The sequence below is a fragment of the Herpailurus yagouaroundi genome, unplaced genomic scaffold (assembly GCF_014898765.1).
Source record: "Herpailurus yagouaroundi ecotype Mexico unplaced genomic scaffold, PumYag 203, whole genome shotgun sequence".
Classification (NCBI taxonomy): Eukaryota; Metazoa; Chordata; class Mammalia; order Carnivora; family Felidae; genus Herpailurus; species Herpailurus yagouaroundi.
Genome location: NW_024412434.1, coordinates 12634696 through 12706156, shown reverse-complemented (window position 1 = coordinate 12706156; position 71461 = coordinate 12634696). Strand labels below are relative to the sequence as shown.

Genomic DNA, 71461 nt, shown 5'->3' with positions numbered 1-71461 from the left:
GGAAAGAAAAACAATCTAAAAGAAAAAGAGACCAGAACGCACCCAATTCACAGACAGAGGAAACTCAGTGGGTAGTAAGGGTCTGAAAAGATTCTCAACCCCATTAACCGCCCAGGAAATGAAAATTAAAAATTAATGAAACCCCATTTTGTACCCATTACATTGGGAAAAATTAGTAAATCGCGTAATACTAAATGTTGACGAAGATGTGGGGAAACAGGGGCTGGTACACGTTGGTACCACCACTCTGAAGAGCGATACGGAAGGCCTGAAAATGCTGAGGGTGCATTGTTCTTCCGTCTAGCAATGTCACTTCTAGATGTCTAGACTAGAGAAATCCCACATGAACAGGGTTTGTACAAAGTTATGCATTCGTAGCATGGTAGCATGGTTTGGAATAGCTGCAGAATGAAAACATCCTGTGTTCTCTAAGTAGAATAACGAAAATCCTCTGGTTTATCGATACAATATATTCTATACAGCAGTTGAAGGAATGAACTAAATCTATATTTGTCTGTCTATCTATCTCAATACATCTTTAAAAAATAAAATGCTGAATGATAACATCAGGTTGTCAAAGCGTACCAACAATATGACACTTCTTACGTGAGATTGAAAAAGACCCTAAACGATAGTTTAAAGGGTTTTAGGATACAGTTATTTGTAACCCCGAGAATGGTTCCCAACCGAGGGTGAATTTGCCCCCAGGGGACATTTGTCAATGTCACAACTGGAGGAGGGATGCTACTGGCCTCTAGTGGGTAAGAGGCCAGGAATGCTACTAAATACTCTACAATGCATTCATTGAATAACGGTTTCCCACCCTCCCTCCAACACACATCAATGGATTATTTGTCCCCAAATGTCTGAAGTTCTGAGGTTGAGAAACCTTGCTCTAAACCCATCCTATCCAAATGATATAACTGAGAATGGGGTGGGCAGTATACAGTTACCCAGGTTGGGGAGGAGTTTATTCTTTAATGAAAAATCAGAGTACAGGTCGAGGAGAAAGGGAAATGTTTAAAACATATTAACCAAAGTATAAATGAAAAAGATTAAAAGAATATATACCACGTATTACCAGTAAGATTTCTGAGATAGTGCTTAAGAAATTTTTGCACACCTCTATTTTCTAATTTCTCCAAAAGGAATATGAGCATTTGTAAAATTAAGAAGAAAATCCTTTGAAAGTCCCAAAACTGTATCTTTTCACCAAAAACAGTATCTTCTCCAAAATTTTATGCTTCAGAACACGGTTTCACAGCGCACGCGTTTACGTGTTATTATTCTTGGGTATCACCTATTTTGTTTTCTACCTTTCCCCTCGACATTATTTCACAGAGATCATGCCATAAACCCCGATAATCCTCATATTTGATGTTTTAATGGCTATATAATGTTTCACTGTATTTCTGTGTCAAGATTTCTGCAGCCATTTCCTGGCTGTGGATGATTTTAGCCTCTTCTATTATTGTGAAAAGCATAGCTATAAACACCTTTGCAAAAATTGGGTATTTCCCCTTCTTGAACTCTCTCCTTAGGATTTGCTATCCAAAGCAGATGTGCCAAAGTTCGGTGATCTTTGTGTTGTCAGATTTCTTTCCGGAAAAATGATGCCACGTACTAATACTCAGTGTATGAGTATACCTGAGTCCCCAAAGGACAATTAACTTTGGTTTAAAAAACCTGCCATTAATAATTTAATATGTATAAGATTGTATATTAGGTTATTGTAATTTGCAATTCTTTAATTATTAGGGAAGCTAAACAGCCTTCCCAGCGTCAGTTCATTATTTGTATTTTCCCTTGTGCAAACCATCTGCTCTATGCTTTACCATCTGTCCAGTCAGATCTGAGTTTGCCCATATAGAAAATATTAATTTCCTTTATATTATAATAGTAAATGTTTATAGGTTATTACAATGCTCCCCTGTTGTTTTCCTTTTTATTTTTCCAATTTGGGACTGTGATGGTTCCTTTTATGTGTCAGTTTGGGCTATGAGACACCCACATAACTAGTTAGACATTATTTCTGTGTGTGTCGTCTAGAAAGGGCGATTCTAGACGAGATTAATGTTTGAATTGGTGGGCTGAGTAAAGGCAGTGACTCTGTCCAGCGTGGGCCAGCATCCATTCACTAGAGGCAGAAGAAGGTTGACTTGTTCTCGGCCTGACTCCTTGAGCTGGGTCAAACCCTTAGCACATCTGCTTCTGAATACTCTCCATCTCTCAGGACTTGAACTACAGGCTTCCTGGTTCTCCAACCTGTAGATTTTTCAATCTCCATAATTACGTGTGCCAATCCCTTCAAATGAGTTTTTCTATATTATATACATCTCCCATTGGTTCTGTGTCTCTGGAGAGCCCTCACTAATACAGGAATTAATCATTTACTGTTTTGTATTTTGTGGTCAATATGTATGCATTTTAAAGTTTTTTTTTTAGGGGCGCCTGGGTGGCGCAGTCGGTTAAGCGTCCGACTTCAGCCAGGTCACGATCTCGCGGTCCGGGAGTTCGAGCCCCGCGTCGGGCTCTGGGCTGATGGCTCAGAGCCTGGAGCCTGTTTCCGTTTCTGTGTCTCCCTCTCTCTCTGCCCCTCCCCCGTTCATGCTCTGTCTCTCTCTGTCCCCAAAATAAATAAACGTTGAAAAAAAATTTATATAAAGTTTTTTTTTAATCTTTTACACTTATTTTGAGAGAGAGTGAGCCTGTGCGAGGAGGGAAGGGGCAGAGAAAGAAACAGAGAGAATCCCAACCAGGCTCCATGATATTAGCACGGAGCCCAATGCAGGGCTTGAACTCATGAGGCGTGAGGTCATTACCTGAGCCAAAATCAAAAGTCAGATGCTTAACCGACTGAGTCAGTCACCTCCAGTAGGTATGCATTTTAATTTTCCTGTACCTGAACCCGTTGATATTTGCATTGGTTCATTGGAAATTCCTTTGACTGCTTCTATTGCCTCAAAGCCTTTTTTTCCCAAAGGGATATGTATAGTCTTGCTTTGTTTCATAGATATATATGTATATACGCATGTATATGACACTAAATTTAACTCAAAAATGATTTCTTTTGGTTGGAATAAATTATCATTCTAAACCTTAGACTCTACAGTTATTTTCCTGTATTGATGGTCACTTTGCCCCAAAACACAGCTTGAATAATTTTATATCCCATTGTTTATAATGGCTTAAATATATATTGATTTGAAGAGTCTCTATGTATCTCCCAGGCCTAAGTTTGGATTAGCCCATTTTGATAAATACCATTTCCTAAAAAGGCACTGTAATATATGGTATAGCCATATATTATTACAAAAGCATTTTTCCCCACACTTATTTTAATTGTTTTGTCAATTTCAACAAAGTAACCCGATGGAATTATAAATGATATTGCTTAAATCTATAAATTAACTTGAATGTTATTTTATTTTTTTTAACGTTTATTTATTTTTGAGACAGAGCATGAATGGGGGAGGGTCAGAGAGAGAGGGAGACACAGAATCTGAAACAGGCTCCAGGCTCTGAGCTGTCATCACAGAGCCCGACGCGGGGCTCGAACTCACGGACCGCGAGATCGTGACCTGAGCCGAAGTCGGCCGCTTAACCGACTGAGCCACCCAGGCGCCCTTTGAATGTTATTTTAATCTTCAGCTTTCTGGTCAGCAGGAGCTTATAACGTTCCATTTTTCACCAAATATCATATGGTTACAGACTTATGAGACTTCAGATACCATTCAATTTTGAGTTCTAGGCCACCCTGCCCTGCACTTGTGCCGTTTTACAGATCATCAAACCAAGGCCCCCAAACCTGTATCTCGTTAGGGAGACGCTGAAGACAAGACCCAGGGTCTATCTCATTCTGCTTTTCTATCACACCTTTATTCACTCGCTCCCTTTACTACTTTAAGATGTCTACGGATGTTAGTTAGAAACATCCCAGTTGGTTCATTTCTAGGACTTTTCTAGATTGCCATAGGGAAAAAATGGGCATTGATACTGAACTTGAGGCATATGTTTTGTTCAATGGGGAGAAAATGCACACAGCTTATTCCATTTCATCATACCTAAATGGTTTGGTCGTGTTTGTTTTGTTTGTTTGTTTGTTTGTTTGTTTGATTTGTTTTTTTCTTCATGGGGAAAGCAAACTGGCTTTTGAGCTGATCTCCCATTTTCTGGGTCACTCTATCTTTTTAAGGGTTTTATTGTGAGCAATAGTTTCTTATTTACTACAGTCTACAGGGAAGTATAGAGATAGACAAAGAGATAAAGTTACAGAATCTTGCCTTTCCAAGAGATTCTCACAATCAAATGCAGAACACCAGATACAGTGTATCAGTTCCACACAACAGAAAATCCAAATGGCAGTGGTTTAAAGAAAAGATGGACTTGTCTCTCGTGTAATGAGAAATCCGAAGAGAGGCAATCCATTACATTGGTTACACAGTGTCATCAGAGACCCAGGCCAACTTACTGACTTTTACTCTGGTATCAGGGTGTGGGACTCATGAACATTTACATCAGGAGATGGCCAGTGCGCTAGCCATCATCACTAATTTCCAGGACAGAATGAAAAGGAAAAGCACAAAGCCAATGCCAGCCAAGTTAGCTCTTCTGTAACTGGTTTTCCTGGAAGTCTTCCTGTGATGTCTGCTTTTTGTCATTGCGCACAGCTGCACCAAATGACCGCCACTAGCAACAAGGGAGCTGCTGGGTGAAACATTTTAGCCAGGCACTTTGCTACCCTCAGTAAAATCAAAGATCTTTCTGTAAATAAAGAGAGGAGAATGGATATCAGACAGGCAGCTTGTAGTCTCTACCGCTCAGTATATGAGGTAAGACATTGCCTAGGATTTTCTTCAGACCAGGGTTTCCATTTGGCTAATGAGAAATTGGCGCATGGTCGTCATGGTTAAGTTGGACTTAGACAAATGGTCGAGGGCAGAGGGGGCATTTCAACACAAGAAAGGGCCTGAGCAAAGAGTCCTCATAGCAGGTGTATGGGAGAATGGCAGTAGCGACGGAGGGAGGCCCTCCATGTTTTGGAATGTCTTTCCAAAGTGAGAGTGGGGGGTGCACGGAAGTGCAGGGGTGGATTGGTTAGCAACTCTGCTTACCAACCAGTGTTTTCCTCATTACATCTTCATAGCAGTAATTAACATTTATTAAAACCAACTATTTCCCAGAGGATTTCTAAGTGTTTCACTATGCATTGTCTCTAATCCTTGCAAGACCCCCAGTTTAGGGATAAGGAAACTGGATATTTGACCAAGGTCATGCATCTTAGGAATGTAAGATACCCAGAATTGGGTCTTGGGCCAGTTTACAATGTCGCAATGTTAAATTTATTTCTTGGGAATAAACTTCTTTACTGGGATGGGATGGTGAAGATGAGCGGGTTACCCTTCTGCTATTTCTTGACAGTTTCTAAAATCTAAACTTGAGGGGGACTTTACAAACTCTTCAACTAACCAGCAGAATGACCATGGACAAGCGACTTAATCTCCCTGAGTCAAATACAAAACCAGTCAGACATTACAAGAAAAGAACACGACAGACTGCTATCCCTCATGAACATGAATGCAAAAGCTCTAAACCAAATTGTTAATAAAATTACATAAATAAAAAAATTTTAAATGCAATCCATATTTTCTGATCCAGCATATATATGTGTGTATAGAGATCTACATCTGTACCTTTGTCTATACATCCTGGATTCATTCTTTTATTTATTTATTGTCATTTTGGAAGATCTACCTAGGAGGTTCCCACCAGTGAGTTACGCACCATGCGGTGTTGAAGGAGAATGAACAAGGCTGAAACGTACAGGGCTGGGCTAGCGAAGATTAAAAAGAAAACAGAAAAAAGGCTTCAAATGCAGTGGTATGGTTTGTTAGCTTTGCCACCATTTCTGAGTTGAAATTGTGCAGCAAAAGCTCAAAAAGATGCACAGGGTTATTGGAAACTCATTTGTCAAAATTCAAAAGAGAGGAAGGGGGAATGGCAGGAGAAATCTCAGAGAATACAGAAAGCTGCTGCATTTTGAGTAAAGCATACACTAAACAGTACATCCAAGCTCTGCAGGTACACATTGGAGGAAGGGAGGTGCTTGGTGCCAAATGTACCTACCAGATGATATTTTGTATAGTACCTTTCATGTGGAAAGTCTAAGAATTAGGAATTTTTGGCATTGGGAGGTGTGTGTGCGTATCTATATCATCTATATCTATATCTTTATATCACTATCTCTATCTCATCTATATCTATCTATCTATCAAGAAAATCTCAGGAACATCCTTCTGACTTCTCTTGTCTCCCACTTGGTGACACCTGGCTTTGGGAAGCCACACTTCTAATCCTGATTCCTACATACTGGTTGGTTGTGTGATGTTGATAAACCACTAGCCACACTGGCCCCATTTTCCCCGTGAACAACCAACGTTAAAGTAAGTGGCCAGATGATCTTGCAAGTACTTTCTAGCTCTAAACTTGGGCATGGCCTAAGTGAGTGATCTCGGCCACTTGGATCCCAAGCACACGGCATACGTAAAGTAATCTCATTTGAATACAAATTGTATGTGTACACTCTTATAAATGGCAAACAAAACACCGGAAAAATTACATCACTGGAATTATCCAAAACAAGGTTGGTCACTTTAACATTGCAGTGCTGTGACGTCTTTGATAATATTATTTGCCCAAGAGAAAAGAAAGCACATATGCATACAAAGATTTGTACAGGAATGTTCCTAGCAGCTCTATTTCTAATAGGGGGCAACTGGAAACAATATACGTATCTATCAATAGGTGACAAGGTAAGTACATTGTGTAATATCCACAATTGGAATACTACTCAGCACGTACAAGGATTCCATTTATATGCAACTGAAGAAAATGCAGAATAACCTATAGTTCCACAATATATTCAATTCTAGAAAATGCAAAGTAAAACAGATCATTGCGGGGCGGGGGTGGGGGGGGTGGGAAGTGGAGTGGGGCAAGGTGGTGGAGGGCAGGGCCAGGGGAGGAGCAGGGAGGGGGTAGAAGCCCAGCGAAGCGTGCGGGCACGCTGGAGCAAGCAGGAGGGGAGAGCGGTGCAAAGGAGAGGGGGCCAGGGAGGGCCCCGAGGAGGGGAGGGCGGTAGGGGCAGGGGCGGGAAAGGGTTAGGAGGAGGGACTTGGGAGGGGGAGGAGCAGGGTGGTCACGGGTGTTGGAAGGGGGGAGGCGGGGCGCGCGGGGGGAGGCGGGGCGCGCGGGAACTGCGTGCGTTGGCTCTGTGCGGCCCGCACGCGGCGTCATGGCGCGTCTGCTCCGGGCGTTCTGGGCCTTGCCCTTCCGAGAAGTATCCCGGCGGACCGGAGCGGGCCCAGCGGGCAGCGGCGGCGCCGGCACGGGGGCAGGTCGCGCGAACGCAGGTAGGCCCCGCTGCCGCCGCCTCCCGGCTTGCGGTTTCACTTCGCCCTCCTGAACTTGGGGGTCCGAGTGCTGGTTCTGCACGTGACTCTTCCTTCTAGAGAAACTTCTTGGCTGCGCCCCTGGGTGCTGTTCCTGACAGTGGGTTGTACATTTGGACGGACGTGGGTGCGTGTCCCTGAATATTTCCTTGGTAAAATGTCGGGCTCAGGAGCCCCTGACGCTTGTCTCCAGACTCCAGGCAAACGATGCTCCCTCCTGTAATGGCCCGTGATCTGTTACACTGTCCCCCTCTTAAATTCTGCATGCTTCTTTTCCCAGGGGAGAAACGAGCGGTTGAGACTTCGGACGCCTGCGGATTTTCTTCCTGCCCTGCTCTATTTCTATGTGTGTGTCCCAGATCTGAGACGTGTAGGCTAATAACTCGTTCCCCTTTAGACTGATAATCATTGATTGTCAGTGGCTCTGAGACCAGTGAAAAGCGTGTGTGTGTGTGTGTGTGTGCGCGCGCGTGTGCGTGTGTGTGATGTGTCCGTGTTTCTTTAACATGCCTTTGGCTCCTCTGTCGGGTTGGGGCGCATTCGCATGTCATCTTTTAGTTTGGAGTCACCTGTGGAGACCTGTGTCAATTGTATTTCAGATCTGTTTCAGGGTGATTTGGTGCTCCCCGTGGATTGGCTTCTTGGGCAACTGCCCAGCTGTCCCATCTCTGAATCCGATTCTGTTATATGCCCATTGAGGAAATTTCAAGATACCTGTCTCCTCTGAAATGTACCAATCACTTGGAATTCTTTCCATCCCCTGAAGTTCTCAAAGTATAGTTTTAAACAAATAAAAGCACAGGCTGCGTGAAGTAGTAGCTGATCCAGCATGACTTCCAGGCATGACCTTCAGCACCCCATGGTGTCTTAGTCAGCCAGTCTGATGATATTTGTTGCATACCTACTGTGTGTCAAGCGTTGGCTTCCTGAGAACCACAGGTGATGGAAACATCACACTTGTGGGCCGGAGCTCTCCTCATTACCTTTTTATAGGACAGTGGTTTCAATGGCAGCTTGGCTTTTATGTTCTGGTGTTGTCAGAAATAGCCTTGATGAATTGCCTGGGGGATCTAACGTCTTCAGCAACGTTTAAAATCTGGCCAGACACCAAAACATAACAGGAGCTTTATAACTTCTCAGACACCCCCTCCTGGGAATTTATTCTGAGGAAATAATTCAAAAGAACAAAGTTATATGTACAAAAATGTTTTTAACAGCACCGCTCTTAAGAACCAGAAGCTGGCCGTAACCCAAATGTCCATCAGTTAAGGAATGCTTAAGTAAACCAGAAAAGTTCAATTCCAAAAACTATTAGGCACCCGTTAAAAATTATAGACAGGTAAGAGTTTGGTGTTGACATGTTGGGCATGTTCTGAACTTGGTAAGCTTAAGCCTGTGTTTTTCTTCTGTAAAATAAGGATAATGGTAGTAGTAGGGTTATTGTCCAGACTAAATGGAAAACATTTTATTTTTTATTTTTTTAACGTTTATTTATTTTTGAGACAGAGAGAGACAGAGCATGAACGGGGGAGGGTCACAGAGAGAGGGAGACACAGAATCGGAAACAGGCTCCAGGCTCTGAGCTGTCAGCACAGAGCCCGACGCGGGGCTCGAACCCACGGACCGTGAGATCATGACCTGAGCCGAAGTCGGACGCTTAACCGACCGAGCCACCCAGGCGCCCCAATGAAACACATTTTAAATGCTTCATCGCAATGACTGGCCCTTAGCATACGGTAAATGTTCATTATAATTACATAAACAAATACAAAGGACAAAAGTATAGCTACATTTAACCTACGTTACAGACTTAGGGAAGGTTGAGAGACCAATGAGATGTTGTTAGTGACAGAAGACGGTTCCGCAGCACTGAGATTTCTGCTACGCAAGAAGCAGAAATAGGCAAGGCCCCTATGACTTTGTCTTTGAGATCGGCAAGAGCAAATCGAGAGAGGAAAGTAAGAAGTATCCTGGAGAAAACTGTTGTTTCAGGAGAACATTCTAGAAATACTCTGCTAGGAAACCATCCTGAGCACTGGTTAAACCAGTCCAGTCACTGGGGTGGGAAAGAAGACTAGTCTGCAAATTACAATGGGCTGGGGATTCTTTTTGTGCCAGTTCCTAATAGGTTTCCTTAGTCTCAACAAGTCTTTATTGAAACAAGCCCGCCTTGTGTGTGACACTGGGTAGCAGAGCAGCTGTGACCAGAAAGGTGAACAAAACCAGAAGGAGGTAACCAGTATGTGACCATATGACCAAGAGAGGGCGTTAGGTTATTTTATTTTATTTTTAAATGTTTATGTATTTATTTTGAGAGAGAGCAAGGGCACGAGCAGGGGAGGGGCAGAGCAAGAGAGAGAGAGAATCTTAGGCAATGTACTGTCAACGCAGAGCCCAACACGGGACTCTGTCTCGTAAACTGTGAGATCATGACCTGAGCTGAACTCAAGAGCTGGCCGCTAAAGCAGCTGAGCCCACCCAGGTACCCCAAGAGGGTGTTCTTTACAGATGAGAAAACCTAAGCCCACCTCTTGAAATATATTGCCAACAAGAAAGATAGCCTGTGCCAATCACAGCACAAAGCGAGAAAAGAACCCAGAGGAATGCAAGTGTATCAAAGCATAGTTCAAGGTAAAGCTGTGTAGCTATCTAGCACAACAATAAGAGCCACCAAATCATTTGGTAGCGAAGATCGCAAGAGAGAACGCAGAGGGAATCTGAAAGACGCGCGGTCCCTAAAGGACCAACTTGAGGTGCAGATGACCTGGACTAAGGACAGAAAACACCTCTACACACACTCAAAAGGACCAGAAGCCCAACGTTGAGTCCTCTCTGGCCACCGGTGTCCAAGTGACCTTACTCCTTCCTAAAATGGTCACTGGTTGGGTGTTGTATGTACAGGTGCCTAAACTGCTGTTCGGTGAAACTGCAGAGCTTACACATAATGCAATTTCCATTCAAACTTTAGTTTCCTAAAGCGTAGTATGTGAATTGGCCGGAGCAGCCACAACAAAATGCCACAGGCTGGAAGGCTGAAACACAGAAATTTGTTTTCTCATCATTCTGGAAGCTGGGAGTTCAAGATCAAGATCAAGTTCAAGTTCAAGTATTCGCAGGGTTGGTTTCTCCTGAGGGGCCTCTGTCTTTGGTTTGCAGATGGCCTTTTCTCTGTGCTCACACAGCCCTAAAGTCTCTTCCTCCTCGTGTGAGGACACTGGTCAGATTTGGCCCATCCTGTGGCCTCATTTTTAACATAATCACCTCCTTAAAGGCCCCATCTCCGAAATACAGCTATAGAGATTATGGTCCACCCATATGACCTCACTTGACCTTATCTCTTTAAAGGCCTTATCACCAAATACTGTTACATTCTAAGGTACTGAGGATTGGGACTTCAACATACGAATGTTGGGAGGACACAGTTCACCCCCTAACACCATGATTAAAGAAACCTCCGTAAGTGATGCAGACCTGATCCTGACCCGAGAGCACCCAGCTGCCCGCTGGCCATTTTGCTATCAAAGCAGGGTCCGTCTTCTCTTGATGGTGTCTTCTAGGCTGCAGATTTACAGTTAAATGTTGCATATTTGGTGCTTGAAGAACAACTAGTCTGAACATTGTTACCTACCCGTGAAACCTTTCACACACATTGTGTAAAAGGTACGTACAGATAAGGATTAGAAGAGCCATGAAAAATGGGGGAGAGGGGCCGAGGGAGGGAGAGAGAATCTTCAGCAGGCTCCACACTCAGGGCAGAGCCCGATGTGCGGCTTGATCCCGTGACCCTGGGATGGTGACCTGAGCCGAAATCAAGAATCAGACATTCCACCAACTGATCCACCCAGGCACCCCAAAAAACGTACTTACTTAGATAAAGGAGTAATTCTTCCGTCTGACGATATAACAAACAAATTTTTAACCTTTATTTGTTTTTGAGAGAAAGCGTGAGTGGGAGAGGGCAGAGAGAGAGAGGGAGACACAGAATTGGAAGCAGGCTTCAGGCTCTGAGCTGTCAGCACAGAGCCTGACGTGGGGCTCGGGCTCAGCAACGGCGAGATCTTGGCCTAAGCCGAAGTCGGATGCTTAACCGACAGGCGCCCCTTTTGTCTAACAATTTAAATCTTAGTTTTAAAGTTTAAGCTAAAAAAATAGGAGAAGGGGAGTGTCTGAAAAGAATTAGTCACTCTAATAGGTGTGGTAAAATACAGAGCTATAGGAGAGGGATCTGGGGGCCCATCCAGGATTCAGACCTTGGGTTCGAAGCCGAAGGGCGGGAGTCCCGCTGAACTTTCGCGCTTCTTGAATTCCTGCTTTCTGGTGTCAGCAATTGTATTGCAAGTGGAAAGACCCTAAGGGCAATGCTTCCAGGAGACAGTAGTGTTTTTTTTTTCCCCCTCTAGCCCATTCCACTTCCTCCCCAAAAGGAGAAGGGAAGATAATAGCAACTTTCCAGACTATAAATCTTAGTACCAAAAGTCAGTTCTCGTCTTAGAATTCCACAGAAATAACAAAAGATCTTTGCCAAAGGCAAGAATGTAGGTGGAGTGACGCGGCAGGACAGACACTTGGAGGGTAAGGAGGGCGTTTCATCATGGTGCTCTCCTACTCCTTTCTATAACCAGTGTCAGTGATATAGCCAGGGCTCAGGTTTCCCACATTTCCCTCAAAACCAGTTTAGATTCTGGAAGGGAGAATCAAATCCCGCTCTTGCCTTCCTTTTTTTCACTATTCGAGGCGGCCTTTGTGTGACCAGTCCCGGCTTAGGTCACACAGACACGTTGGCCCTGGACAGCTTTTGGATCTTGCCCTTGGTTGAAGGCTTACAAAATATAGTTATACACATCTGCTGGGCTTTTCAACGGCCTTAAGTAGAATGTCTTCCGCTTCTCTTGTGGTTAAACACATAGTTCCAATTAAAGCCAGTTCTGATCCCACTTGGTCTTAAAACAACCAAAACACCTTTCCCTGCTAACCGCGCCTGAAGAGGTTGCACAGTGTTTTCCCCTCACTGGGCGGTTAGGCTGGCGTTGCTTTGTAAAACTCTTTTATTGTCACCTTGAATAGTTATCTAAAGCTTACACAGTCAATAAAATGTTCACAGTTTCATTGTTCTCCTGTATTTCATCCACCTAAGGTCAAGGTCAAAAACAGCTCCACAGCTCTCCCCTCTTTCTCCTAAATCATCAACTTACGCTCTTCAGTGGACAATTCCCAACAGCATAGTAGGATACTGTGATCTTTCTCCTCATAAAGAGTACTCTCGATCTTACCTTCCATTCCAGCTAACTGCAGAACTCCCGAGGGACCTGTCTGCACTGTCTCCCTTTCCTTCCTCCTCTTCTCTATCAGTTCTATTCTACACACACACACACACACACACACACACACACTCTCTCTCTCTCTCTCTCTCTCTCTCCCCTCCGCCTAAACTGCCCTTTTTCAGGGCACCAGTGACGGCCACATTGCCAAACCCGATGGTTAATTATCAGTCATCTCTTTCCAGGACGGCACATTCTTGCGGTTTCCTTCCTGCCTCGCTGTCTGCTCGTCCCCATCTCCTCCACCTGTTTATCTTGGGGCGCCTCCAAGTCCCACCCTTGGGCCTCTCTGTTCTTCCCACACTCGCCGGCTTGGGGATCTTCCAGGCTCATGGCTTTAAATAACATCGTAATGCTGTGAGGAGTCCCAAATTTACATGGCCACCTTGGGCCTCTCCCCAATTTCTGCATCCATAAATCCAGCTGCCTGCCTGACGTGTCCACTTGAATATTGAGCTGGCATTTTTATTAACAAGCCTTCAAACCTGCTCCTCCTGTAGGCTTCCCCATCGTCCCCTGCTCGGACCTAGAGCCTTGGAGTGGTGCCCCTTTGACTGTGTCCTTTCTCTCGTACTTCACATCTGCAAGTCCTCTAGCTCTGCCATCAGAATACAGCTGGCGAGGGACCTCTCTAAGTCTGTCTGCTGCCGCCGCCCTGACCCAGGACTCCTCCCGTCTCTCGGCCAGGTTGTTCAAGTGCCCTCTGTGCTGGGTGCCCTGCGGCGACCTTTGCCCTGCTTCGATTTTTTTGGTACATCAGCCAGTAACCCTTTTAAGTATGTTAGATCACGTCATGCCCCTGCTCATCTTCCCGTGACTTCCGCACTCAGAATAAAAGCCACCAACCTTAGGGTAGCCTTCAAGGCCCTTCGTGGTATGCCCGCTACCCCATTAGCTCTCTGCTCGCACTTCTGCATATTTTCCTGCTCGCTCCACCCATTCCCCTGGCCTTCCCGCTATTCATCAGACATGCCAGGCACACCCAGCCAGGTTTTTCTCTTGCCTACGTGCTCTTCTAGATATTCACACGGCATGTTTTCTGATTCCTGTGTGACAACACCGAACAGTTTGGGGCAGTGAGGAAGAAGAAGCGGTGCAAATAGGGGAGGGCGTTTTGTAATCGGGGACTTTTGTCATCTCTGCTGGAGATAATGGCGGCCTGAGCCAAGGTAGTGGCAGATAAGTGAGGATGAGCAGATCCTAGAGCTATTTAAGAAGGAGAAGCAACAGGGCTTAGTGCACGGAAAAGGAAAGAGTCACGGAGGACAGCCTGGCGTTCCGGTTTAAAGCGTGGCATCAGAGAGCTGGAGCACACGAGAGGAGGAGCAGATTTGGGTCGGGCGGGGCAGGGGAGACACGCGAAGTCCTCTCGCGCACGGTGTTTGAAACGGGACAGCCTCAAGGTACGCGTCTGTGGTTGCATATGGATCTGGAACTCAGCAGAGAGGATGGAAGGAAGCTAGACGTGGGGGTCTCATCGTGTGGATGGTCCTTAAGCTACTCAGCGGACAAAATCACCCGAGGGCAGGCAGGTGTGGTGCGGTGACAGGGGCAAGCCTAGGACAGCCGGACTCGTTCCAGGGCTGGCTGACGAAGGATGCCGAAAGGGAGCCGTGGGAGAGAACAGAGAATCGGGTGCCACGGAAGCCCAGGGAAAGCAAAGGTGCCACGGGAGAATGCCAAGTGTCAGAACTACGGGGAAATGAGAGAGAAGAATGAAGGGTTCCCAGGCTTCACGGAGAAGGTGTCAGCGGGCTCCCTGAATTTGGAGGCAGTGCGGTGGGGGGTGCGACGTCTTCAGTGCCTCACGCCCAGAGGCCCGTGATGTCAGCCTGTCCCGCTGTCGGCGATGCTCCCTTTGCTTCTTTGGTTAAGGTGGTGACGTGTACATTTTTCCGTTGTAGAGGCTCATTTTCTTCCTCGTAATTAACACTATCTTGAAAATGTGTAACTGTTCCATTCTTCCAACAGTCGTTCGCCCAGGGTTTTATTTTTATTTTTTTTTTTTTCAACGTTTATTTATTTTTGGGACAGAGAGAGACAGAGCATGAGCGGGGGAGGGGCAGAGAGAGAGGGAGACACAGAATCGGAAACAGGCTCCAGGCTCCGAGCCGTCAGCCCAGAGCCCGACGCGGGGCTCGAACTCGCGGGCCGCGAGATCGTGACCTGGCTGAAGTCGGGCGCTTAACCGACTGCGCCACCCAGGCGCCCCCGCCCAGGGTTTTAGAATCCCCTGCCGATTCTTGCTTGAGTCAGTGACTATTTTACTGATTATAAAAGGGTGATTTTTTTTTTTAATTGTTATCATTCCCCCATCCATTTATTGCATGGCATTCTGCATTGGTAACTCTGAAAGGCTACTGAGCAGTAGTAATCGTCACATAAATACATCTTGCTTTGCGCCCCAGGAAATGAGTCCTGGGGAAACCGTGTGCAGTTGAACTATATTTTCATAGGAAAATTTCGGAGGTGTATTTCCAGAGTGAAAAAGAAGTCCCCATAGCTTTACAAAAAGTATTTAAGAAAGGGCAACCATTGACATATTTAACAGATTAAAAACTTTTTAATAAAATGTGAACAACCATAAGCAACAACAACACACGATACCAAAAATACCGTATTATGCGGTATTATGAGCTAGCGATGAAGATACAGATCTTCATTATGTAGGACCTCTTTCTGGTAACAAAATGAATTTCAAATATGCTTTTCAGACATGTTCGATATTTGGCGGTAACACCGTAAGCGTCTAACCTTTTATCTTTGTTGCTGTGGTCAGTTACTAAGCCTCCGGGCCGCTGTTTTCTCATTGGGACGTTGAGGTGCACAGATCATAAAACCCTTTCGCATTCTTCGTGTTGGATGGTCGAAGCATCGGTTGTATATGCCTTGGGCTTCCTCCTCCCCTTTGGCTAAAAAGAGTATTGTCCTAGTTAATTTGTTTCCATTCACTGGAGTAAAAGTCGTAAGATTAAAGCATAAGGATAGATTCTGGAAGGTCTCCGTTTCTTTGCAGGGGCATATGCTGTAGGAGTCTCTTTTTTTTCCGCACTAGATTTTTTTTAATAAAGACTTCTGCCGACAAACAAAAGCAGAGAGATTTTTATAAACCAGCGAAGGAGAGAAGTTGAATAACCCACTAACTCACGGTTCTTTTCTCTCCAGTCACTCAGCTACTCCCAGCCGTGTCCTGGCAAGAAATATTCCTCTGGATGCGGTAATAGAAGAGGGATCAATGTGCACCCCCCGGGCACCCAAGGAGATCTTATTCTGCGTTATTTCATATTTCAGCTGCCTCTTTAGCTCCCGCACCTCAGTGGGACGAGAAAACCGGCTGTCCGCCTGCTGCTCCTTTCTCATGAAACTAATGAGTCAGTTGAAGCATTTTGTACCGGAGCTTTCTGGTCCCCGGGACGAAGGGAGTCGTGGGAGAGGGGAGGGACGGCCGTGTCCTGGGGGTGGCCGTGCACTTGGGGAGCAAGGCTCAAGGGGAAACGTCCATTGGGCCCTTTTGTTCTAATTACAAGAGGTTCCCATTTAACCACCCAGGGTCCCTCACAGAGCGCGAGCCAGTCTCTCACCCGGAGCGAGTGGCACAAGAAACTGACTCCAGAGCGGTTCTAACGTCACGAGGCGAAAGGGAGCCGACCCGGTAGGCCACACTGCCGACGGTTCGGTGACTGGATGGACCGGGGGTGGCTGGAGGGGGGGTTGGGGTACGTGCCACTCATCCGCTCTGCCCGTCGTCCGGCCCTCCTCCGTGGTTCTCCCTGTCGGGCACCCGTGTCCGCCTGCCTGTAGGGACCGGAAGCCTTCCCGGACCCCCCTCCCTCCCCTCACCCTGTTCTGCCTCCTCAGTAACCTTCCCGTTGCTCTCCTTTGGCCCCCCCTTCTCCACACGGCTGCCAGAGAGATCCGAAAACACAAGTCCGACCCCAGCCCTCCGCCGCCCCTCCAGAGGCTTCCCGCCGCTTCCAAGGTAAAGAGCAAAGTTTACAAATGGCTAATTAGGCCCCAGTGGCTCTGCCCCCAGCCTCCTGCCCCTCTCCTCGGTGGGGCTGTTTCTCCTATTTCTGCGCTTGGGCCACACTGAGCTTCCTTCCTCAAACACCCTGGGCTCCCTCTCCCTTCCGCCCTTGGCCCTGTGTCCTGCTCTCCCCCATCCCCTCGCCCACCCTCCCTGCCCCTTCAGACCTGCCTCTCAACCCCCAGCCCCTGTGCTCAGGGAGGCCTTTCTCGGCCCCAAGCCGGCCTTGCTGTTCCCAGCACTTTTCCTTCAGAGCACTTGCCATCGTTGGCGTGGCCCTCGCACGAAACACAGCGCCTGGCCGTGGTCCGCCGTCAGAAAGTAAATTTTTGTGACTTCTGAGTGAGTGCGGGCTAAGAGGCAGAAACATTAAGCTGCATTCATCAAGCGCAGCTTTGACTCGTTTCCGGGGGGGAGCCGTCCTCCGTCCTCCGTGGGTCCTCATCGCGGTACTGGTTTCCCAGCACAGCGCTTCTTAACCAGTAATCTGTCTCACACCCAAGTATAGCCGCTGGAATAAAGCCGTAGAACGCGGTTACCAGACCTTTTCATCGGGGAAGTGGACCCCACAGAGTGGACCACAGCGCTTTTGCGGAGCTGCGGGGTATTTCTGTCTTTCCTTCAGCAGGCCCCACCGAGTTCATGTGCATGTGGCCGTGGAATCATGGCACACCCTCGGTTTCTCCGACGCTGACGTCCTTAGGCCGGCAGATCCCAACAGATTCTTGTGAAGTCCTGCTATTTTTTAAAACTTCCTGTCGGTGGGACTCTAATAATCTTTCACTGGGAAAGAGACCGTGGTTATTAGTGCAGGTAGTACCGGGAGCCACGTGTGATTCTCTGTGTGCAGTTGGGCGTATCCCAGAATATTCTAAGCCAGCCCTTTCTCAGGGACACAGCCAGGCAGGGTTTGGTATATATACCGAGCCTGGAGATGAGCTGACAGATGTTGAGGAGAATAAATCTGTGGGATTCTCAAACAGATGGTGCAGTATGCTCTGTGCATTTGGCCATTTTACAAAATGAGCATCATCCAGTATTTTCAGTAATGTTATAAATCCCTTTCAGCTGACCCACGTCCACACGTAACTTCTTGGAATGATGCAGAACTAGCTGTAAGCCTTGCTAACGAGAGAGAAATAACACGTCTAAGCTTTCTATTTGGTCACCCACACTTAAAAATTCGGTCGCGCGTGTTCGTATTGGGCCGCAGGGGTACGTTAGCACTCGGTAGACACAGCAGATGAGTTTACAGCCTGGTTGCACTATAAAAGTCCGACAGAAGGCAGTCGGAGGCAGGTTTTATGCAGGTCACCCGCTGTCTGCCCCGCAGAACTGCTCTCCACATGCTTCGCTCCGCTCTGAGCTCTGGGAAGAAGACACGCTCCCCTTCCCTCCGGCTACTGACCGAGTGTGGCAGTGGATGATGCCGGCGAGGTCAGAGGACACAACCGAGAAATCAGGATCCGGGGTCCTCTCGGCGGCCGTGCTCCTGCAGGCCGCCCTCACCTACGGCCACAGCCTCACGGGTGCTGGGAGCTGCCCCATCCTTGGCCCCACAGGCCTAGTAGGGTAGTGTGTTCTCAAAGCCACGGGCCCGGGGCTGCCTCACCCTCCCTGTTGGTTTCCGCTGGCCCTGTCCCCACCTTTGTAAATCGTTCTATATGAAGTTATGTGCAAAGCGCCCTTTTGGGCGGGCCATCTGTTCCCAACAGGTATGTTGTATGGAAAGAGGTCCCGTTGGTCCAGACAGACTGCCTTCAGGGCCACCATAGCAGAATACCACAGACTTGGGGGCTTAGACAACAGACATTTATTTCTCACAGTTCTGGAGGCTGGGAAGTCCCATATGAAGGGGCTGGCCAGTTCAGTTCCCAGTCTTCTCCTCCCCATCTCTGTAACGGCACCCAGACCAGCCCTGGGTACATAGTAGGTTTTCAAGTAAATACTAGAATGCACAATTGAGTTAAAAGCTGAGTTCGGCCCTAAGTAGATGATAAGACTCATATAAAATTGAGGTGTAAGGGGAAGGAGGCATCCAGGAAATCGGTCTAGGAGGCCTGGATAGATGTCACTTCATAAACATCTATGTTTATAACATATAACATATAACATAACATCTAGCTCAGCCCCAGGACTGGTGGCCCTCTGGCATGTGTGTCTCGTCAGCCCAGGCGGGAGGGATGTGGAGCTTGGTTGCAGATGCCACGGGTGGGAGCAGGCACCCAGGGGGACAGGCCGTAAAAAGACCAGCTTACTACTGTGCAGAACTACTGTTCTGCAGCTCAGCTTAGAGTCTTTGAAGAGGGAAAAACGTCCAAGTGTGCCCAGATGGTAGGCTCAGCGGGTTCTTTTGAAATTGTCCGTGATGCGGCTCGCTGAAAACGGGCTGTTAATATTACCACGGGGAATCTGAATGTTTGACCTGTGATTTTGTCGAGACGGGAAATCTAGGAAGGGCAGAAGAGTCCAGCCTGCCTCCCGAGTCCGTTCGGCAACGTGGCGGCCCGTTCAGAGGAGCGCTGGCTTCTCTTTCATCCCGTGCAGTTGGGGGAGCGCTTGCTGCGCGGCCCTGCTGGTGGATGGTCCGTAGTTGGCTGGGGTGACAGGGTTGGTTTTGTTTTTGTTTTCTTTCCTTTTAATTTACTTTCACAAAAGGAATTGGGCAAAAAGCTCTTTGTTTCTTTTTCCAACAGCGAGATCCAATTTGCAAAGTGGCATTTTGAAAAATACATGTCAAGACTTGGCTGACTCATTGCCTCGAGTCTCCTTGTGTTTTTCTTGGGAAACCTCTGGAAACCCGCAAACTCTTTAGGCCACAATTAATGAAGTCATTTCATCTAGGTAGTAACTTTGGTGTGGGATAATCTAACTCATTATTTAAACGTTTTGTAAGTATGCAACGCCCTAAATGCCGCGCAAAGCGTATTAAAGGCACAACCACGAGCTGACAGAGCTATGCTATGTATGTATTTATATTCTGTCTTTAATTGGAGATTTCAAAGTGTTTTAGACAGTGGACTGGATTCCTATTGTATGAACTGTTTTGAGACGAGGACTGAAATCTTACACCATGCAGAGGACTGTTCTCTCACTTTTTCACGGACTTTGATGTTCTTGGATGAAAGGTGCTATATAAATACAAAGCATGATTAATGTCATAATTTGAATATTTGGCACAATAAAGGCTGGGTTGTGATAAGCCTGCAGGCTGCTTCGTCGGGCACGTTGTAATTTTCTCTCCGGTGATGTTTGCCCTTCGTCAAATTAGTACAAAAATTCCTTTATTTGGGGACCGAATCTTGGATTTAAATCCGCCACATCATCTCCTGCTGGTGTTAGGAGAACCCTACACATGATGTATCTCATTTGCTTTCAGCCTTTCAGTGGGATCTACCTGAATAACAAGGAACCAGGAACGTATCACTGCGTGTGCTGGGACAGCCCACTCTTCAGGTAAGGTCAAGGTGGAGAGGTACTGAAGGAGAACGGACCTCCAGATTTCATGCAGCTCTGTCTCATTTGAAGTCTTGGCTAAATATATACCCCTGTTGTTTTTAATTGCCCTCCTCATTTGGCATGGTTGCTATAAGGAGAGCTGTTTCTATAAAATACTTGCCTGTCTGGATTATTTCTAGCATGTAGAGCAGTTAACGAGATCTCTTAGCCTGTATTCTTTCTCTCTGTATCCCGGAGAACTAGACAACAAATAAAACTTCGTGGGCACCTTAAGGTAACACTATTAGAGTATTTTCCTGGGAAAGTATTTAAAGAAACCTAAACCATAATAGTATTTGCCTGGCCATGTGATTAAAACTATATCTCTCCCAGGGAAAATGGGTTTATAATTTAATTTGGGAAATGTAGAATTTTATGAGGATAGATTCCCCACAGTGCTTGACAGTAGTGAATACCATACCCTGTTCTATACCAGCTAAAAGTAAATTTAATTGTCCCTTGATTTCAAAGCCTCTTTTAAGTCAATCAGGATCTGAAATCTCTCAACAAAGGCTTTTTTGTTTAGCCATGCAGGAAACAGTCTAAAAACAGTAGATTCGATGAAGAAGAAAGGAAGACATCTTTGAAGTCCTGTTTTCAGAACTTCAAAGATATTTTGCTTTCTTCTGCATCAACCCTAAATTGGTTTAGAATAAAATATAAATCAAGCCAGCTCTGTGAATCTTCCATTAAGCCGGGCTTCATTATGTCCTTTGGGCTTTGAGCAGACCGGGCTTTCTTGGGCTGCTGGCTGCTAATGTGGGCCGGATTTGGAAAGCCAGACCCTGCCGGCAAGGATGAGGAACAATTAGGATCGATTTCCCTTCATGCTTGCGGAAGGGCAAGTCTTTGCCCGGATTCACTCACTACGACAAGTGGCTGGTGAGGAGACGTCTAAAAGAGCAGTCGGCCCGGGATGGCCTGGGGAGAACTAAGAGAAGCAGGTTATTTTAACACAGGAAGATGTGGGACGCGTATTTCTGAGCCATTAGTTATTCCTTGACCTTTGGTTCTGTTAAGGAGAAGCAGGACCTTGAGATGGCCAGCCTGCTTTTAGTCAAAAATGAAGGTGGACAGTAACCAGACGGATGCTCTGTTTCTACCTTTGGGCTGTGAAGACAGGATGAGAAGTTGTCCTCGTAGGGGCATTCTCCCACTTTGCGTTCATTTTCTTACTTCACTGGTGTTCCAGTTTCTGCACTAGGAAAATTGAGACCTTCCCCCCCCCCCCCCCCCGGGGCCCACCATCCCCTCACCGCAACAGCCAGTCTGGAATCACAGAACGTTGGAGCCGGGATGGACCTGAGACTAGAGCAGTAGGGTAGACAGTAGGGAGCAATTTCTGCCTCCATGGAAATGCTCCAGATCTGCTCTATCCAATATGGTAGCCACTAATCGCATATGGCTCTTGAACGCTCAGTGTCGTTGAAGCTGAATTTTTAATTTTATTTAACTCTAATTCATTTAAAACTAAAAGCCCACATGTGGCCAGTGGCTACCGTATCGGCACAATGCGTGTCCAAATTAAGGAAGTCGAGTGACCAACCCCAGGTCACTGAGATAGTGAAGCAGCCAAGACTAACAGGAGAACCAGCCACTTCTCGAGAAGCCCGTTTACCAAAGGCCAGTTTGCGAAGCTGCCGATTCACCAACCTTACTTCTTTCTTTTTTAATCATTTAGTTTTAGTTGAAAGGTTTCTATTTTTTTTCCCCCTTAGGGACTTTTGAGTTGGTTTCTGTTCCATTTTCCTGCTGCTGCTGAATAATTGAAACTGGAAGAAATACGAATATGTTTAAAAGGATCTTTTATGCTCCAGAATATACTTTTCTTAAAGATGTATTTGTTTATAGGAGAGGTAGGATACTGAAGTGGCTAGGGGTCTGCTCCCCTGCTCTGTGACCTTGGGCATGTCTCTGAACCAGTCTGTGGCTTGATTTCCTCACCTGTAACGTGCTAGCAGGATAGTTGGACTTCATAAGGTTGTTGAGAGGATTGACTGAGTCGTGAGGTAATGCACGCAGAAGCACCAGCGCAGTTCCCGGCGTGTGCCCAGCAAGCACTCAGTACTTGTTGGCAATGACTGTCCTCAGAGACGGATCCTTCTTAGGGCTGCATATGGAGATAAATCTTTGAGAATGAGGAACTCTTGTGAATATAGTCTCATTAATGAGAATCTATCCATGAAGCTTATGTTCCTGAGCATGCTTCCCATTCAAGAGCTTGGTCTTAGGAAAATATTCTTGTTTTGCCTCTCTCTTTCTCTAGTCTCCAGCCTTCATCATAGCAAGCAGGGGTGGAGGGAAAAAGTAAACATTCCTCCAAATGCTTGTGTAGGGTCAAAATGAGGGGGAAAGTTGGTCAGCCAAGAAAGAGTCAAGTGGATGTGGGACCACTGCCTCTTGGCAGAATTGGCTTCACACAGAACCAGTATGGTGCCTGTTCCGGGAGACATGCCTCCTGTCCGAGTCAGAGGCCTTTAATCCAAGGTTTCCAGGTCCAGAACACTCTTAGGATGTTATCACCCCTCTGGGGGCTCCAGGCTGTTGCTTCATTTGCCACCACTTCCGTTGTCGGTTATCACCAGGTGCCTCGGCTGTAGTTTGGGGGCTGTGGAATTTCCAGAAATGAAGAAAAACCAAAGCAAATAAACATGTAACGAACACGCAAACACACAGCAAAACAAACAAACAAACAAACAAACAAACACCTCTAAGAGTATGTGAAAAGAGATGATCCAGAGTGGTTTTAGTTTCCCAAGGTAGAGTCTTATAATCTGGTAATCATTTAAATATGTTTGTTTTAATTTCTTTTTTTTTATTTAAAAAATTTTAACATATATTTATTATTTGTTTATTTGATGGTCTCACGTGTGTGCGTGAGCGGGGGAGGGGCAGAGAGGGAGCCGGAGAATCCACAGTGGGCCCTGGCACTCTCAGCGCAAAGCTCAAAGTGGGGCTCGAACCCATGAGCCATGAGCTCAGGACCTGAGCTAAAGTCAGATGCTCAACCGACTGCGCCATCCAGGAGCTCCCATATATTGGAATTTCTAATTGACCTTAATATTTAGGTTCCCATTCTGAAATTCTATATGATGGACCTCTCATTATTACCTGGTAAAATCTGCAGATTCCGTTAATTGCATCAAGAAAGATTTATTGTTTCCCATAAACATTTTAAATGACTTTTTATTAGTCTTTAGATTAATTCATTAAAAAATGTATTACATTCATAATTCTCCATCAGAATGCCTTTAATGATCACTGGTTTACGTGTAATGTTAAGGGTGGAAAGGCTGTGACTAAAACATACTCAGAATGTTTTTCCGTGGGCCAGGGTGGCTCGGATGAATAGTTTTGAGCCCTTTGGAAAGGGTTGCAAAAAAAAAGTGGACCTCTGGCTGCTCAGATTTCATGGATATCTGTTGTTAATAATAGTGATGATTTTTAAAAATAATGGCTACCGATTCATGTGCCGTTTATCCGACACTGTGCTAAATACACTGTACCTATAGGGAAACTATTTCAGGTAGTCTTGTCAGCAACCTTGTGAGGCAATAATGCTTTTACTGTTCTATCCATTAGGGCACTGAGGCTTTAAAGGACTAAATAACTTGCCAAGGTCACAGATAAAGCAGAGCCTGGCTCCACGCGCACCCCTTTCAGAAGTCAGGGCCCTTACTCCTCAGAGTTCTCAAAGGCTGGTCTGAGGATCCTGGGAGTTTCTGGGACCGTTTTAGGGGCCCTACAAGGCCCTCCCTCTCTTTCGTTACTGCATATCCATGAGGCCACATCCTCTTCTGTACCTCAGTCAAAATAGCAGTGCAGCAGATCGAATCCAGAAGCACATAGGAAGAGTCAATGGTCTTTTTCCTTTTTCTAAGCTAGACGTTAAAGAGATGCGCAGAATTGTGAAACGGTGCATCTCTTCTCACTAAGTGTTTGTTTCATTTTGGAAAATATAATGCGCTGTCAGAAAAGTAGGTTATTTATGGGACCAGGTAATGAATTCGTTATTTTTGAAAGTAACTTCATGGATGATTATTTACAGCTTGTCAGTTACAATTTCCAATTTGTTCAACATCGGTATCCGGAATTCCCCTAAACAAAAGCTCTCAGAGCTCCTCAGTGATTTACTAGAGAGCAGCCCTGAGATGGGAGTGTTTGAGGATGACCGCCTCAAACCTGACTCTTCCTGCTGCGGCGCGTGCTCTCCCCCGAGCTTCCTTCTGCGTTCACAGGCTAGGGAGTTGGTTATTTGCCATTTTTCCTTCTCTTTACTCAGGTTTTTTGGTTTTTGGCTCTTGGTTTGTCTGTTTGTTTGTTTGTTTTGCAGAGTTTATAGTGCATTTCTTCTCCCTCTTCCTCAGAGAGCCCTTCCCCTGCCATTGCAGATCTTCCACTCGGGTTCCCTAGCGCCCATTGAGGGAGCTCACCGGGGGTCCCTGGCGCGTGGATTTGCGTGTTTCCCTCTCACTCCTCTGGTCGGCCCCCCTGGGCCTCTCCCACCTCGGCGCCATTCGTTCCCATGGGACGTGTCCAGGAGGGTCACGGTGCCGCAGCGACTGTTCACAGCGAACCTTCAAGAGCACTTACTCCTCCCCCCCCCCGCCCCCACAGAGTATCTCCTTCAATCCTCCAAACGTCTCCATGACGTAGGTGTTATTCTCCCCATGCTACAGATGGGGCCCGGAGAGGTTACATAGCCTGCCCAGTGTCACACAGCTGCGAAATGGCAGAGGCAGTCAGGCTTCTGTGTCCGGGTAACCGGAAGGTCCTGCTGCTGAAAATGCGTTTCATCAGCTCTCCCCCTGCTGGGCCCAGACCGTGACGCCCTCCACGGACCACTGCTGTTTCATTTCCGTTTCCCCCTTTTCCACATTTAGACCACTTGGATTGGATCTGTGTTTCCTAATGGGCATCACAGTTCACAAAGCCTCTAGTGTTTTTTGGCCCCTGTCGGACATCGGGAGGGGAGCTGGCAGCATCCCAGGAACAAGAGATCCTTTCCGGGGGACGGGACAACGTGTTCAATAGCGACAGTGCAGAGGGCAGGGTTCCTGCGGAACTGATTGTTCACCTAACTGGCCTGGAGGTCTGGCAGAGGAGGGAGGGGATCAGAAAAATGAGTTGGGGCACCCAATGCTCTTCGTGTGTTCATAACAATCTCAGCAGCTGCCGCGTGGCCAATGTCTTCCCCGGTTCCGAGAAAAAGTACTGCTCCGGCACCGGACGGCCTCCGTTTTCTGAGGCTCACGGGACGTCTGGCTCCGATGAAAGGGACGCGGGGATCCTGAGAGGCGTGGACACCTCGTTAGGATTAACTCGCGCCAAGGTTGTCTGCAAGCAGGTGGGGCTTTTTTGTTTTGTCTCTTTGGTTTTCCCCGATGCTGCAAAGAGCATAGCTGGTGTTATGACGCGGGAGTATTTTCGTACTTTTCTACACTTGCTACTTCAGATCCTTCTCCTATCATTCTGGGCACTGCAGGGAAGAGAAAGAACCTTCCTGAGCCACTCTCTGACGTAGCCGTTCCTGGTTGTGGCCTTCCAGAGATGGGGCAGAGGGAGGGAGAGAGAGAGAGACAGAGACAGAGTGAGCAGGGGAGGGGGAGAGAGGGGGGGGGGGAGAGAGAGAGAATCCCCAGCAGGCTCCGTGCTGCCAGCGCAGAGCCTGACACGGGGCTCGAACTCACGAGCCATGAGATCATGACCTGAGCCAAAGTCAAGAATCGGACCCTTAACTGCCTGAGCCACCCAGGCGCCCCTGTCTTCTTTCATTTCTTAATCAAATTCTGATGTGATGGGCTTCCCTCCCCCCATACAAATGTCAGACACCAGGGTGGGGTGGCCATGTGGGGTGCGGCCACGTGGGGCTCACCTGTCTAGTTTCACGTAAAGAACTTTGTCTCGGTGAGGAAATGACGTGGCCTCTCTCCCGTGCAGTGTGGAGCCCGTCTTGGCCGCGGGCTTCCTGATGGACGTGGGCCTAGTGGGCAGAGGTTTTGCATCAACAGCGTGGCACTGAAGTTCAAACCAAGGAAATACTGACTGTCTCCAGGGGCCCCCTCCCCTCGCCACTGCTTCATTTACACCCTCAGCTGTCACCGCTCATGTGAATGACGTGTTCTGTTGGCTACCAAGCTAGGCCAAATGTGCTGCTGGCACCAGGCGAGTCACAACCTCTGGGATGTATTTACCTGGACTCAGCCCAACCCTGACTCCAGCTTGGACTGGAATTTCACGCGGTGACAGAAGGGCAGCCATGTCCATCGAATTGACTTCTGTAGGCTTTGCCTGGGACCAGAGGGTGTGACTCTTGGGGGACATTAAGAAGCTGATGGACCACGAGCCAAAAAACTCCTACAAAACTCCCCTGACCTTACCACTGCAGTGAAGCACTTCGTGGACCTATACAGGTGAGGGGTCAAGGGAAAAGAGGAAGGGGATGCGGGATTAGAGTAATCAACAATCCCAGCGCCGAAAGAAATGCCAAGGACCGGGGTTGTGGGACAGCAGAGTTTGGGAGGCACACGCAGTGATCGATGGGATGCATGGTTCTTTTTCATAGCTTTAGAATGTCTTGACCATTCTGGTTTCATGCTTTCTACCCACAAATAAGTGCCAGTGGGAGCTTGTTAGATTTCAGTGATTAATGAGTAAAAGTGGCTGCAAAGTTAAGCTTTAACATGTTCAAATAAAACACTTACTAAAATGGGTGTTTGTGTCTAAGCCTATGAATTTGCTCTTCTGTGAAAACTCTAAATCAGATACCAAAAGAAAAAAGAAATAGATTACGTTGGAGTAGGCATCTGGTTATACAACCTTAATAGAACTCAACTGTTTTACAAATTGAGAGTCTTGAATACTTTGCTATTGAAAGCGTTTGAATTATTTGGGATTTTATAGGCAGAAAGAAAAACCTAATGATTCCATTTTTCTCTTTATTAGTTTGTAGTGCATCATGTAGCTTTTCTTTTGGTGGTTACCATGGAAATCACAACATGCATCCTTAACTTGTCACAGCCATATAACAATTATTTTTGCTACTTTTCCAAGAATGCTCTCCTTAGATCGCTTTAACCTCATTAACACCCTTCCATATTTTGTGTTACTGTTGCTATGAATTTAATTTTACACACATTTTAAGCCCCACAAGTCATTAATTTATATGCCAATATTTATTTATATTTACCTACATATTTCCTCCTTATTTCTTCCTGAAATATCACATTTCCCTGTGGGATTGTTTTCTTCTGCCTGAAGAACTCTTTAAAAAAAAATTTTTTTTTTAATGTTTATTTCTGAGACAGAGCATGAGCAGGGGAGGGGCAGAGACGGGGAGACACAGAATCTGAAGCAGGCTCCAGGCTCCGAGCTATCAGCACAGAGCCCGACGCGGGGCTCGAACTCACAAACTATGAAATCATGACCTGAGCCGAAGTCGGACGCTCAACTGACTGAGCCTCCCAGGCGCCCCAGAACTCTTTCTTTTAGTTCATGATTCCTGGTGTTGAATCTTCTCAGTTTCTTTTGTTGGCTGAGAAATGTATTTATTCTCCTTTAAAATGTTTAAAGCTTTATTGAGGAAAAGATATACCAAAAAATTGCACCTATTTAATGTATAAATTTTGGTGAGTTTTATCTCCTTTCATTTTGGAAACACTTTCCCTGGGCATAGAATTCTAATTTGGACATTTTATTTTGGCATTTTTAAAGTTTCGTTCCATCGTCTTACGGCTTCCATTGTTCCCTCTGTGAAATCAGCTGCCCGTGCTATTGGTGCTCCTTTGAAAGCAGTACGTTTCCTGCCCCAACCCGCAGCTGTTGTTATGAATTTCTCTTTTGATTTGATTTTCAGCAGTTTATGATGTGCCCTAGTGTGGTTGTCTTTGTATTTATTGTGCTTGGGGTTCATACAGTTCTTTGAATCTTTGGTTGATACTTTCATCAGTTTTGGAAAATTCTGTTACTCTCCCTTCACGATTGCTTTTTCCCTGACCTCACTCCTCTCCTTCTAGAACTTGAATCACACAAATTTTAGGCCATTCATTGCATCCCATGTGTCTCTATGGTTCTTGTCTGAATTTTCCCAGTCTTCTAAATTTCCATACTTCAGTTTGGTTTTTTTGTTTTTTGTTTTCTTTTTTTTTTTTTTTTTTGGTCAACATGCTCTGTAATTTACCATTCTTACCCTTTTGCTTGTTTAATCTGCTTTTAAACACATCTTTTGAAGTCCTCATTTTAAGCGGTGTATACCTTTTTAGTCCTAAAATAACCATTTGATTCTTTTTTATGCATTCCAATTCTCTGTTGCAGTTCTCCGTCTTCAACAGAGAAAAATGGGTGTGTTTTCTTCCCATGGTTTTCATCTCTGCTCTTGAACATGTTAATCATAGTTTTAAATATGTTCTCGCCTTTGGGAATTCCTAGCAGTGGGCTTCCACGCATCTCAGATATAATCCTCCAGAGTAAGAGCGTGGGAAAAAGGCCCATTCAGAAAATATTGACTAATCAGAAAGGTCCCTTTGGCCCATCCAGTGACCCGTCTGTAGCACCTTTTCCCGTAGTGCTATGCCTGATTTCGGGAGTGTTTGCCACCATAGCTGTGAAGTTTTCACTCTGACCATACTTTCATTTAAGAAAGACCTCTCCTAAAAATAGAAACAGTTCTTGGTACCCTAGTCGGCCCACCTTTCTGGAGGCTTCTGCCATTCCAACCAAGTACCAACTGTGTAAGCACTCTCATCCTGAAGCACTGAATAATGCATGCAGAGGAGCAATTTTAATAGAATATTTCTTTCATCTACTTTCCAGACATGGTCTTCTTTGGCCTCAGAAGAGAATATTACTATTTTATTGTATTAGCCATTTTATATGCTAACCTCCTATCCAGTAACTTTATTTCTACCTCTCACCATCAAATTAGCACCCATACACACAGGGTTAAAAAAAAATCTATATTTAGAAAGAAGTTGAAACCAGTGACTTGTTTGAGTAGACTCATAACTGGCGAAATGACCATTGGATTATGTGTTGGCGGGTTGGTTACACCTCTGCTCCCTATCTCAGCAGCAACAACAAAAAGGCCAAAACACTCCATAAGTGACTGGTTTGACTTACATCTGAAGGTGGAAAGAATACCAACTTGCTAGAGCGAATGATTAAATTATATTCTTTCTTAAAAAAGTAAATTATTAAGTAATGTATTGACTGCAGTGCAATTCTGACCCTAACCACCCAGAGTTAGTACCCACTCCACAGGTGTGGGGCACAGTCCCCAACAAGACTACTCTCGTGTCCTTTGCCAGCTGCAGGTTTGGGAGTCCTTAGGCTACTTGCACTTCTGACCATCTGGCTACAAATCCAAAGGTGCTCCTGCGACCTCCTTCAGGTTCAACAGTTCACCAGACTCACAGAACTCAGGAAACTGCTATACTTATTATTACAGTTTATTCTAAAGGATACAAATCAAGACCAGTCAGTGGAGAAACACACCGCGAGAGGTTCTGTGCCCTCTCCGTGTGGAATCAGGTCGCATCATCCCCCCCAAACACGTCAATATGCTCAGCAACCAGGATGCTCAGCAGAGCTTCAGTGTTCGGTGTTTACTGGGATTTCATTGCATATGTGTGACTGATGGACTCATTGGCCACATGATTGAACTCAATCTCCCTTCTCCCAGAGGTGGGGGGGGGGGTGTTGGGCTGATAACACGTGGCTCAAAGCCTCGAGCGGCCCTCTAATCACACGATGGGTCTTACCAACATGACCAGTCCCCATCCAAGTCATCTTAGCATAAACTCGGGTGTGGTCCAGTGACCCCTCATGAATAAGAAAGACACACTTAACCACTCAGGAATCTCCAGGGGTTTAAAAGCTCTATCTCGGGAACCCAGAACAAGGATGAGACAAATTTTCGATTATATGACATATAAGAAAATAACACTACGTATCAAAAATTATAGGCTATTGTTAAGATATGCGTAGCTTCAAATTCTTTCCTTTTTTATAAAAGAAAGCAAATGAAATAAAAGATTCATTTAACGAAGTTAGAAAAAAGAATAAGGCAATCTTATTAGATATCTTTGTAGGATAAAGAAAGGACAAACTAAGAGGAGACAGTGAATTAGGAGAGCAATTTATTAGAGAGAACATCAAAGAAATGCGTCTCTGAAAAACAATGACAACATAAAACAGACTTCCAGTCATTTTAATCAAGAAGAGAGAATGTTCATCTGAACTAAAACAGAAATGAAATGTGGAGTATAAAAACAGGTAACAGGAGATTTTAGAATTGTTAACACATGCTTGTTAGAGCTCAACTGGAAAATACAGATGAAACGTGTGGGGTATTTTTAAATTTTTTTTTTTCAACGTTTTTTATTTATTTTTTGGGACAGAGACAGAGCATGAACGGGGGAGGGGCAGAGAGAGAGGGAGACACAGAATCGGAAACAGGCTCCAGGCTCCGAGCCATCAGCCCAGAGCCCGACGCGGGGCTCGAACTCACGGACCGCGAGATCGTGACCTGGCTGAAGTCGGACGCCTAACCGACTGCGCCACCCAGGCGCCCCATAATTGAAGTATATAGTTGACTTACAACATTACATTAGGTGTATAACATAGTGGATATATAACATGCTGATTTGACAGTTACGTACATTACAAAATGCTCACTAAGGTTAAGTGGTCACCATCTGTCACAGACACAAAATTATTACAGTATTATTGACTGTATTCTCTATGCTGTGTTCTTTATCCCTGTGACTTACTTATTTTGTTCCTGGGAGTGTGAGTGTGCAGCTCTTAATCTCCTTCACCTCTTTCACCCATCCTCGCACCCCCCTCTGCTCGGGCAACCACCAGGTCTCTATTTTTGTGAGTGTATGTATTTCTGCTTGTTTGTTCATTTGTTTTTTAGATTCCACAGATAAATGAGATCATATGCTATTTGTGTTTACCTGACTATTTCACTTAGCATAATACCCTCTAGTTCCAGGCACGTTGTTGTGAATGGCAAGATGCCATCCTTTTTAATGGCTAAGTAATATTCCAGTGTGGGGGTGGGGGTGGGTGTCCATTTGTCTATCAGTGGACCCTGGGGTTGCTGGCAGATCTTGTCTATCGTAAATAATGCTCCACTAAACATATGGGTGCTTGTATCCTTTTAAATTCATGTTTTCATTTCCTTCGGGTAAATACCCAGAACTGGAATTACTGTATTGTATGATATTATTCCTCTTTTTAATATTTGAGGAACTTCCATACTATTTCCACAGTTTCTGCACCAATTTACATTCCTACCGGCAGCACACAGGGTTCCTCTTTCTCCACATCCTTGCCAACACCTGTCTTTCTGACGTCAGCCATTCTGACTGGTGTGAGGTGATGTATCATTGTGGTTTTGATTTGCATTTCCCTGATGATTAGTGATGTTGAGTGTCTTTTCATGTGTCTGATGGCCATCTGTGTGTCTCCTTTGGAAAAATGTCTAAACCCTCTGCCCATTTTTTATTGGATTATTTATTTTTTGGTGTTGAGTTCTATGAGTTCTTTGTATATTTTAGATATTAACTCCTTATTGGATATATGATTTACAAATATCTTCTCCCATTCAGTAGGCTGCCTTTCCATTCAAATATGTGATTTTTATGGGAAATATTAAATTAAAAAAATTGTTATAAGAAGATCTCTTTTTGAAAAAAAGATATTTTATTATTAAGTAATCTCCACACGCAATGTGGGGCTTGAAGTTACAACTCTGAGATCAAGAGTCGCGCACTGTACCGACTGAGCCAGCCGGGCGCCCCAAGAAGATCTTAATATCTGAATAGACTAATACGCAAAGAGAAATTACTCATAGTTGCCTCTCAAAAATAACTCTGGACCTGGAGAGTTTCATGAACAAATTCCTTCAAACCTCCAACAATTCCTAAGCCATATCCATAGTAGATTTAATATTTGCAAAAATAACACAACAGTGACATTAGATCTTGTCAAAGGTAGAGGATAACATAGAGGAAGGAGATGTATAAACCAATTTTACTTAAGAAAATATATGTGAGAACATTAAGCAAATTACTAACAATGAATTTAGTCATACATTCATTATTAAAATGGTATCAAAAGTGGGGCGCCTGGGTGGCGCAGTCGGTTAAGCGTCCGACTTCAGCCAGGTCACGATCTCACGGTCCGTGAGTTCAAGCCCCGCGTCGGGCTCTGGGCTGATGGCTCGGAGCCTGGAGCCTGCTTCCGATTCTGTGTCTCCCTCTCTCTCTGCCCCTCCCCCGTTCATGCTCTGTCTCTCTCTGTCCCAAAAATAAATAAAAGCGTTGAAAAAAAAATTTTTTTTAAATGGTATCAAAAGAATAAAATTCAGCTTTCTCTTTGATCAGCATGAAAAATTAGATTCTTTGAAGGTCCGTCTGTTCAAGACAAAACAGAACCTGCACGAAACATACTGATTTTTCGAATCACATTGCTAGACCTGCAAGATGTAAGAGATGTCTTCAAGACATGTTGGGTGCGGTGGGGGCAGGACTCTAACAGGAAGCGAGGGCCCTTCACACTCAGAGAAGGCTGGGCTGCCTGGGTGTGGGGGGTGGTTCAGCCGACGTCACTCGTCCATTCAAGTATTTATCCAACAGATGTTGAAGGGGTACTTGCTGTTCGCTGGGCTCTTTTCTAGTTACCGGAGACACGGCAGTCAACAACACAGATGAAGTCTCTGGGCTCCTGCCCTCATTTGGAGCTTCCGGAGAGGTAGAGGAGGTAGGCAATCGGCTAAATTAATAAGTATAATAAGATTTTAGCCAGCGCTGAGAGCTGTGGAGAAAAGCCAAGCGTGGAGGCGGATGGGACACGTTGGGTGGGTTATAATTTTAGATTGGGCAACTAGGGGAATGCCTCACTGAGAAAACTTGCAGGTGAGGGAAGAGCATTCGGGCAGAGAGGACCACACACCGCACAGTTTATGTGGAGGGAATGCCCTTCACGAACAGCACGGGGACCAGCGGGGCTCATTACGAGCGAAGGAAGAAAAGAATTCTCTACAGTGACCCATCTTGTTTCTTCCGACATGATGAGTTCAACGGAGGTATAGTGAGGATGCCAAAATTGGGGGGGGGGGGGGAGTGATAGTAATTAGAATCGTAGAATAAAAACTAGAGTAATAATACGAATTAGAAATTGCAGGGAGGCCGAGAGAGCAGGACTGCTTTTGTCAGGGGAGCTCCTGGCTGGTGTTGGTGGGTATTCCTCTGAAGCATGTCTTCCTTCAGGCTGAGCAAAGGATCCCAGTGGTTGGGTTGGCTGTAATCGGACTTAGGAAAGGACGGAGCGGACCCGTGTCACATCGCCACCAGCGTGCACATCCCGTCCTGAATGATGCCATCAGGCTCAGCCCAAAAGGTGAGTCGAGAACGGGCCCCGGCAAGCACTCCCGCAACTTGCAAAGGTGTAAATCCCAGCCCGAAGGCTGGCTGATGACCCGACGGGTGTTCTCCCTGTGGCCACGGGCGTGCTGGACCCACCATTGGTCTGAGGGGTATCAGGCCTGTTCCTCACAGATTTGTTAATCGTCACGTTGTACACCTGAAACGCATAGAACGTGTATATTAACTATACTCGGATTAAAAAAAGAAAGCAAGCCCGTCCTCAGGAATAGCCCAAGGATGTTTCTCCAAGGTTATCTGTCATGGTTTGATCCCGGCATAGGCCGCAAACAGCACTCTCCATCTGCCCGGGGCAAGGGTGGCCTGCGAGGGGCCACTGGGGCCAGAGGACTCCAGGAAAAGGCCGTTTTCTCAAGACACCAGCAAGTGAGGAATTCTTCACAGAAGGGGCTGTCGGCAGGCTCGCCTCTGCCCAACTTCCTCCCCTCACGCTCTCTGACCTTTCTCCCACCTTAAGACGCACTAACTGAGGGTCCCCTGAGTCTGGCTCCGGGGAGCAGGGGTGGGAGGATGGCCTTGGCGGCCGGCTGAGAAGCTTCTGGTCGTTTCCTCTGCACAGGGGGCACCCGTGGGGCTGCCTCCCGCCTGTGTGAGGGAGGGAGGTTTGTGTCCGCGAAGTCACCCACGACAAGGTCCTGGAGTGTTCCGACGACAGGATGCCCTCCTCCCCGAGAGTCATGAACAAAAGAGTACTTCCTGTTACATTTAGATGCCACTTATCAGGGAGGGGGTAGTGATTGATGAGATGAGGCTGCAGGGAACGTTCTCTCCGTCGTAGGAGTATTTGGCTGCTTGGTAACTGTTTACAGCCTGTTTCTTCCTAGTGCGCAACCTGAAATCATTTTCTTTGTAAATGTTAAAAGCCATGTGAAAAAAACCCAACAACCTTGATGAGTCCTCTTTGTACTACGATCAGCAACATGGCAGCCTCTGAATAAACTGTAATTTCCTTCACCGTGCCTGTTGAGAACATTTAGGCCACATTTAGGAAAAACAACAACAACGACACCTGGGTAGGGGTCTCAAGAACAATTAGCAATTAAAATAATCTATGTTCTACACTTCCGTATCAACACGGCCGCTTGACTGATTTCAGTCTCAGGCACAGCCTCACTCGGGAGCACCGTCCTCCCCAGTTCGGAGCCGTCGGAATCACCGGAGGCATCTTAGGTGTTGTGAGGCATCTCTCCGTGTTCGAGAATCTGTTAGCACATCATTCACTTTAGAACCGAACTCGATGCCTTTTCCAGAGAATAGGCTTCTAGGGGTCACGAGTCCTCCCCTCAAGTCTCCACCGCTCGGGACTAAAGAAAGCGCCTGGCCCGGGGCAGGTGCACCTGTGCTGTCTGTTACCCCTCCCCCCAGCTGCCCGGACCCCAGCCACAGCCTGGGCTTTCCCTAAAGATACTCCTCTGTGGGGGTTATTCCCGGAGTCACCGACCCCCAGCACCATAAAATGCCACAGAGAGAGGAGAATAAAAGTCACTGGGTCCAACCCCTGTGGATTTTGCAGGTAAACGAACTGAACCCCGGAGAGACTTAACTAGCCAGTGGCGGCCGTGACACCCAAGGTTCCTGAACCTCAGCCCACTTTCTCCCCTGGGTGGTCTTCATGGGCAGAAACTGGATTCGGTGGTCCCTGCCTTGGAAAAGCAAGATGTCAACTTCACCTCAGGCGTTCTTTGCTAACTTTGCCTGGAGGCGTTCCCAAGGCCATGGTCAGGCCCAAGAGCCTGAGAGCTCCAGAAAACATGGCAGCGCTCCATATAAGGGGGTGGCCATCCTACAGCGCCTCGTTTCCCCTTCCCGAACCTCCCCGGAGACCAGACATGGAGGCCTGCAGCAGGGCTAGGACTTCGATGAGGCGGGAAAGGCAGCTCACTGGTCAGGGGGCACTCGCCCTCAGACCCTAGGGGCGGCAGATGTTAAGATCATTCCGAGATCGGAACAACGACCACATGGACAGAGCTGCTCCCTGGGGCCTCCTCCCCAAGGTCAGAGACCCTGGGACAATCCATAGGCAGGGCTGGGAGGAGCCACCTAAGGGTCCCCTGTTGCCAAGACACGTTGAGGGATGGTCACCACATGACCCTCTACAAAATGTCCTCAGTGGGCCGGGGTCTTCAGTTCAGCAACGCTTCCAGAATGTCCGGGCTGAGCGTCACAGTGCTTTGCCACGGACAGCAAGCCCCCGGAGCCCGGGGACTCCCCCCCCCCCCCAACCGCCACTGATCAGTGTGCACTTAACAAAAATGCTCGGGCTCATGCTAAACACAGGTTGATAGTTTAGGATGCAGAATAACCGATCGATGAAAGTGATAGTAAAACATAAAGCAGTAAATAGTAAAAACAAACAAACAAACAAAACACAAACTTTTATGAGCCTTTAAGCATTTTTTTCCACTTGCTATGATTTTGTTTTGAAATATAGGCGTGCTTGCATGAGAATCGTAATATTTATGAGTCCTTGGACTATTTTATGAATTTATGTATTTTTTTAGGAAATTGTTTCTAAAGTGGGGGCATTTTGTTCCTAATTCATTTCAATCAGTATGCTTAATGTTTTCTGTGAATTTAAAATTGCCTCCTTGAGGTGCCTGGGCGGCTCAGTTGGTTAAGCATCCAACTCTTGATCTGGGCTCAGGTCATGATCTCACAGTTTGTGAGTTTGTGAGTTGTGGAGCCTCATGGATTCTCTCTCTCCCTCTCTTTCCCTCTCTCTCTGCACCTCCCCTGCTTGTATGCAAGCATACATTTCTCTCTCTAAAGATAAATAAACATTAAAATAAAGTAAAATTTCTTGTTTGGTTCTAAGTACATCTCTGAAAGAATATTGATCAAAATTAATCTTTTCATGTCACTAGTATTTTTTTTTAATTTTTTAAATGTTTATTTATTTTTGAGAGAGACAGAGCACAAGCGGGAGAGGGGTAGAGAGAGAGGAAGGCAGAATGTGAAGCAGGCTCCGGGCTCTGAGCTGTTGGCACAGAGCACGACACGAGGCTCGAACTCATGAACCTAAGCCGAAGTGGGACGCCCAACCAAATAAGCCACCCAGATGCCCCAGCTATATCCCTTTTAAAGTATGTTCCCAGAGGGAGACCTGGGTGGCTCAGTCGGTCGAGCACCAACTTCGGCTCGGGTCATGATCTCAGGTTTGTGAGTTCGAGCCCCACATGGGGCTCTGTGCTGACAGCCCAGAGCCTGCTTCGGATCCTGTGTCTCCCTCTCTCTGCCCCTCCCCCCTTCTCTCTCTCTCTCAAAAATAAAATAAAAAATTTAAAAGCAAAAGGGTTTAAAGTATGGGGTTTCATTGTTGTAGCCCCAGGCTAGTGAAGCCTGAATGTACCCTGTATGCCTGTCACGATTGTAATGCTCAGTTAAAGAGATTATCCAGACAAAACATTTCTTTCCTCTTTATTCGAATCTTGATAGTAACAACAACAACAAAAAAATGGCATGAAAAATTAATCCAGTTAAAACTCCACCAAGATATTTCTGACCTATGACACGGGCAAATTCCAAACGTTTGCTAGCACGCTCTGGTGGTGAGACTCTGGAGAGACAGGTTTCACGATACAAAATGGCACAACCAACCGAAGGGCAATTTGACAATATCTGTCAGAAAACCTACACTCGACCTTTGACCCGGCAACTTCACTCCTAGGAATTGATCCCAAAGATACATTGGGGGGAATAAGACAGGGAGCGTGCAACGCGGTTAGTAAAAGGGAGACTGGAAATAATCCAGATGTTCTTCAGTCAGGCGAAGACGGAACAAACTAGGCTCGGGCACACAATGGAGCGTTGTCCAGTTATAAAACGAAATGAAGGGCTGCTCTATATGCTATTACGGATTGATCTTCAGGACATAGTGTTCAGTGAAAAAAAACCACAGTGGAGAATAATGTGGGCAATGTCCTGCTATCGATCTGACAAAGAGGGAGACTTCTCCAAGGAAATTCCTTTGTAGATTTGCGTTAGAAACCGTGAAAATAGTTTATATAATTCTCAAACAAAATTAAATTTAAAAAAGCAATTCCCAAGCAATCAAGACCAAAGCGAAGCGATGCACCCAACTGTATCATGTTAGCAGCATAACCAGAGAGACGCACAGTCTTAAGTGATTTTACAACGTGGTGATTTGACTGCGTATCTATAATGGGCTGTTCCAGAGGACAGAAAGAACTGCGAGAGAAAAACTGTTAAACTATTCTCAGTGTCGTACTTTTGGCAATGACATTACTGTCATTGGGAACGGGGATTTTCGGTACGGAAGCAAGGAGAAACCCACGTCAGATGGATAAGGTTGACTGAAGACCCTGTAGGTTTCAATTTGATTGGAAATACCTGTATGTAATCATATTAAACTTATTATTTTTTTTCTCTGAAAAAGAGAATTTCCCAATTCTATCCTCGAAGAGGTCTAAAAACAAGGAGCATTCCAGGGGCACCCGGGTGGCCCACTCAGTTAAGCATCTGAGTCTTGACTTTGCCTCAGGTCATGATCTCACAGTTCATGGGATCAGAGCCTGGGTTGGGCTCTGCCCTGACGGCATGGAGCCTGGAACCTGCTTTGAATTCTTTGTTTCCCTTCCTCTCTCTGCCCCTCCCCTGCTCGCTCTCTCACTCTCAATATAAATACATACATACCTATATACAAGGAACAGGGCACCTGGGTGGCTCAGTCGGTTAAGCGTCCGACTTCAGCTCAGGTCATGATCTCCTGGTTTGTGGGTTTGAGCCCCACGTCTGGCTCTGTGCTGACAGCTCGGAGCCTGGAGCCTGCTGCAGATTCTGTGTCTCCCTCTCTCTCTGCCCCTTGCCTGCTCACACTCTGTCTCTCTCAAGAATAAATAAATGTAAATAAATAAATACAAACAAGGCACATTCCAATGGGGGTAAGCAGTTTCTGGTCTCTTACCGTTTCCCACTTGAAGAACCCGATGACTCAGAGGCGGGGCAGGGAGAGTAAAAGATGAACCAGGAATCTCTTGTCACAGCCTCGCGACAAGGAGGCTATCTAGCACCTGAACACGATCGTGTCACGAGCACTCAAGACCCGAACTGAGAGGGCCCACTCGGTCTAAAGATGGGACAGTTGGAGGGTCGGTAAGATTAGCGTCTACAAGAGAGCACAACCCTTCAGGTGTGGTCCCGTCTTGAGTTCCTAATGATAAAAATAAAACATCCATTGGGCCACTTTTGAGGACTTTAACCAAGTCATTCTGAAAAGCGCCTGCTACAGACTGAATGCTTGTATCCCTCCCAGACTTCTTATGTTGAAACCCAGTGCCCACTGCGACGGCATTTGGAAGTGGGGCCTTGGGCAGTAATTGTGTCGCGAGGCTGGAGTCCTTAGGTCATGGATGGGTCTGGTGCCCTTCTAAGAGACTCCAGGGGGCTCCCTTCCCATCTCTGTACATGAGAACGTGGCAAGATGGCCATCTGCCAGCCAGGAATGGGCCTTCACAGACATCGGATCTGCCAGCGCCTTGATCTTAGAATTCCCAGTCTCGGCGCTGTGAGAAATAAATTTCTGTGGTTTATAAGCCACCCAATCTACTGTATTCTGTTGTAGCGTCCACGTGGACTGAGAGATGGGCAGATAAAAGGAGGGACCCAAGCGCTGATCCTGCCTTACCTATAGGGCCTTGACTTGGGGATCGTCGAATCCTTGATTTTAGAGAGGCCTCTCTTTATAGAAGTAATCCAGACAATAAACAGATACAACATTCACACCAGCATTTTGTCCCTAATAAAACAACAGATCCAGGTAATCATCAAAAAAAAAAAAAAAAAAGAAAAAAAAAAAAGAGAGAGAAACAAGGAGACATTTGAAGTAATCTTACCCCAGAATTCAGAATTCCAGACTAAAACTGATGAAGTGGTCGTTTGTTTCTGGGTTTTTTTTGGTTTGTTTTTTTGAGAGAGGGCACAAGTGAGTGAGGGGCAGAGAGAGAAAGAGAGAAGCTGGGTTTACCCGAAGCAGGGCTCGAGCTCAGCCGAAGCGGGGCGCGGGCTCGCGAACCGTGAGATCATGACCTGAGCCAAAGTCAGACGCTTAACGGACTGAGCCGCCCAGGTGCCCCTGAGCCAATGAAGCTCTAACCACTAACTCTTCATAGTTCCCAGGTCCCTGGTGGAGTCTCCCGAGCAGCTGAGCTCCAGTACAGCTTTGCTGAGGATAGTAAGGGAGGAAAACAATTTCCTCCCGGGTCCAGATGGTCACTGAGAATACACCACCTGTCGGGAGCTATGCTGAACATTCGATATGTTATCACCTCATTGAATCCCGACAACAACCCTGTGAGATGGGTATTGGGACTCCCATTTTACAGATGAGGAGTTAAAGTGACCACATTGGGATCCGAACCCGGATCTTTCTGATTCCAAAATCTGTGTTTGGGGCACTACTTTATGGGTAACTTGGACCCTCTGCCCCCATCAAGTTATGTGCCACGGATCTAACATCCCAGCTTGATCTGCTAGCGAAGATCCTGGCCGTAAAACCCAGGAGAAATGGCAAAGCCAGCCCTGCTGGGGCAAGAAGCCAGTTTTTTTTTTTTTTTTTAGCAGTGCCAGATTGGCCCCACCCTAGGGTGCAGCTGAGCTGAACCCCATCTGTGATGGCTCTTGGACATGGGATTTCTAGGCCACTTGAAAGATAAAACCCCAACCCAGGAAGCTGCAAGACGCGTCTGGGACATCACAACCAGTCGGCTCAGGAAAATGTGCAGAGGGGCCCTGAGAGAATGTGGCTGCTGTCCCCGCGGCGGGAGGTGGAGCCGGCAGCCGCCCAAGCGGAGGGACCCCGGGGCCTCGCCAGGCTGGCGCCAAATTGTCCCTGTCCCTGTCCCCTGTCCTGGTTCCGCCTGCTCCCCTGCTGCCCGGGGCACTTCCGTGCACCTTCCAGGAAACAGAGTGTGTCCGTCAGCTGCTTTACTCGAAAACTCCACAAAGCCTTTTACTGCTTTGCCAAATGCTGGGAAAGAAAGAAAGAAAGAAACCAAGCATGTGAATTTCCCTTCTTGATGCTCCCGACATAGTGGCCTTGTTGGGATCCCTAGACGCGCTGTGCCCTTTCTCGCGGGGAGCCTGCAGGGCCTCTGCAAGAAAGCCCCTACCTTCCCTCCTGGGTCTCAGCTTCCTGTCGCCTCCTGGGGGGAGGGGGTGGGGGGGGGAACCTGTGAACTCCAGGACCGGGTCAGATCCTCCCCTCGCGCACTCTGGACTCTCTCGCATTACCTACTGCACCTGCACTTCATGAATTATGTAATTCCTTAACATTCTTCCTCTCTGGATGATGGGCTGCAGGCGTCTGGATATGGTTTCCCAGCTGCTGCTTAGCCACGCTCCCTCCACCCCTTTTCGTGGAGGAACCGAATGCAGGTTTAAATGGCAAGTCTCATGTGTGGCTTAGAAAGCCGGAGTCTGATGGCGCCTTGGCTTGGAGCAGCAGGCCCTGGAGACATCTCCGAAGGCAAGACCGGTCCTCTTGGTGGAGGTGATGGGCTCAGAGGGGGGCCTCCCCACGTCTGTCATGCCACTGCTGTTTTTCTGGGATCTACACAGTACCTGGTTCACAGCAGGTGCTCACTAAATACTCCACTGGATGACTGACTGCTAGTCTGAGTCACGGGCTGCACAAAGTGTTTCCGATGTACAGAGTTCGGATGACCTTATGTCGATCCTGTGCCTGGCTTGTCCTGCTCTGTGCCCTGTCCTTTCCAAGAATGTCCTAAGTTTTTTGTTTGTTTGTTTGTTTTTTAATGTTTATTTCTTTTTGAGAGAGACCGAGAGAGTGTGAACAGGGAAGGGGCAGAGAGAGAGAGAGGGAGACACAGAATCGGAAGGAGGATCCAGGCTCTGAGCTGTCAGCACAGAGCCCGACACGGGGCCCGAACTTATGAACCATGAGATCCTGACCTGAGCTGAAGTCGGACACTTAACTGAGCCACCCAGGTGCCCCAAGGTATGTATGTTTTTGAACCAACTTTTACACGGGTTAGCCAAAGCTCTTTTAGACATAGGCTCTAAGCTAGAAGTGAAGACAGAAGTTGTTTTTCTCTCATCTGCAGAAAAGTGATCAGCTGCTAGCCCGCTCCTGCCCCATGTGTTTTATAAAGGGTAATACTGACCTCAAATTCTTCTTTTTGAAGAGGAAGGGGAGAGTTGGTCATAATTCTATTTTTTCCCAACAGCTAACACTCAAGTCCTGGGAGGAAACCGGCCATCAAACAGGCAGGGGTGAAAATCCCTCACTCCGAGCTCTACATCCCTTTTTTACATTGATTCTAGATTCAAGAATTTACATGCAAATCACTTTTTTTCTTATATGAGAGTGATAAACATTCAGTTTGGGAAATTGAGAAAATACAGATATGCCAAAAGTAGAAAATCTAACTCATCGTAACCCAATGCCCAGAGACAGCCACGATGCATATTTTGAGATTGTTTTTCTCCCATGAAAATATATCCTTTAAAAAAAAATGAAAGCATATTGGGGACCGTTGAAAAAAAATTCATACAGAATGTATAATACACCTGCACTGTTCACCAGCAGCATTGACGACTGTGAACATCTAGTAATTGTGTGTGTGTGTGTGTGTGTGTGTGTGTGTGAATGGAGTATTTCAGATAAAGTTGGCATCCTCTTGGTTTCTCTTTACAATTCCATTCTCGTCCCTCACTCCCCAAGAGTAATCAATAACGTGAATTGATATATCTGTCTCTTTCCAGGCTGTGCTACTGTGTGCCCTCCTTCAAGGGTTTCTTGAGACGTGTATTCAGAGCTAGGATTGCTGGTGGAGCCGTATCAGTCTTTCAAGACGCCAGGTTTCAGACCGCTTACGTGGGTCCCAATCGCATGGGCCAGAAATTGTATCTCACTCTTTTTCATCACCCTTCTGGCCGTGATTGGCCGTGAATCTAAGCCACACGCTGTTTTGTGCACTTAATACTTAACGCATCTTGAACACCTTCTCACATAAATAAATACTCTCGCATATAATTTTAAAAGGCGAAAGATTTATGCGATCTGAAGAGAAACCAGAGTATCTCCCATATAATTTTATTTTATTATTATTTTTTTTAATTTTCTTTTTTTTCGAACGTTTATTTATTTTTGGGACAGAGAGAGACAGAGCATGAACGGGGGAGGGGCAGAGAGAGAGGGAGACACAGAATCAGAAACAGGCTCCAGGCTCCGAGCCATCAGCCCAGAGCCTGACGCGGGGCTCGAACTCCCGGACCGCGAGATCGTGACCTGGCTGAAGTCGGACGCTTAACCGACTGCGCCACCCAGGCGCCCCTATAATTTTAAAGCATATTATGTTGAATGGCCATGCCACTATTTATGTAGCAAATGGCCTGCCATCGGACGTTCACATTTCCGCTCCCCAGGTTTGCCATTAGAAATGGCACCCGGGAACTTTTATAGCAGAGTGGTGACGAGGGCAGACTTTAGATTCAGACACAACCTGGCGTTGCCTCTGGGCGGGGGGCCCCCACCCACTTGCCAGCCATGCAGCCCTGGGCAGGCCCCTGGATCTCACGGGGCAGCAGGACCGCTGAAGGTCAGCCCCTGAGGCCAGCTACTGTTTGAATCCTGATTCTGCCATGTACGAGTTATGTGGCCCTAGGAAAGTTCTCTAACTCCTCTGTGCCTCAGTCTCCTTTTCTGTAGAATTGGACACGATAATAACGGCACCCGGCTCAGAGGCTGTTGGAAGGACGATGCAGTGTAATGGATGGTTTTAGCCCAGTCTGGCATTTGAGAGTATCTAGCGTTCACGATGTGCCTACTCTCCAGTCTAATTGGAAGGAAATAGAATTGGCACCGAAAGGGACCAGCAAAAGTCACGTCGGATTTGCCCAGATGGAGGAAGCGAAGCCCAGAGGAGGTAGCGATTGGCCCGCGGCTGCACAGGGAGTTGCTGTCAGATCAGTCTGTGGAAACAAAATGAGCCGGGGGCCACCGGTGTGCTCCCTCTGGTGCCTCGAGGTGACATGAGAGGAAAGCGAGAATGCCACGCATCTGGAAAGTGTCATTCCTTCCGCATAGACCTTCCACGGAGTCCCACGACGGCTCTCTTGCAGCCTCTGCTGGCTCACCAGTCACTCTGGGGGTGATGTGCCCCCGGGCCCGGCAAGGTGGGTGTTAACCTGAGGTTTCCAGCACCTGTCGCCAAGCCCGTGCATTGGAGGCACAAGGTCTGTGTTCTGCTCACTGCTGGGAAACGGGAGCCTGATCGGTGACTGTGGCCACCATAATAAATCAAAAGCTCTAATTGTCTGTCAGAGAGCCCTCAGGGGGGTGGAGGGTGGGCACGGCTAAGATCTGCAAGTTGCCCAGGCAGCATGTAACCCTTCGTGACCCTGAACATCTTGTCGCTGTTTCCGTGATTTGTTATCTTGCCCGGAGCAGGCCAGGGTGCACCTCACGTCATGGCAGATCAGCCGGGGCCAGGCCAGACAGCAGGGGTGACAGTCACGAGACCAGAGGGGACACTGCCACAGCCTGGACACCCAGAACCGCAGCTGAAAGTTTTCACTCTTCCACCCCTTTACTTCCTCTGTTCCCTTCTGGAATCATTCTTGGGCTTTTGTCACTCAAATGCACAACGGGGACATTGCCAAAAGGCAATAAATATAGTTTTCCTTTCAGGGTGAATCGCTTGGGTATCGAGAAGATTAGCCAAATGTAGGCACGTGCCCAACGAGATTTCTGGAGAGTGTTCTCAATCCCATATCCCTTTGCGAGGATGCTTCGGAAAGAGTTCTAAAACTCGCTAAACCGCTAGACAACTCGGTCACTGTCCGTGCTTTTCTCCACGGTCACAGTCACGACGAGTGCTGGAAGTCCTATTTTTATGAAGTTGAAAAAGTCTCTCCCTGGGGCGCCTGGGTGGCTCAGTCGGTTGAGTGTCCGACTTCGGCTCAGGTCATGATCTCACGGCCCGTGGGTTTGAGCCCCGCGTCGGGCTCTGTGCTGACAGCTCGGGACCTGGAGCCTGCTTCGGATTCTGTGTCTCCCTCTGTCTGCCCCTCCCCCGCTCACATTCTCTCTCTCTCTCTCTCTCTCTCTCTCTCTCTTCTCTCTCAAAAATAGACATTAAAAAAAATTAAAAATAAATAAATAACAGGCGTGTAAACAGATCATTACAAGACAGCAATCTGGTAAGCACTGCATTCCAGAGTCGCTCCCTGCTTTTGCGTCGGCCACTGAATTTTACCCAGACTGCTCGCCCGCGGCCCGCACCCCTGCTAGAACCCAGACGCCTTGAGGTCACCGCTGGATGTTACCCACTCTTCAATTCCCACCAGGTCACCTTGAGCTGATGTGAACCCCCCACCCCTCCACCTGCAGTCAGGTTAGAGGAGATCTGCCTGCGGCTGAGGACACGAGATGAGAGCTTGGGAGAAACTAGCCGCTGACGTGCCCTGAGTCCCTGGACAAAAGCCAAGGTCTGTGGACGGCATCCAAAACCTGATGTCCCTTCCCCGGTGTCCCATGACTCTGCCATCATGATGAGCTCGAGGCACAGCGGTCCCATCTAATAATACAGCATCATCAAAAGCGGGCAGATCGAGGGGGGCAAGACAGAGTCCTCCCGAGGAGGGAGTTCACTGACCCCATCCATGGGTAGAAGGAAACTCGCAGTAAGTGCGTGGAATCTTTCTGGACCTGCTTTTGTGCTGCGGGGGCGGGCCCGCTGGACCCCAGAGAGAGCCACGGTGCCCTAAGTCTGGGCAGGGCTGAGCTCGGAAGCCCCTCCTCTGCCTGCTTCCACCGTGGGGGCAGAAAAACCTCGGCGATCCCTATCGCCCTGACCAGCTGTGATTCAGAAATCGTACGTGGTTTAGACAGTGTACGTGTACCTATATGCACGTATACGCGTGCCCTTACACCCGTATACACACACGCGTGCGCACAATCAACTGCAAATTGCGCGTTAGCCTCATGGATCTTTATCATTAACTATCTTTTTTTAACCGTTATACATGTGTAACTAATATTGTGTGTATGGGGGGGCGGGGTCTTGTAACTCGTAAAGGCTCAGAAACATTACCTAGTGTGAGCGTAGATACTGTGAGAATTCCAAACGAAGCGGGGGAAAATCTCCCGTGTGGGACTTCTCCGTGCCGTGCCAATAGAGGGCGTCCGTTACCTTTACAAGTCACGAGCAGTTTGGGTTTGGTGTTTTTGTTTTTGTTTTGGAGGGGGTAGGCAAGACCCTGAGATAGTTAATGTTTGTTTTGCTTTGCTTTGCTTTGTTTTGTTTTGCTCTAGACTAAGGCACTAGGTGTGGGGAGGGAGGGGTAATTGGTGGCTAGAAAATTACACGAATATTGCCGAAATGCCGTATCCCTTTTGCATGGAATAGAGTTTGATCAATTTTATCTCTTCACTTAATCTCCGGGTCTGCCTACATTGACCTAAAGCTCTCTCAGCCGACTGCCCCACCCTTGGCACAAAGCCAAGAGTTTAGGTTAAGCGACTGAGTCGTTGAAGCGTTTCCATTCTCCACACAGGTGCGCGTTTGTGCGTGACCCACTGCAGCGAGGGAATAAGCAATTCTGCAAAGTCCCACTAGAGGGAGCCAAATGATTGCTTTAGAACCATTCCCCCGCAGGTTTGCGGTTCCTCTTTGGGAAGCTGCTTTGTAAGAAGATCCTTTGGGCGACCCTCCCTCCTCTCCTCTCCCCCTTCCCCAAGATGTAAAAAAATCAGAAGTATTTTCTCACTGAACAGCTCACACACGTCAAGCAAAAAGATAATTCCGCTGTGGAAAAAGGATTTAACAGTGTCCAGAATCTCTGCCCTCTCGATAGGGAGCGGAATAATTAAAGAACTCTTGCCTTAGGAAGAAAACTAAACTGTGGATGCAGAGTGAGGAATAAATCCTGTCGAGTGTATTGGTGGGCTAGGGGTTGAGGGAGGACGGGAGAATGATTTATGATTATGAACAACTGACCCAAGTAAGTTGATCGCTTTTCGTGTACTCTCAACGAGCAGTATTTTAAGCATCTGTTTCATTATTCTTGTTATTATTATTATTGAAGTATAGTTGGAATGCAATGTTGCATTCGTTTCAGGTGTACAACCTAGACATTTGACGATTCTCTACAAAAGTGTAGTCGCCATTTCTCACCAAACCACAGTATTACAATATTATTGACTATTTAAACATCTCTTTTAAAGAGGGCTTGACCATGAGTTTTTCTTGGGTTGCAGTAGGGTTTGCTCTGCATTAGGATCCACCTAGACAAATGCGTCTTTCCGGCACCTGCCCTGCCTTAGACCTATGAGACTGTCCGTTGAGATCAACAGCTTTCTTCCTGTGGCATCACCTGTGATCGGGCACTCAGTATGCCAGGAACTTCCGGGAAAATGGGGTATCTGAATTTCAGCCAAGCTCTTTCAAAATACCCTCTTTCCGTCATTTTTTTTTAATCTGTAGTTTTTTTAAGTTTATTTATTTATTTTGAGAGCAAGAGAACCAGTGGAGGACGGGTGGGGGGCGGGGGTGGGACAGAGAATCCAAAGTGGGCTCTGTGCTGAAAGCAGAGAGGCTGATGCGGGGCTCGAAGTCATGAACCGTGAGATCGTGACCTGAGCCGAAGTCTAACACTTGACTGACTGAGCCACCCAGGCGCCCCTCCTCCCTCCGTCTTGGTACCCACCCTCACCTTTCTACCCACAGCCTTGGGGCTAATGGGTCCTTCTTCTGAGATCCCACACATTTTGTTACCTATTATGGCTCCAATTCCATTAGGTTGTTATTTTAAACCTGACTTCCTTATGAAGCCGTCAGCCCCTTGAGGAAAGAATTTGGCCTTAATTTTCTCCGTAGCCCGGAGCCCATCAGAGTGCAAGGCACATCCTAGGAGTTAATCAGTGTTTGTGGAATATACAATATCCTTATGAACAGAATGTAATATAATAACAGAACAAGCAAGTTTTACTATGTGCCAGGCTTGCTCTAAGCATTAGATATGTTAACTCATTGAATCTCCAGAAACGCCTTACGAAATAGGTCATAGGTAATACTATTCTCTGCATTTTATTTTTTTTTCAACGTTTATTTATTTTTGGGACAGAGAGAGACAGAGCATGAACGGGGGAGGGCAGAGAGAGAGGGAGACACAGAATCGGAAACAGGCTCCAGGCTCTGAGCCATCAGCCCAGAGCCTGATGCGGGGCTCGAACTCACGGACCGCGAGATCGTGACCTGGCTGAAGTCGGACGCTCAACCGACTGCGCCACCCAGGCGCCCCTGTTCTCTGCATTTTAAATGGAGACAATGAGGTGAGTGATGAGGGTTAATTTGCCCAGTCATCAGTGGTCTAAACTAGGGCTGGAACCCCGGAAGGCCAAGGCCAGAATCCAAACACTCAATCACAATGCCATAAAGAGTTGCAGCCAGAGTTAGAGAGAGGGGGCTATGCAGACCCTTACCAGCTTACTGCCCGTATGTTGAGGGTGCCGATAGAGTCACATCCATGTGGCCATCCCGGGACCAAGGCTTTTCTGTCCTGTTGGCCCTCCCATTCCCAAGGGCTTTGTCATCTGTGTGGCTAGGGCTTGGGCACACGGAGCCCAGGTCACACCCAGCAGGAAGGTGGAAGAGAGCACAAGGTGGGGGGGGGGGGCACACTCCCTGTCTTAGATGCCTTGTCTTTGGGGAGAACTTGGTCACACAGTCATATGTAACAGCTGGAAAAGGAAGTCTCGCTGGACAGACACACACGCAGCTACAAGTCCATTACCATGGAGAAAGGCAAGGGGGGCTTTGATGAGAAGTTAGCTGTCTCCAGCACACTCAGTCCTCAGGCCCGTGCCGGTCAGCATTTTATTGTTCACTTTCATAAGGACAGACAGTGTCTGCTCATTAAATTAGAGAATAATAGTGTGGAGAAAAGAAAAAATATATACTGGGTGACAGATGAGGCTTTTTTAAACATTCAAAACCTTAGGCAACGGTTTCTTAGATATGACACCAAAGCCATAAGCCAACGAAAGAAAAAAATAGAAAAAGTGAACATCATCAAAATGAAAAACGTGTGTTTCAGAGGACCCCATCAGGACAGCGAAAAGAAAACCCACAGAATGGGGGAGAAGTCTCGCAAATTATATATCTGAGAAGAGTCTTATGTCTCGAATATGAAAAGAATTATTACAGCTCGATTATAAAAAGACAACCCAATTTTTTAAATTTGGCAATCCGAATAGCCATTTCTCCAAAGAAGATGTACAGATGGCCAATAAGCACATGAGAAGTGCTCAGCATCATTAATGACCAGGTCAATGCAAATCAAAACCAAAGTAAGGTGCCACTCCCTACTCTCTAGTACAGCTGTAATAAAAAGACGGATAACAACAAGTGTTGGGGAGAAACGAACCCACGGACACTGCTGGTGGGAATGTAAAATGGAGTAGCCACTTTGGAAAACAGTCTGACATAGAGCTGCCATGTTCTACTTCTAAGTATGTATCCAAGAGAAATCAAGACATATGTCCACTTGTACACAAATGTTCACAGCGGTAACAAGAGGAAATTGATCATGGCTCCAACTCGTATCCAGCTTCTAGACTCTGGGGGCAGGGGGCAGGGAGGTGGATACATGGCTTAACCGTGAAGCCAGAGAAAGGGGGTCAAGGTTTCAGCAGATCACAAGCTCATTATGAACTAAGAGCACAACAGAGTTACCAGGACAGTTGAACATGCTGAACGGAAGATTGTCTGCACCCGATGAATCTTAAGACGGCTGTTAGGAGCTTTAAGGCGCAGGTTACTCTGGAAAACGGAGTCAACAGACATCATTCGGTTCTGAACTCAGGAACAATAAACATGAGAAGCTGAAGTCTCTACAGCAGTTACTGTCAAGGCTTAAATGTCGGAAGGGTCTAGCTGGTGTCAGACCTGGCTGGGACCCCATCCCCCCTCCCCGTGTGCCACCATCTGAGTGAGGAGGGACTGCCGGTCCCCACAGTTTGGGGCTGTTGGCTGAAGGTCTGCATTGGCAGCCCCTTGGAAGCCAGGCTTCCTGTGGATTCTAATGAAACAAAGAAGAAAGTTGGTCAGTAAGTCAGGAATCAAACGGGTTTGAAAGACGAAAATCAAAATTATAACAGGGATAATATTTTAAAAATAAGTCCTGGGGTGCCTGGGTGGCTCAGTCGGCTAAGCGTCTGACTCTTGCTTTCGGCTCAGGTCACGACCTACCTCCCGGTTTGTGGGTTCGAGCCCCACATCAGGCTGCCTGCTAACAGTGTGCAGCCTTCTTGGGATTCTCTTTCTCCCTCTCTCTCTTTCTCTCTGCCTCTCCCCTGAACGCTCTCTGTCTCTCTGTCTCTCTCTCAAAATAAATAAATAAACATTTTCTTAAAAACCTTCCCAATTATGCTTTCTTATCAGTAAGTCAGTCTCTCACTCTCCATTTTTCCTAAAAAGTCAGCTTGACTTTTCTTCCTTTCCATCCTACCTCTCTCTCCAAAATAATCTGAAGACAGAAAGTTTGAGCCAAATGAAAGGCTCAATGCCATTGTTCTGACGAGGTTTCCAAGGTACCTTTGAGCTCTCTGGCAGAAAGAAAACAAAATTGCTTACAAGGTCCCCACTTTCAGGAAGGAGAAAGCATATCGCAGTTTCAAGATAGAGAAGATTTACTGACACAACAGCAAAAAGGAATTTGCTGACATGAATCTTGGTTTCAGACGATACAATGTAGGTAATGGAAAATCATATTTCAATAAAGCAGAAAAAGCATTTTATTTTATATGTGTTGCTCAGAAGTTAGTGATCTTTCTATTCCACCAGCGGTCTGCATATGTCAGAAATCCATTCAAGTAGCTCAGTGTCTGCTCTAAGTCGGCCCCACAATAAATAAGCCAGCAGTTATTTCTGTACCCTCTTCTGTCCCAGCATTGGTGTGAATGAAAGAAGAGATATGGAAAATGAGAATGGTGTTTGCCTTCTAGAAACTTCCTCGGAAGGTAACAACAGCACGCAGGAAATCATCTGAAACCTGAAACTGAAGATGCTCAGACACTGGGCTGGGTGGCAGCCAGGCACCTTACCTCTGTTGTGTCCGAGTTCCAGAGGAGAGATCACCGGGAACCACAGTGGTAAATAAGGCAGGGTTAGAATGACCGTCTGGAAACCCAATCTGAACAGTTCTGACCAGCCTGCTCCATAAAGAGGGCGGGAGGCTCACACCCATCTAAGAAAGGCTGGTCCCATGCCAACGAGGCCACGCCACAGGCCTCATTACAGGACAGCCATCCCCCCACAACAGATGCAACCCCACCCAAACAAGACAGTCTGGGGACAAAGGAGACCTAAATCCCTTGGCCACCCCCGGCCCCCGCCCCTCTCAGCATCGCTGAGGCCTCAAAGGCGCCAGGTGGCACGGAGGGCAAGTCTGCCATCCGATCCTGGGAACTGGCACTTTTTAATCTGCTCAGTTAGAAATGTAACGACTTCTTGCTTCCATTTGCCAGGCTGGCAGGGAGAAGGTACAGACAGCCAAGCGTGTTCGGTGTCGCTTAGCAAAAGCCGAGAAAACACCACCGAAAAGCGACCTCCTTCAGAATGATAAGGATTCACGAGAAAACAAAACAAAACAAAACAAAACAAAACAACCAACCTGAATGTGCCCAGCTCTTCTTCCTGGCTGTCCCTGCTTGCTCACGACTGCACGATCGTGACAGCCAGAGACGTGGGCTACGTGTCTGTTTTTCTCATCCCTAAACAGGTGTAATAATCCATCCTACCTGCTTCTGCCAAGATTAAGACCGTGCGTATAATGTGCTTACACCTGGTATCTGACGCTTTAGAGGTTTCATTGTCAGCTGCTATGACCCTGTTGGTTTCCAGCGTTTTTTGTCCCTCCATCTAGCATCTGTCCTCCCTCCACCCCTCAGGGCAACATTGCGACAACGGGCCTCCAGCGATGCAAGGATGAAGGGTTCAGCCCTGCCGTACCGGCACTCAGCATAGCAGGCGTCTCAGCAACAAGTCAAGCAGTGACCTGAAAATACCCAGAAAGTTGACGGGGATATTTCAGGAAACCCCAGGATGTCGTTTCCAGGATTGCAACGCACGGTCACTTCCACTCGGGGCCTCCTCCCCCTTTGCTGCTCCGTGGCATATGCCCATCAACCGTTTTGTTTCAAAGGGTCTGAGGAAGGCTGGCTAACGGAGCGACGCCCTCCTCCCTTGAACGAGTGTGTGCCTACGCTAGGTCCCATCGCAAAGGGGGATGAAGGCTGCAGGCGCAAGGAGGCTTGCTAATCCTCTGATGGCAAAATACAGGGATTCTTCCCGACGATATGGGTGGGCACTGAGTGATCACAGCATTCTTAAAAGTGCAACAGGGAGGCAGAAGGAGGCGTGGCTACAGAAAAAAATGGTCAGAGAGCTGCGTTGTCGCCGGCTTTGAAGATGGAGGAAGGGGGGGCAACAAGCCAAAGGATGTGGGCTCCGGAAGCTGGAAGGCCAGGAAACAGACTCTTCCCTAGAGCCTCCAGAAAGGAACGCAGCCCTGCTAAAACCTTCATATCGCCCAGCGGGGCTGGTGTCAGACTTTCTACCTACAGACGGTGAGACGATAAATGTGCGCCGTTTTAAGGCACCAAGTTCAAGGTCATTTGCTAAAACAACCGGAGGAAATGAATACAGGCTTTTTCTGGTCATCATCTGGTGACACCCATTCTGGTTCCCAAGGGGTATTTCTTACAGAAGTGACACACATCATCCCCAAGATTTTTTTTTAATTTTTAATGTTTGTTTTTTTATTTTTGAGAAAGAGAGAGCACGCACAAGTGGGAGAGGGGTCAGAAAGAGAGGGAGACACAGACTCCGAAGCAGGCTCCAGGCTCCGAGCTGTCAGCACAGAGCCTGACGCGGGGCTTGAACCCATGAGCCGTAAGATCATGATCTGAGCCGAAGTTGGATGCTTAACTGATTGAGACACCCAGGCGCCCCAATATTTTTTTTCTTTTATCCTGGTATATCAGGCTAGTTGAATGCTCGGTCCCTAGGCCCCACAAATATGGGTAAAAGTGTCATCACACACGGGAGCCCCAGGGCCCTAGGAAGTACAGAGTGGCCAGGAAGGGTTATCGGAGCCGACAGTTATCAGAGCATGTTCAGGGGCTGCCAAGAGCACCCAAGTTCTGCCTCATAAACCCTTCAGTGCTTGCCAATCTCATCATCGCTACACACCCTATGCGCCCCAAGGTTTAAGAGAGTATGCTCTTCCATTTTGATTCATCAGAGATACATATAACTTCCAAACAAAGCTTGTGATTAACCCAAAATGGCCAGCGCTCTCTCCCAGTGATTCATAGAATTCCAGGCAAAAACAAAGCCAGGAGACTTTAGAAATCCAACCTCTAGTAAAGGTTTGATTTTTCTGCGTTTTGATTTAAGATTTAAAATACTTTGTGAGGCCCCATGACCAGCTCTACGGCCTTCCTAAAGGCCTCAGCTTGAGAACTGCTGAAAAGATTTCATTCAGGTGATCCATTTACCACCACCCCACCCCCATCTAACCCTGTTCACACAACTGTTATTTCTGAATACCTCTCAGCTCCCTGGGGGGGGGGGGGGGGGGGGGTTTTTTTTTTTTTTCATTATATTGGTAGATTCACTTCAAGCTTAGATTCTGATCTGTCAAATGGATAGCAATGGTGACATCCATTGTGAGCCTTGGGGAACTCCATAATCTAATCCTGAGGCTTTCCCCAGTCTGTCTCTGAGAAAAAAAAAGGGGGGGGGGCGCTGAAAACAAATCTTCTGCAGTCTCTTTTTACGGGCCTTATATTCCCATTCCAAACCTTTCCATTTATGGGCGTGTAACTATTAGAAACAGTATTGAAAACAGTTTAGATAAAACAGGCAATACCTATCTACTGAAGGTAAAGGCGTGCCTACCCTCTGACCCAGAAATTCCGCTTCTAGCTTTATACTCAAAGAAACGTCTGCCCATGCGCGCTAAGAGACACGTACAAGAATGTTCATAGCAGCATTATTCATAATGGCCCAAACTGGAAACATTGATGGAGAAACGCTACGTAAAGAGTGGGGTGTTCGTACAATGCTGTACTGGCCAGCATTGTGCTACCTGCCACGACGTGGATGCATGTCTATAGCGCTGAATAAAAGAAAGCAGATACGAAGGAATGTTCTACGATTCCATTTACGCGATGTTCAAAAAGCAGATGAAATCATGGTGTTTCAGGATTCAAGCTCAAGGAGACAGAATTCTAAAGAAAAAGGAGGAAGTGGTTACCATAGGAGGTTAATAGTATTACTCCTTTAATAGTTGTTACACCTTTCTAGATGTGAGGTATGTCCTTTTTCCACAGTCGGCATTTGAGGAACTTAACCAAGTCCAGACAGGCTCGTCTTGGGTCCAGTTAGAATAGCTTCTCCCAGAACTGGGCCAACTGCTCTGTTGCTCTCCCCAAACTGACGCTTCAGTCCAACGGTACCACTAAAATTGAATTCACATCCCTTTCTCTGTCTTCCCACTGAGATGCATGGCTCATGCTTAGATCACCCAGTAAGATTCCTTAAAGGAGCAGAGCTATAAGTTCTTACATCAGTAAGTCTCTAAATGCTTAGAGCAAGAATTCCTTTTTTTTTTTTTTTAGTGTTTATTATTTTTGAGAAAGAGAGAGAGAGAGAGTGCAAGTGGGAGAAGGGCAGAGAGAGAGAGACAGAATCTGAAGCAGGCTCCAGGCTCTGAGCTGTCAGCACAGAGCCCAACGCGGGGCTCAAACTCACAAACCGTGAGATCATGACCTGAGCCGAAGTCGTAATGTTCAACTGACTGAGCCACCCAGGCGCCCCTTAGGGCAAGAATTCTGACAAAGTTTTTAGAGTCTTCATTGTTAAGTTAGAATATTGATGTCTGTTTTGGAGGAATATATGTGAGCATAAATAAGATAATGCATGAAAGGTATTAAGCATAGTGTCTGCCCATAGCAGACTGTCTACAGACAAGAGTGCTCTTGCTTCCTTTTTTCTCTGAGACTCATCTTTTCCCCCCAGTGATGACAGGATCGAGGAAGAAAGAGAAAGAGAAGGGTCGTTTTCAGAAAACAAAGAGCACAAAACCAATAACTTCCAAGCATATTTTGTTGAGGTGGCGACATTCGTAAGAGGTCATTAGAGAGGTCCTTACCCAAACCTTGCATTCACCTGGACTGCTACCATATTTGGAATCATGCCGTTTGAGTCCTTCTTATAAGCTGGGGAACTGTCACCAGAGTGAATCATTTGCTTCATCATAGTTTTGTATGATGTGGTTTCTCCAAATGTAGTTATTAGGCCATTTTAGAATCAGCTGGTGTATTCAGGTGAGTAAAGCTAGACGCCGTAAGAAGCAGTCCCTGAATCTCAGTAGCTTTACCAGCAGAACACTGCAGTCACTGCTTATTTCAAGTTCATGAATAGGTTGTAAAGGGTGGTCTTCCCATGCAGGGGCAAAGATTCTTTCTACGTAATGTCTCTGCTATCATCCAGGGCCTCAGAGTCCTCTGCTAGATTCTTTGTGTCCAGCTGGCAGCTAACAAGAGACGAAAGGCCAATGTCATGAGAATGCAAGGGTAGTTTTAGGGACCAATGGTAGCAGTCATCTGTATCACCTTGCTTACATTCTATTCGTCAGGATTCAATCGCACAGTCCCACATAGCTGCAGGAAAGGCTGCGAGCTTTGTTTAGCTCTCTTCAGGAAGAAAAACAATTTTGGTGATCTCATTGCATACCTGGGGTGCAAAGATATGAAGTTCAGTATACATATTTGTAAATATGTTTTTTCAGTGACACTGATACTGAGTCAGAATATCTACAGCCTAGGAACGTGAAGTTGAAACAGATGATTTTCAGGGACACTAAACTGGCCCAGAGGTGTTTTTGATGGTTTCCAGCACAAGGGACAGCGGCAGCCCTGTCATTGATCTTACCTAAGATACCAACCTGGGTACCCTGAGTATTTTTGCAAATCTTTTAGAACGTGCGAGAACTGTAGTATAAGGACTCCCAGGATGGCTTGCCCTCCACACTCAGATTCCAACAGTGCACTGGGAGCGGGTAAGCATGGCGTTTGCCAGGTCCTTTTCTCAGCCGTTTTGTTCTTCCTCAGACAAAGGGGATATTGTAGGGCTATACTGAGTGACAGAAATAGAAGCCAGCCCACATAACTCAAATCCATTTACTTTAGGGACATTGTTGAGGTCAGTGCTCAAGACATTATTTTATGGAGACACATAGAAGAAATTTCTCTCAGGTGTCCATACTATAAATAGTTGTTTTTCTATGAGAAAGCAGTTGACTTGTATTTTACCCACTGTGAATCATGACATTTATCATGTTTCCTCTTTGTACTAACTTTTGGGAAGTTTGGAGCCAAAATTTTAGACCATCTGTTGCAAGTGTGCAGAACTTAGTTCCACTGTATCTTATTTTCTTACTTTTAACTCAAATATTTGTTTCTTTTCTTAACTTGTTAAAGTGTACATCTTCACACATGCTACTTGGTTCCTATTTTTAATGTGAAGGTCATAGAACTGGATTTTTAATTATTAAATATGACATTGTGACAGAAAAGTGAACAGAAATATTGGCCCATGGTGTTTCAATCATGTTTTAACCCCTGAGAAATGTTTCCCACAAATGACATGCAGTGACCCTTCATCACCCATTTAACCCAGTACCAAAAGACTTTCCTTAGAGACCTCAGAATAGAATATTAGTTAAAACCAGCTTTACTTTTCCAAGGTCACTCTGTCCCAGTCCTCATTTCTTTTTCTGAGATGTAATCCTCTTTTTCTGAGCCCAGAGATAGTACAGAACCTAAAAACCTTCAGGGAGTAGAATGTTGGGTGAACAGCTCTGGGCTTTGATAAGTTTCGCTCTCTGTCCAAACGTCCTCACAACAATGTTTAAAATCAAATTGTGGAAGGAAAGCCGGGACAAAAAAGTTCATGTACTTTGAAGACATTCTAAGACCATTATTTAGTAAAAATTTTCCCACAATGAATTTAGCTATGGAAGGGATTAAGAGAAAGGTACCCAAACATCCACTCAATTAACTAAAATTTAGTGGGCCTCTCTTTATGTTCTAGTGCTAGTGGCTTTGACGTTATTCCCACTTTACACTCGTGCACACACGCACACACACACACACACACGAAACAAGCACACCCTCTGGGAGGGAGGGAAGTATTAAGAGGGTGTAGTCGAATTTCTTTTGGCAGCTTCACTGGCCATTGATTTGGGAGACGTTGCCTCCGAAGGCGTGGCCTTTACCTTCAGCACCAAGGCCAGCGCACCTGGCTTTTTCCCGGGTTCCCCGTATCCTCACTAGCGAACTCGCACTCCCAGAACTGTGATAAAGAAATGTTCTTTGTCAGCTAAACTCGCCTTCCTTATTCTTAAAAGAACATCATAAATTGTTCTTCATGGAGCGGCCACCGGTACCAGCAGGAAAAGTTTCTGACAAGAGATGAAAATTTATTCGCGACCTGCCTCCTTCTGAATCTAAGCGCGCGCACACGCACACGCGCGCGCGCACGCTGCCAAATGGGCTCTTTTGGTCTGGTTCTGCTCTCATCACTCCCTCTTAGCATCGGGAAGCAGTTAGGAAGAGCATTCTTTGCCTCCTGTCCCAACAGAAAGTGACACACATGCACAGACGGAGACGGAAGGGGGGTGGGGGGGAACGCAAGTGCTCAGGCCTCTGGTCTTCTGAGATTTGTCCTTCTAAGAGCTTTTTACCTCTCGGGTTTGTGTATAACCCTTGACTTCAAGGCTAACAAACGAGAACAATCTACCAAAAAGATCGCCGTTCCCAACTAAAGTAATACAAACGCGAGGAAGACAAATCGGACCCTGGCAACATTATTCCCATTTCAAGAATGCGGAAACTGAGCCGGAGACGTTAAGCTACTTGCCCAAGAAAACACAGTGACCCAGTGACAAAGGCGAACCAAAAAGCCAGATTTCGTCTTCCTTCCTGTTGGTCTTTCATCAGCAATATATAGTTGCCAACTGTCTTCAGGAGCCCCAATTCTGTACCCCTCCCTCCGGCCCAATTATCTGAAAACCAAAAGAGTAGAAAATCGAAAATGAGATGGAGGTCGGCGGGGATGGAAGGCAGCGGATTGCTGCCGCTTCCTTGCTTCCTTTTTTAGAAACTAAAATCGACTCTGCTTTTCCTGGTTGACAGTCCCTTGCCTGCGGCGCGACTCCTGGCCTCGGCGGGGGTTCGCGCAATCTGGGCGCCTCCAGCTGCCCCTTCTCCTCCACAAGTCGCCAGCCAAAGAGCGTAGGGCCAAAGCGGGACGGAGCGAGGGTGCCCGGGAACCCGTGCCCGTGCCGTTGCCGGAGCCGCCCTGGGCGCACCGCGCTGGGCGCCGCTTGCTCTCGCTCGCCCCACGCGCTGCTTGTCCTGAAGCGCAGCGGCTGGCAGGGAGGCCGGTGGGCAGCCAGGGGCCCGCAGGGCTGAAGCCCGAGGCCCCGAGCCTGGGCAGCGTGGAGCGTGGAGCAACGGTTTCCCCAGCCAGCTCCCTCCATGGTTAGCACTCAGTGCCAGGGAGCAGCACGGGTCTTTCCTCGCCCCTCCCCAAGCGCACCCGGGCCAGCTTCCATCTGATTAGAATGTTTCTTCCATCTGATTAGAATGACAGTAGCTTTCAAGTCATTCATTATGAGAATTTTAGTCTTAAAAGAAAAAAGAAGGTCCCACTGTAATTGTGAGTTGTAATAAATGCAAACTTCTGGTGCCTTCCTCTGCAGTATGGAAGACAGTAAAAAATGTGTCTCGTCCAAGCGCACCCCCTCCCCAAGCCCATTGTGAAGTCAATCGCTAACAAAGGGGACGTGTGAATATTCAACACCGAGTCTTTCAGTTGTTATTTTCCGGAATCCCTGAGTCGGCTTTTTTTTTTTTTTTTAAATCGGCGAATACCTGTTTAAGTTTTAAAAGCACATGGAAATAGCCCGCGAGCGACCATATAATTTGATTTGCCAGGCAATCTGCAGAGCGATCGCACATCATTTATAATGTTCATTGAGCATTTTGCCTAATTGTGTCTGTCTCTGAAAGGGCAGCGCACCCCCTCCCGACCGCGAGCAGCACAAGTGGCGACATTCCCATGGAGCGGCCGCGCGGCAGCTTGCCGTATTCAGCGCTGGCGGCCGGGCCGCGCGCTTCCCCGCCCTGGCGACCGGGAGCCCCTGACACTAATAGCTCGCGGCTCAGGTACGAGCGGGCGCCGCGCTTGACTCCATTCAATTCACAACCGGCCGTGCTTGCAGGTGTCGCCTTTTGAAACCTCCATTCAGGCGGCCGCTGTTCACTTCTCGCTGCGCCGCGGGTTTTGTACAGGCGCAAGAATGGGGCTGATTATTCCCGTGCCCACATGCCGCCCCCGCACGCCCCCACCCCGTCGGGCGCGAGGCTTTCCTTGGCCAAAAGAGGCGTTTAATTAGTTCTGGGGCCGCAGAGAGCCAGCGTGACCGACAAAGCCCGGCTCCCCAGGTAACCCCGGTTCCCTGCGGCCCCGGGAGGGGGCGCGCGGCGCCAGAGCACCGGCCTCAGGCTGCGCGCTCCCTCCCGCGCCGCGGCGGCTCCCCTGCCCCCCCCCGCGGGCTCTCCCGCAGACCGAGGCTCGCTCGCTGGGTTTGGGTGACCTCGGCCAGCGGCTCCCGCTAGCCCCAGGCGCGGCCAGCCCGGGGCGCTGCTCCCCCTTCCCGCCTTTCTGCCCCCGGAGCCAGGACAGCCGGGTAGATGGGAGCTTAACTGGCAAAAGACGGTGGCTGTAGCTGTCTTGCGCGTGGGTGTTCTCCCCATTTCGTGTCATTCTCTCTTTCCCCCTCTCTCCCCACGGGGGCAATCTTTCCGGAAAACACTGTCCCCCTTTATCCTTAAGCCCCCGCGGCTCAGCGCTGCGTGCGCTAAGCTCAAGGCGCAAAGCTGGGCGCGCGAGATGGTGAATGGCTGCCTCGGCGCCGCGGCCAGTGACGCTCCTTTCGCAGCAGCTGCTCGGGCACCTGCGATGGCCCAAAATACACGCAGCGGCTAACGGCGCCGCATTCCCTGGCCCGCCTGCGCCACAGGTACAATCACCCTCCCACCCCACCCGCCCTTGGAGGGGTGCGCGCGCCCAGCCGGGGCAGCCCCTGAGCCGGGATCGCGCCCCCGAGAGCCTGGCCTTTTACTGTGGGCCGCGCACGCCCCCGGGAGAGAGGGGCCGGAGGCTAGGCGCAGTGTCGCCACACACCTGCGTTGTACCTTTCAGGGCGGAGTGGGCGTCGGCCGCCAGGCGGGGGCTGGGGCCCCTCCCGCCTTATCATTTGATTTCCGCGAGCGTCTGAGGACGCCGGCACCCATTCGTTCCACTCGCTGCGCTCTGTGAACGAGCCTGGGGCGGGCGGAGGGGGGCCGGGCTGGGGGAGGGCCGGGTGGTCTCACTCCCCCCTCCCGCCCCGCCGGCCGGGCTGGAGCACAAGTGTTGGGATTCCCACGGACCGGCGTGCTCTGCGGCTGGAGGCCCGGGCACCCGGGGCCCGGGAGACGTGGCGGACACAGAGGGGTTTGTAGACAGGGTGACCTCCGCGCTCCCTCTCTGAAAGGGCCTGAAAGGAGCCGTTTATGGTGCATTACCAGTCAAGGGCTCAGGTACCAGCGCCTTGTGTCGGGAAGCCCCGGCGGCCGCCCGTGCTGCAGGTGTCAACCATACAAACGCCCCGGGAAGGGGGGCTCTGAGAAGGGGGGCAGGGGAGGGGCGCTTGGCTGCGCCCGCGCCGGCCGTTCGCGCGGTTTAGTCTTTTTCTCTTCTTCCGCGAGAGCCGCCAGCCTGGGGTGCAGGCCCAGGTCTTGAGCGGGTGGAAGAGAAAGCAGCGGGGGCGGGGGACTACGGCAGGTTATTTATGGGACTCCCCGACCCAGTTTCAAGGCTGGCGGCAGAGGCAGGTCACAGGAGACGAGAACTGCTGAGTGGAGGCCAGGGCTGTGCCAGGGAAGGGGCATTTGCCGGTGTTGGGGTGCTCGAACCTCCAGGGGCCTGCTCGATTTAGCCTGAATTTCCCAAGTAGGCCCATCTGCGCCTTGTCTATCTTCCTGTGCAAAGATGGGCCTGAGTTTGGGTGCACCTTTTACAAAGGTGAAAGTACTGGCCTCTCTTCTCAGGCTCCCTCCCAGTGCCAGAGTCACCCCCTGCCCAGAAGAAACCGAGGAAGGTGCTATTCCCTAGGTGGGTGACCCCCGTGGACCCCTCTGTTCTCCCAAAGACCCCGGAAGCCAGGAACTCAAACCCCTCAGGTTGGCCTCTGTAAAGCAAAACTTCCTAATGCTATTTTCCTTAGGGAGGAGAATGTTAATGGAGTTGACTTCCTAGGTCGGCCCTCAAAAGCCTTCACGGAGTAAAAAAAAAAACTGTAGAAAAATAGCACGGGGCACTGTACTGTAACAAGTGGGGTTTAATGATTTTCAGGGCCAACCTGAAAAAGAGAATGAGGCAGACGCCAATTTTAGGAGGGTCTGAATGAATCCTGTGGGTACTCCCAAAGGTTTTAGAGGTGGTCTGCCTTATTTCCTTATCGGATATTAGCTTCTCGCTAATATTCTAATGTTTTCCTTTTGGCAGGTGCGTCACCATAATTTCGTTTATAGGCGTCATCTATTATTAGAATTGGCCTTTGACTAAGACTAAGAGATTTTCTTAAAGGAACAGAGCAATTGGAAAAGGGAACTGGTGAAAGGATAAGATGGGTGTGTGTCTGAAAAGAATAGTTTAAGAGAAGAAAGGGGGAGAATAGATTTCTTACAAAGTAAGAGAAAGTCCTTCCCATCTAAAAGCAAGGAGCAAATCACTTCCGCTCTCACAACTGAATTTCTTGAATAAGTTGCCCAAATCAGGTGTCTCTGTTTCCTCACCTTTATTCAGTCCTCAGCACACTGTATTCTGGCCTGCACTCTCACACTGAAACTCTCCTTAGCCCTTTTCACCAGTAACTTCCATGCCCCCACACCTAAGGATAACTTCCAGAACTTATCACGCCTAAAACTGCAGGAAACAGGCCCGCCATTCATCCTGATACCAAGAGCAGAATCCTCTGAATCATTTTTGTTTCTCTCTCTTTTCCAAGCCCCCCATTCAGTAAGTTACCACGTCCTAAAATCCCCTTTCTAGAATGTGTCTCCAATCTGCCGTCCCCAGTTCAGGCTTTCAGAATCTCTCAGCCATTCCTTGCAGTCTTCTGATTGGCCTCCCTGCCTGCCTGTAATCCTGCTTTGCTCCAGTCCGTTCTCGTTCTCCAACCTGGCAGCCTAAGGGTCCTTTCTAAACGGTAAAGTTGATCATGTTACCCCCTGCTTAAAACCCTTCCCTGGCTTCCCCATTCCCTGACTGCTTATGTAGGAATTGTAAACTTGTGCTACTCCAGGGCTCCGGTGCTAGTCAATCACACACATTGTAAAGAATAAGACAAACACATTTTAACATAATGAGGTAAAAATATAGATTATAGGGGCGCCTGGGTGGCTCAGTCAGTTGAGCATCTGACTCTTGATTTCCGCTTTGGTCATGATCCCAGGGTTGTGGGATAGAGCCCCGAATTGGGCTCTGTGCTGAGTGTGGAGCCTGCTTAAGATTCTCACTCTCTCACGGGGTGCCTGGGTGGCTCAGTTGGTTAAGCATCTGCCTTTGTCTCAGATCATGATTTTGCAGTTCCTGAGTTTGAGGCCTGTGTCCGGCTCTGTGCAGATGGCTCAGAGCCTGGAGCCTGCTTTGGATTCTCTCTCTCTCTCTCTCTCTCTCTGCCCCTCCCCTGCTTGAATGCTCTGTCTCAAAAATAAACATTTAAAAAAATGTTTTAAAAAGATTCTCGCTCTCTCTCCCTCTGCTTCTCCCCAGCTCACACCCTGTCTTTCTCTCTAAAAATATAGATATAGATTATAATTCAATATTTTCTTCTCATACTCCAGTGGATCTTCTTTCCACTCTGGAGATGATTGGTCTATGTTATGCCAAATCCCTTAATACAGTTTACAAGGTCTTTCTTAATCTAGGCCCTGCCTACATTTCCATTCTCATCACCTCTCTTTACTTCATCCTTAATAAAGGTCTTTTATTTCTTCAAAGCCATGACAACCATTCCCTGTTTGTCTGTTTCACATTTATTTCAACCTCTATTTGCTATCCCCAGTAGGCGGTAAGCTCCATGAAAAAAAGATCTGCTGTATTTATCATTCTGTCACCTGTGCTTATCACCATTCCTGGCACAGAATGGGTTCTTGATAAATATTTGCCACACAGGTGAACATGGTGCTTCTCAGAAGCAGCCATTTTTTTTCCACAAAAAGACTAGAAAGCAGAGAAAACTGCCCCATAGACATTAAGAACCAAGCAGAGGTTACAGAGGGAGCAAAATGAGGCACAGGAAAGATGGAGAGAGTGTCCAGACATCTTTCCGGATCATGAGGCATTGACTAGGATACAAATTAGGCTGCTCTATAAACAGGGTAAAATTGGGGCGCCTGGGTGGCTTGGTCGGTTGGGCGTCCGACTTCGGCTCAGGTCATGATCTCACGGTCCGTGAGTTCAAGCCCCGTGTCGGGCTCTGGGCTGACGGCTCAGAGCCTGGAGCCTGCTTCAGATTCTGTGTCTCCCTCTCTCTCTGCCCCCTCCCCTGTTCATGCTCTGTCTCTCTCTGTCTCAAAAATAAATAAAATTTATTAAAAAAATAAAAAAATAAAAAAAATAAATAAAACAGGGTAAAATAGAGTGGTTCAAATGGGACGGAATTCTGTTTCTCACAAAAACAAAACAAAACTGGACAGGCACTCCAGGCTTGGTGTGGGGTCTTAATGACGTGGGCGATTCAGACTCCTTCTGTCTAGTTGCACACACATCCTCAACCTCTAGCTTTCATCTCGTGGTTCAAAGTGGCTGCTCCAGCGGCTGCCATTGCATCCGTATTCCAACCAGTAGAAAGAGGGCAAGTGGCAACACAGGGCGCGTTCTTCCCCAGAGATCGAGCACCCGAAGGGAGTATCATTTCTGCTCACGACCTGTCAGTTAGAAGTTAGTTTCAAAGCCACACTGAGCTTACAAGAGCAACTGGAAAATGCAGTTTTCATGCTGGGTGCCCGTGTGTCCAGCTAACATTGTGGGGTTCTGTGACCAAAGGGAGAAGGAGAGACCGGACATCAGAGTTTCCAGTATCCAAGACACCCCGTCCTGTTGCCTTCCCGAGGCCTCGCTAAATTCCTGCTCTTGGATTCCCGGAATCGCCCGGTATCCCATGCCATAGCCGTCTCTGAATGTTTAAGGTAGTTCAAGTTGTTTTCTGTGAGCTGGAATCAGATTTTAAACTAGTATGCTAACGTACTGAGTTATGTCTACAGTGGCCCAAGGTAAAGGGCTGCAAGACAGGTGTATCAGGTTAAGCCAGGTTATGCTGCAGCAGCCGCCCCAAATCTCAGTGGCTGAACCCAACTAGAAGTTTCCAGTCCAGGTTCCCTGTTCCATGAGGGTTTTCAGGGGGACCCTGTGCATCACAGTCACTCAAGGTCCCAGGCTCACAGACGTTTTGCTTCTGGGAGGAAAAGCAAATGGCACGCCGGCTCTTAGCGCTTCTTCCCAGAAACGCCATGTTCGTTCTACTCATCTCGTATTTACCCCAGACCCACAGCTCACCCCGAAGACAGTAGGGAAGCCACAAGCTTATCTGTCACCTGCCTGGAAGAAGACACAGAGATCCACAGCTTGTCCTGCCAGCTCACCACACAGGTGGCGACCTAAGAGTGGACGCTTTTCGGGTTAACCCTTATTGTAAAGCACCTGGAATGCCTAACATGATCCTTCTGTGCCTTCCCCTCTTCTCTGCTCAGATCTGTCCAGCCGAAGAGGAAAAGCGCTAAGTACTGCGGGCCTCTAAGGCCAGTGTCAACATAAAGCTCTCACCTCACTTTAAATCAGGGTGGCGAGAAGTCAAATGGGTGAGGCATCGGCAGCTTTGTCCTTAGTTTCACCCAAGACACCTCCTGCACATTTTCCTACTCCCACACATTCCACATTAGGAATCTCTACCCATTTTCCTACTCTCTCTTGGATCTTTACAATGGGCTTGTGCTCGGGTAGGTTTCAAGCATCTGGAAAAAAAAGACACGAGGACCTGTGTGAGAAAGGAAGGTGTTCTGCCCTGAGGAAAATACAGAGAAAGAGCCTTCCAAGGCTGGCAAAGACTAAATAAAGGTGAGAGATTCCAGGGGCTTCAGGAAATCTCCGACTGCTCCCAAAATGTTGCAAGAAGGCCACGTTTTAAAAATTCGTCCCCGTGATTTATGGCATTACCTCTCAAGGGCACTAAAACATGCCAGAGAGATGACCCCTCGGTTGCTATGGGAGGCTCACACCTTAGTGGAGCAGATGTTTTCCTTTATGGCCTCTGGCTGAGATCAATGGCCCTGAAGTAATCTGCTTTTAAAGAGGGCAGAAAGGATAATTTGGAGCACCGGACATTCTTTGAGGACACGGGTCTTGGTGGGGCATAGATGTGGTCATCAGGAGGCCACTCCGTGCCGGAGCGGAGGCACGACCAAGAAAGGAGACCCAAAAAGGCAAAGTGAAATGCACTGACCGTGGGCTTGCTGGAGGCCCGGCCTGTCACATCCCATGGATTTGCTGGCACCCACTCCCCTAAAGCAGGGAAAACCACGGGCGATTGCCTGCCTTGGGCTTTTGTAAATGTATTCAAACTCCCACCAACACGTTTCTGCCCCTTCCTGTGTGATTAGACTCACTCAAGGCTCGCCTAACACAGTATCGTTCTCCTTACAAACCTCTCGCGCTGATCCCTTAACCCTCCACAATAGCCCTTACTACGCTGGATTGAAACGATCGCTCCCTCTCCAACTACCCCAAGGATGTCTTAAGTCAGAGAGACTGCATTTTATTTATGTTGCTGTATCCCCAACATTTAACATGGTGACTGAACACAGTTGATGCTCAAAACATGGTATTTTTAATGTTTAGTTTTGAGAGAGAGAGACAGACAGAGCATGAGCAGGAGAGGGGCAGAGAGAGAGAAAGAGAGGGAGGCACAGAATTCGAAGTAGGCTCCAGGCTCTGAGCCGTCGCGGGGCTCTAACCCACAAACTGCGAGATCATGACCTGAGCCCAAGTCGGACGCTTAACAGACGGAGCTATCCAGGCACCCCTCAAAATGTGTTTTTAAAGGGATAAATTGAGACTTGAAAGAAAGCGTGTTCACATTGTCTCAGTATTTCCACATGATGCAAAAAAAAAAAAAAAAATAATAATAATAAGACACTTCGGCTTTAAAAAAGAAACGTAACTGATTGTTTGGCATTATATAGACCAGCAGTCTCCAAAGTGAACAAGATGTTCCATTGGACTACAGGAAAAATCTTAGAACTTTAATTATATTTTTTTCTCATCTTCCTAAAATTTCTTTTTATACATGTTTATAAATGTATGCAATATATTAATACAGTCTTATTTCTATGCAATTTTAAATGCATCAATATACATAAATTCACATTTAGAGTACGTGCTCAAACACGGTAGTGATAAGATGTGAGGCACAGCCTATCTTATTCCCTACACACGCACAGTGTTTTTCTCTCCTTATTTAACGGCATTCCAAATTTTAACCAGGACGACCACTGGCTACCCACTTAAGACCATATTGTCAGCTTCCCTTGGAGCTAACAGCGGCCATGTGATGGCTCAGGCCAACCGAATGTCAGCAGCTTTGATGGGTGCAAACTTCAGGTCATGTTCTTCAAGTTTTGTTTTGTTTCGTTTTGTTTTGTTTTTTAAGTTTATTTATTTTGAGAGAAAGAGAGAGAAAGAATCCCAAGCAGGCTCAGTGCTATCAGCACAGAGCCTGACTCGGGGCTTGAACTCAAGAACCGGGAGATCATGACCCAAGCTGAAATCAGGAGTCGGAGGCTTAACTGACTGAGCCACCCAGGCACCCCCAGGTCACGTTCTTAAAAGGAAAGGAGTGTGCCTTTTGTTTTTCCTTCTTCTTGGTGGCTGGGAGGCAGATATAAGGGTGGGAGCTGGAGCGGCCATCTTAGACCTGGGATTCGGAGACATGTTTCAGGAAGACAGAGTAGCAAGTCACAAGGAAGTTTGACCCCGGCCCATTTAGTCTCTGTATAAACTTCAGATTGCTTATGCTTGGATTATTACATGAGAGAGATATAAAGGTAATTTTTTTTAGGCTTATTTATTTATTTTGAGAGAGAGAGAGAGGAAGAAAGAGAGAGGGAGGGGCAGAGACAGAGTGAGAGGGAGAGAGAGAGAGAGAGAGAGAGAGAGAATCCCAAGTGGGTTCCACACCAATAGCACAGAGTCCAGAGCAGGGCTCAATCCCATGAACCATGAGATCATGACCCAGGCCGAAACCAAGAGCTGGACGCTCAACTGACTGAGCCACCCAGGCACCCCTAAATGTAATATCTTAATTGCTCTTATCTTTAGATATTTGTTAAAGAAGTCAGACCTTTATCCAGAATAATGCAAGGTGTGCAGTCAAAAAAAACTGGAGACAATCAAAGTCTTAAATCGATTCCTTTATATAGACAAGCAGGGCTCCAGGTAAGAGATACAAATGGAAGAGAACTGTTCGGTTTTGTTTTTTTTTTTAATGCCTGTGATATCACTTCTCATTCATACCTTTAACTCGCCTTACTGTGAGTAAACATTTCACAGAATATAAGCGTATGCACTCATTACATGGTACACTTTAAACGTATATAGTGTGATAGAGTGATATATCACTATATCTCAATAAAGCTCGTTCCCCAGCTTTGGATATATATTATGTACCTATACGTGTATAGGCACGTATATGTGTATCTGTCCTTACATACGCATGATCTCAACGCTTTTCACAGAAAAACCAAACAACCACCAGTAAAAGCTTTTATGGGGGGGGGGGGGCGCCTGGGTTACTCAGTTGGTTAAGCGTCCGACTCTCAGTTTCAGCTCAGGTCACGATCTTCTGGTCTCATGAGTTTGAGCCCCCACGTCAGGCTCTGCACTGGCAGTGCTGAGCCTGTTTGAGAGTCTCTCTCTCCCTCTCTCTCTGCCCCTCCCCCACTCACACTGTCTCTGTGTCTCTCAAAATAAATAAATAAAACTTAAAAAATATTTTAAAAGGTAAGTTTTTATGGGCCCTCAGGGTCAGCTTAAATTATTATTAATATGAAATTGCTTAAATATTTGCTAATATAAAGTTGGCATCCACTCTAGATGCGTGTTGTTCTTTGATTTCTTTTTAATCTAGAAGTCAATAGAATTCAAACTAACCTTAATGCGACCGATGATTGACTTGTGGTAACGACATTCACCATTCACAAAGTTGACGTGATGTTGGTCCCTACGGTGTATTCATTTCTCCCCCACTTTAATTAATTAATTTATCATGGAAACTACCACAACGGCTGTGTTTGTCTAGCCTGTGTTGTGGTTAGTCAGTCTTTTCTGGGCGCAGGCACAATGTCTGTGTGTTTTCTTTAGCAGTTAAAATAGCCTCTCTGTTGGTACCACCACAGTCTTAAACTTGAATGTTAATTCAAATTCAGGCTCCAAGTTCAAAAGCAGGCCAGGTTATAGGGTGGTCATCCAGATGGAACAGAATATGCTCATACTTTGTTGTCATTTTAAAACGATCATCTATGTTCATAGCAGCACTCTCAACAATAGCCAAATTATGGAAAGAGCCTAAATGTCCATCAACTGATGAACGGATAAAGAAATTGTGGTTTATATACACAATGGAGTACTACGTGGCAATGAGAAAGAATGAAATATGGCCCTTTGTAGCAACATGGATGGAACTGGAGAGTGTGATGCTAAGTGAAATAAGCCATACAGAGAAAGACAGATACCATATGGTTTCACTCTTATGTGGATCCTGAGAAACTGAACAGAAACCCATGGGGGAGGGGAAGAAAAAAAAAAAAAAGAAGAGGTTAGAGTGGGAGAGAGCCAAACCATAAGAGACTCTTAAAAACTGAGAACAAACTGAGGGTTGATGGGGGGTGGGAGGGAGGAGAGGGTGGGTGATGGGTATTGAGGAGGGCACCTGTTGGGATGAGCACTGGGTGTTGTATGGAAACCAATGTGACAATAAATTTCATATATTGAAAAAAAAATAAAATAAAACGATCATCTACACAAGGCCACAAAACAAATGAGAAAAAGTCATAATTTATGGAGCTTTAATTTAAGAAATACAGATCCAGGAAATCCAAAGTCCACGGGAATGAGAGCTCTAATGAGAGGTTCTCACCAGGACAATCAGATTCCTGGGTATGGAAACATCCCTTGTTACGAAGAGTGGAAAAGGCTCTAATCCACGGATTAGATTTCCTTCCAGGTGAGGAAAGACCTCTGGTTTCCCCAAAGGGCCAGTAAGAATGGAGGCGTGAGGGGGAAATCCAGCCCCCGCCCCACTCTCGTATGCCAGGTCTCAGTGTGGGTCTAACCAGTGTCTCTGAGAGGCTCCTGCGGAAGAGAAACAGGACAGACAGCTTGGCCTCCGTGAACACCCTCAGTCGAGTGCTGGGTTCTTGCTCTGCCCCTTTCCAGGCTTTTCTCCATGGGCCACAGTGTATAAATGGGTCATTCCTCCGGCCCCCACCGTATAGCCATGAACATTAGCAAAAGACTATAAACTATAGCAAAAGACTACAACTATTAGCCTAATCCGAACTGCCCCCAAAAGTTCTGAGAACAGCTGCACCTCCTCGTGTCAATGGGGAGTGAAGCTTAGCATTTGTTGATCCATTTGTCGATACGTGTCCACTCTCCCTCTGGGGACCGAGTAGAGGTTGGCTGGCAAAGCCAATAAGAACGACTCCCATCTGGCTATTAAGACTTCTGCTTCCCACTGACAGTCTATCCTTGTCCGTTCCACCAGTGTTTACTGAGCATCTACCCCTGCGAAGCCACTTACTGACCAGCCGCTACTGTGTGCCTGGCCCTGTATTTATATTGCACTTGACTCTCACACTATGCAATGAGACGGTAGTGTTATTATTTCCTTTCGCATATGCAGAAATGGAGGCACAGATGGATTCACTGCGTTGCCCAAACAGATGATCGGTAGCAGAGCCACTGGAATCCAGGCTCCAGTGTCGACTCGTGAACTCTGTGCTACCCAGCCTCTCCGGCTTAATGCCCAGGGATTGCAGTGGAAAGTGAGGGGCTACTTTCCAGGTCACAGAAATAGGCTTAAATCTCTAGTGGAGGCTTAAGACCCTGAGAAGGGTCTTGTAGTGGCAAAACCTGAGGCACGCAAGCTATATGCAGGGGGCTGGTTTCTCGGAACACACGAGCATGAAAGTTGGCCTCCTGGACCTTGGGCGGCTCTCCCGAATAACTGATGTTTCCTGCGTTATCAGTAGGCACTTTCCTGCTTGAACTAAGCACGGTCTGCCATAAGCTTCTTTGAGGAAGGTTAACTCAGCTAAGGAAAAATGTTTGCTCTACACAAGATTTTAAGGCAACGATAATAAGAAGACCACTTCAGTTCCCCAACACCTACAGGACCACCGAGTAGAAGGTAAGGTCTTATTGATAGGAAGTAGAAACAAATCCTAAGGGCATCAAAATCGTGGCCTGCCAAGTAAGGAATAAAGTCAGACCACAGACATAACATAGAGGTATTCTAAGAAAGGCAGGAAGTATGATCTCAATTCTGACTTCCCAGGAGTGAGTCGTTCTCAGGTGAAAGCGAAATCGTACAGTGGTAAAGTCAGATGCTCAACTGTCATGCCGCTGTTAAAGGTACAAAATTAGGAAAACATGGAAGGAAATGGACCAAAATGTTAACAGTAGTCACCTCAGGGCTGGGGGACTGTGCACGATGCAGGCAATGTGGTGGTTTTATGGAGTACCTAGTCATTTTAAGTTGCCTTTATATTGTCGAATCCCGATAAATCTTGTTGATATTGATTTCATGCAGCAGATAACCTCTGATGCCATGCCACCGCGTTTCAACCACACTGCGTGGAGGACTTAGACGATTACAGAAGGGGCTCACGCAGGACCTGGCCCACGGGCAGGGCACCCTGGGCCTGCCTGCCCCTGCCAGTCCTCATTTGTCCTATTTGCGAGAAGGTTCTTGCTGACCGGCACAAGCTGATATCCGGCCTCTCTGGAGAGCTCCTCCAGGGCTTATCTGAAGAGATCACAATCCAAACATTTTCTTTAAAAACAGTTCATCAATTTCAAAACTATGTTTTTGCGTATCTGTTCACATATTTCAAAAATCAAAAGATCCTAAGCAGCCGACAAGGAAAAATTCTATCCATTAGCCACTCCGTGCCTTTCTCAATGCGACTGACGTCATCAGTTTCCTATGTATCCATCTAGAGATATTTGATGCCTGCCCAGATACACTCGTATATATTCACTGTCCTCTTTTTAAAATTTTTTTTAATGTTTATTTTTGACAGAGAGAGAGAGAGAGAGAGACAGAGAGCATGAGTGGGGGAGGGGCAGAGAGAGAGAGGGAGACACAGAATCTGAAGCAGGCTCCAGGCTCTGAGCTGTCAGCACAGAGCCTGACGTGGGGCTTGAACTCACAGACATCAAGATCATGACCTGAGCCAAAGTCTGACGCTCAACCGACTGAGCCACCCAGGTG

At 47.2% G+C, this 71461-nt stretch overlaps 1 protein-coding gene and 3 long non-coding RNA genes across 4 annotated transcripts; 2 read left to right on the top strand and 2 right to left on the bottom strand.

Moving 5' to 3' along the window:
• Nucleotides 1-2930: 2930 nt before the first annotated feature.
• Nucleotides 2931-22970, bottom strand: LOC121014716 (uncharacterized). Its single transcript, XR_005783389.1, has 3 exons — nt 22858-22970; nt 17943-17953; nt 2931-2941 (listed from the first exon to the last, which is right to left on the bottom strand). It is a non-coding gene; the product is annotated as an uncharacterized LOC121014716 (long non-coding RNA).
• On the top strand, nt 7252-27012 carry MSRB2 (methionine sulfoxide reductase B2). Its single transcript, XM_040451223.1, is given in 6 exon segments — nt 7252-7412; nt 16299-16390; nt 16392-16421; nt 20176-20252; nt 25467-25641; nt 26235-27012. Coding segments are annotated over 6 exon segments (597 nt in total). The 5' UTR covers nt 7252-7294; the 3' UTR covers nt 26340-27012.
• LOC121014717 (uncharacterized) lies at nt 19350-20003 on the top strand. Its single transcript, XR_005783390.1, has 2 exons — nt 19350-19398; nt 19493-20003. It is a non-coding gene; the product is annotated as an uncharacterized LOC121014717 (long non-coding RNA).
• A 27870-nt stretch (nt 27013-54882) lies between the features above and the next one.
• On the bottom strand, nt 54883-60157 carry LOC121014718 (uncharacterized). The gene is made up of 2 exons (XR_005783392.1): nt 60060-60157; nt 54883-55530 (listed from the first exon to the last, which is right to left on the bottom strand). It is a non-coding gene; the product is annotated as an uncharacterized LOC121014718 (long non-coding RNA).
• Nucleotides 60158-71461: the final 11304 nt, after the last annotated feature.